Here is a 72,089-nt window from a genome sequence, read left to right as displayed (position 1 = left end):
AGGAAAGGTCAAAGAACGCCCACACATGTGCACTACAGTCACTTTGATTTGCCCTCAGCAGAACAGAGAAAAGGCCAGTGCAAGCAACAAACCTCAGTTACACCAGTTCTATCAGGAGGAATGGGCCCAAATTCCTACCAACTATTGTGAGAAGCTTGTGGAAAAAGATCCAAAACATTTCACCCAAGTCATACAGTGTAAGGGCAATGACACCAAATACAAATGAAATAGAGGGAAACCTTTGGCTTTGCAGAAAGTAATAAAAATGCTTTAAAATATTTCTCTCTCTCATTATTCTGGCATTTGGCAAACATAAATAACTTTAGTTCCTAATTGACCTAAAACAGGAAAGGGTTATTCTGATTTCTTGTCAGATAGTGAGAAAAATTTGCAGATGTGTCACAATTCCTCGCTGCAGAGCTTCTTGTACAAGGGTGATGCTCTGCCATGCCTTCCGGAACATCAGAGCTGGCAGTGACATGTTTCCTTTGTGCAGAGCATTTTGCCTTTTGATATGCTCTGCTGTGTTTTCTCTGAGCACTGTTTGACAGCACAGGAATCCATGCATGTTCTGGGAGGTGCTGATTACTCAGGTGTTCCACCTTCCTGGTGAGTGCTCTGTCTCATTACTGAGCATGCTCTTCCAGAACCTTACCAGTCATACTCTCTGGTTCTGCAGTTGTGCTTTTGGCTTGTTTTGTGCTTATGTTCTGATCTAAGTTTCTTGACCACAGACCGGTCATTGACTCCTCTTTGCCCATTCTCTGTTCTTGTTGTTACCTCCTGGCTTCTGACCTTGGACCGTTACCTGACTACGTCTCCCTCTGCTCCCTTGATCTATACATTCTCTCCTGAAATTCTGACCCTCAGCCTAAGATGTGACTGTGTCGCGGGCGGAGGAGGGGACGCCGCGCTCTCCCACTGCTCGGGTCCGGCTGCCGCTGCGGCTTGCTGCTGCTGCTCGGTGGCTCGAGCGATGGGCCGGATCCCGGGGACTCGATCGGCGCTCCTCACCCGTTAGTGAAAGGGGATTGGGTTTTGGGATAGTTTATTGTCCGTGACGCCGCCCACGGCTGTGGTGATTGAGTGGACACCACCGCTGCTGTGTTTGGGGAGCCCGGGAGTGATGGTACGGAGCAGCCAGTTGTTGATTTGCCCCTCCGTGGGTAGGGGTCTTGGTGCTCCCGGGGCCCGGTGATGGGATTGGGATGGTGGACAGGCGGGGATGGGGCCTGTGGAGGTGCAGGGGCGCAGGGACAGCGCTGTGCCGCACGGCACGGAGGTACTCACTCAGCCAGTAAACACGACACAGTTATCGGTAAACAAACGGCTGGTTGGACGGGTCCCTCGGACGGTTCACGGTGCTGATGTTCCCTGCAGTTAGCGGTGACGGTCTCTTCCCTGCACCTATGAAAGTCACTTTGGTAGCGATGGGTCCCCACCGGTTACCCACTCCTCGGCTTCAAGCTGGGCCGAAGGAGCCCTACTTTGCGCTGGCCCTGGGAAACTGGTGCCCTGGCGGTGGCGGTGTCTCCCCTTCACGGTCGGGCTGTTGCCTTCAATCGGGACTTGGTTGTTAAGAGACAGAGGTCCCCTTCACTGACGGATTTGGCAAATTATGGCGACTCCTAGCCTTGCCGGGATCCGAAAGGCCCCTGCCCTGGTGCTGACTGTTCTTCGTATACTGCTCCGGTACCGCCGGGTCACCACCCGTCCGCAACCTCCGAGCAGTCCCCCTGCAGACTATCACCGCCGTCTGCTGACCTTGCTGTCACTGTCCGGGGCACACACCCGGACCAACTTCAGGCTTTACAACTGTCACTTTCCACTGTCTCTACTCTACTGTTTACTCCTTCTACTTCCTCCTCCTAAACTCATCTCTAACTGATCTACCTGGTTTTCCCGCCTCCAGGGCTGTGAACTCCTCGGTGGGCGGAGCCAACCGCCTGGCCCACCCCCTGGTGTGTACATCAGCCCCTGGAGGAAGGCAACAAGGATTTTGGGTTAGCTTGGTGTACCTGCAGGGAATGTGGGGTGCATGTGGTGTTGTGACCTGTGACCCCTGGCTTGCCCAGGGCGTCACAACTGCATTTCTGCTTACTCCCTGTGTCCTGTTGTGCCCTCCTGTTTCCTGACCTCAGCTTGCAGACTACCCTTCCATCTATATTATCCGTAAGTAGTGACTAGCATCACAATATGTGTATTTCTAGATAGTGTATGTGACACATCTCACCAGGGCCTGGGGGCACTCGGAACCGGACTGGTTCTGTTCTTTTTGGTAGGTCATGGCAACAGAGCTCGACTCCGTGACCATGGCGGTGTCGTAAATTAAATGATGAGTGGAGGGAATATTTACAGGGTATAATTTGTGACGCCACCAGTGGTCTTTGGCCAGGTATCGCCGACGCTGCTTGGATGGGACCACTGGGGCAGATGGTGATGCAGCTGAGATGGTACAGCTCCCCACAGGTGGAGCTGGGACCCCAGGGCAACCGTAGGCAGTTTTCAGCCAGTGAGATATTTAGAATAGCGTGGGGCTGGCGATGACTCCAGGATACAGTGGGATGCAGTCACAAGTTCTTTACCCACAGTTGTCAGTGCCAGATTAATACGGCCGGCCGGTCAAATGCTGCCCTTGGAGTGCTGAGTCCTGCAGTGATGGGTTCCAGCCGATCCCCAGGTAATTCGGAGGCACAAGACTGGGGTACCTTTATGTGTCCCTTTCCTGGTCATCTTCCTACGCTGGTTTCGCCCTCCTGCCCTGCGTCTCACACACAGAGCCCTGAGCCAGTGTCCGCGGACCCTGTTTTGGGAGGCTCTTCTGCCTAATCCCCTGGCCCTCTGTGGTCACCTTTTCAGTGGATTTGCATGTGGTTGTGGCTTCGGCACATGAAGTTACCTCAATCTCCGGTTTTGCTAGCTGAGTCTTGTAGTTCTGCACTAGTCTAGGGGTCCTCTTTGCGACCAAATTCCTCCACTCCGGTCAGTTGGCTGTGGATGCGAACTCACTGGTGGATCTCTCACTTCCCATGACTCTAGGACTCCTTCTTCCTTTCTTTCCACCTGGCCCTAGGACAAGCTCCTCCAGCTCCAGTCCCCAAGTCCTCTCCCCTCCGCGTTCTACTTCGTTCTCCGTCTAACTCGTTCTCTTTAGTTTTACTTTCCTTCCTCACACTCCATTCTAAAGTGTCCACCCACTAACTAACCCCACCTCCAGACAGGCTCTGGGACTGTGCTCTCCCTAAGGAGCAATCTCACCCTAACTATGGCCTGAAGTGGTGAAGCTATACTAAGGGGTACTTTGCACACTACGACATCGCAAGCCGATGCTGCGATGCCGAGCGCGATAGTCCCCGCCCCCGTCACAGCTGCAATATCATTGTGATAGCTGCCGTAGCGAATATTATCGCTACGGCAGCTTGACATGCACTCACCTGCCGTGCGACGTCGCTCTGGCCGGCGAACCGCCTCTTTAATAAGGGGGCGGGTCGTGCGGCGTCACTGACGTCACACGGCAGGCGGCCAATAGGAGTGGAGGGGCGGAGATGAGCAGGATGTAAACATCCCGCCCACCTCCTTCCTTCCGCATAGCCGATGGGAGCCGCGGTGACGCCGGTAGGAGATGTTCCGCGCTCCTGCGACTTCACACACAGCGATGTGTGCTGCAGCAGGAGCGAGGAACAACATCGGACCGTCGCGTCAGCGTAATTATGGAATTCGCCGACGCTACACCGATGATACGAATACGACACTTTTGCGCTCGTTAATCGTATTATCTAGGATTTACACACTACGATGTCGAGAGCGACGCAGGAAGTGCGTCACTTTCGACATGACCCCACCGACATCGCACCTGCTATGTCGTAGTGTGCAAAGTACCCCTAAGGGGTACTTTGCACGCTGCGACATCGCAAGCCGATGCTGCGATGCCGAGCGCGATAGTCCCTGCCCCCGTCGCAGCTGCGATATCCTTGTGATAGCTGCCGTAGCGAACATTATCGCTACGGAAGCTTCACATGGAGTCGCCTGTCCTGGGACGTCGCTCTCGCCGGCGACCCGCCTCCTTATTAAGGGGGCGGGTCGTGCGGCGTCACAGCGACATCACACGGCAGGCGGCCAATAGGAGCGGAAGGGAGGAGATGAGCGGGATGTAAACGTCCCGCCCACCTCCTTCCTTCCGCATATCCTACGGAAGCCGCGGTGACACCGGCAGGAGATGTTCCTCGCTCCTGCGACTTCACACACAGCGATGTGTGCTGCCGCAGGAGTGAGGAACAACATCGGACCGTCGTGTCAGCGTAATTATGGATTACGCCGACGCTGCACCAATGATACGATTACGACGCTTTTGCGCTCGTTAATCGTATCATCGAACCTTTACACACTACGATGTCGCATGCGATGCCGGAAGTACGTCATTTTCAATTTGACCCCACCGACATCGCACCTGCGATGTCGTAGTGTGCAAAGCCCGCCTAAGAGTGTGTGTGCAATGGTCTGTGACCTCCTCCTTATTAGGGAATGGGGTATCACACCTCTGGCTGAGGTGCAGTACCTCTGTGGCAACTGGACCCTCAGGAGCGCCACATATGTAAATTTCAGGTTTCATGTTCTGATGTGAAGTTTAATTCATGACAGATTATACCTATTTCTAAAATCACATTTTTATTGATATATCTATTTAAAAGCACAAACTCAACAAAAAAACTACACAATACATATATATATTCACACCATATAGTGGTTGACACGTGTTTATTACACAATATCCCATAAGAGGGGAGGACCTTTAAGGTAACCTTACACAGTAGTAGAGGTATCCCTGATGATTATAGGGGTATATGGATATTTTGTACTTAGTCCCTAAGCTGTTTTCCTGCCTGTCAATGGAGTACACCCTTATTCTTCTGGTGCCCCCATTCCTCGACGGCTTTCCCTTTTGTATCCCTATTGGGGCATACAATTTAAATAGATAATAAATGTAAGGTTACACCTCTTCCTCCTAAATTCTGGGTAGTGTCAACCCACTATCTACACATCTCAGGTTAGTACCCCAGAATATTGAAGTAAAAAAACAATTATTAAATTCAATTCCTAACTATCCCTCAATAGGCTGTACCCTTCCTGTCAATGGAGTACATTCTAATTTAAACAATGCCCCCATTCCTCGGCGGCTGCCCCTCAATAATTTCCTGCATCAAATAACAGTACTACATCAACCAACAATGAGGGACAAATCAGATATATTCAAATGACTTATCTGCTGATTATTTGGGGTCCTAAGATGTCTCTCATATCCATCAATAATTATGTTTGAAACTCGACGCGTTTCCCTCCATCTCCTTATTAAACGGAGTTCAATGGCATACCATTTTTTGACCCATGGGAAGCACATCATTGAAGGAGGCTATTACGCCCATGCTTTGAATCTCCACGGTTGTGGTGAGGTTGTGGCACCACCGCTGCTCTGGACGGGGATCCCGAGAGCGGTGACAGGGAGCAGCTTGGATGTTGTTTCTCCCCTCCGTGGGTAGGGGGGTTGGTTGTCCCGGGGCCCCGGTGAGGGTTAGGGATGGCAGGCGGGTTACGTGGCCTGGTGAGGTGCAGGGCCACGGGGACAGTGCTGTGCCACACGGCACGGTGGTACTCACTCAGCCAATGATGAATGCAAAGTCTCCGGTAAAACAAACGGCTGGATGGACGGGTCCCACAGACGGCTGCGGTTCTTCTCCTCCCGGTAGGTTGGTGGTGACTGCCTTTCCCTGCACCTGTGTTATGTTCACGGTTCCAATGGCTTCCCACCGGTAACCCGCTCCCCAGCTTGGATGGATACTGAGGGAGCCCCTTTTGCCCTTAGGCTCTGGCCCTGGGAACTGTAGCCTTGGCGGTGACTGTATTTCCCTTCACGGTTTGAGCTGTACTACTACTGCCACTTCACTTCACTCCCCCTCAAACTCCAAACTGATCTCCCTTCCTTTTCCCGCCTCCAAGACTGTGAACTCCTTGGTGGGTGGGGCCAACCGCCTGGCCCACCCCCTGGTGTGGACATCAGCCCCTGGAGGGAGGCAACAAGGATTTGTGTTTGACCTTGATGTGCCTAGCCAGGGTGTGGGGTGTGTTGTTGTAGTACCTGTGATGTCCTGACTTGTCCAGGGCGCCACATTCCCCCTTAGTAAAATGTAGACCGTCCGCGGGCTGCCCGTCCATCACCGTTTTTATTTTTGTTTAACTGTAGAAAAAAGGGTAAAACATATAAAACATTAAAACAAGCATTTTTGTATAAACTTCCCTTAATGGGAGGTACAGTTCTTAAACGTTGCAAACGGTAACGGCTTCCACTCTTCTCCCACCCAAACAACCTGGCCCTGATGCTGCCCCTAAGAAGTGGGCAGCACCCCTTGCCCCAGTCCATCACCAGGCTGCCCGAGCGGGTTCTGTCTCTTTCAGGGGACCCACGTCCATGGGGAACCCCTGAACCCCAGGAGAATCGCCACCGATTATGGTAGTGGCGGGCCTGGGCCATCCCTTTCCTCCAGGCCCATCCTCCCAAATCAGCCTCTCCGGAGGCGGTAACGGTATCAAGCCAAACATTTTTATTTACATCCCACTAAGTTTGTGGTTGCCCTGCCAGTTCTCGGACTTGTCCGTAAGAAGTCCCTTACGCAACGGTTTGCAGGAAGTCCCTACGGGGACCAGTTGCCGGCAACGGCCGGTTCAATCAAAGTTCCAATCAGGAGACATCTTCTGTTGATTTATTTATCATTCACAACTTTTAACGGTACTGGTGGTCCCAACGGGGACAACTTGCAGCGGGGCTCCGCTGCCATCACTCTGGCTCTTCCGCTGAGGTGGCCTCATCTTCTGCTACTAACATTTCGAACATGCAGTGACAGGCCTGTTGGGAGAGGGGTACCCGGTATCCATTTCCACCTGTGCGCGGGCTATAGAAAACCACCGGTCCTCCTTCATAGCGGAGAAGCTCACTCGCCCGCTCGAACTCAGAGGTGGGCTCGGCGCCGTGGGCCGGAGTCATTATCACTGTCCATGCGCCAGGCGGGTTGCCGCCAGATGCCGCAGTCTCCGGGTTTCCGGCACTCAGCACGTCAGGTTCTACTGTGGTAGCACGGGGCAGCAGGTCAGGTCGGTCAATACTGAGGCGCCCCATGGGTAATGGCAGGGACGATACGAGGGCCGAGACTGGGCCGGGCCCCCCAGCCACAGTGGCCGGTTCTTGTGGGACATGGGGGCGTGGGTCACCCGTCGGCTCCGTCACGTCTGCTCCCATCTCATACATCGGGGCAATCGCCACCAGCATTTCCACCTCATTGGTCCACTGATCCATCATGAGGTATATCTGATTCTGCTGGCGTTGGTTGAATTCAATTACTCTGGCCTACATCCACGCTACAGTCCCGGGCTCGGGCACAGCACCTGGTGCAATCTTTGCCGGGGCTTCTGATACATCTTCGTTAAGGGGCCGCGGTCTCGGCGATTCCCACAGGAGCGGTTCAGGACGGTCCCGAGCGTCTGCAGCCGGTCGGTCCGCCGGGGCGGATTGGCAGGGTATCACTACCGGTTGGACGGGTAGCGGGCCTAGTGGCGGGGCGGCAGTGACTAACACGGGTAGCGGGGGAGGCGGCAGGGTGAGCGGGTGCAGGCCGGGCCCCTCAGCCGCATTGGCCGATCCCTCGGGAATACAGGGGCGTGGGTCCCTTACCCGCTCCTCCAAATCTTCCTCCACTTCGCGTCTCCGAATAGCAGCCACCACGTCCGCCATGTCGGTCTCCCACTCCTCCAGGAGGAGCTGCATGCGGGCCTTCAGACGGTTACTCAGCGGGGCGGTCCGGTCCTTCACACACGCCGCGGTGCCTGGCGCGGGGACTACGAGGTTGTTGGTTGGGCTGTGCATCTCTGCCATGGTGCTTTCCAGGAACCCAGTATGGCTGCAGAGTCCTGGCGTCCCTGCTTTTATAGCCGCGGGCTACATGCAGCCAGACGCCATCCATCCCCCTTAGTCTTTTTCCGGCTCCTCTTCTATCGGAGCGGGGTTTTGGCTTTCGCGACTCCACTACTCGGGAAGACGCTCGAGCGGGTACTTTTCGCGCCCAAAATGGCGGCTTCTCAAAATTTTCGGCCGGACACCTCCGGCGGTCACAAGGCGCACCTCTACCAGACGGCAGAGCGGTAAGATCCTGTTCGTGACGCCAAGTTGTCGTGGGCGGGGAGGGGACGCTGCGCTCACCCACTGCTCGGGTCCGACTGCTGCTGCTCGGTGGCTCAAGTGGTGGGCCGGATCCCGGGGACTCGAGCGGCGTTCCTCGCCCGTGAGTGAAAGGGGGGTGGTTTGGTTTAGGGATATTGTCCGTGACGCCACCCACGGTTGTGGTGAGGTTGTGGCACCACCGCTGCTCTGGACGGGGATCCCGGGAGCGGTGACAGGGAGCAGCTTGGATGTTGTTTCTCCCCTCCGTGGGTAGGGGGGTTGGTTGTCCCGGGGCCCGGTGAGGGAGGGATGGCAAGTGGGTTACGGGGCCTGGTGAGGTGCAGGGCCGCGGGGGCGGTGCAGGGCCGCGGGGGCAGCGCGGTGCCGCACGGCATGGTGGTACTCACTCAGCCAATGATGAATGCAAAGTCTCCGGTAAAACAAACGGCTGGATGGACAGGTCACACAGATGGCTGCGGTTGTTCTCCTCCCGGTAGGTTGGTGGTGACTGCCTTTCCCTGCACCTGTGTTATGTTCACGGTTCCAATGGCTTCCCACCGGTAACCCGCTCCCCAGCTTGGATGGATGCTGAGGGAGCCCCCTTTTGCCCGCAGGCTCTGGCCCTGGGAACTGTAGCCTTGGCGGTGACTGTATTTCCCTTCACGGTTTGAGCTGTTGCCTTCAATCGGGTCTTGACTGCTGGGAAACCCCGGAGGTTCCCTTCGCTAACGGATTTGACCGGTTTTACGGCGACTCCTAGCCTGGTGGGGGTCCGTAAGCCCTGGCGAATGGTGCTGGCTTCTCTTCGCTCCCCGATCCAGTATCGGCGGGCCACCGCCCGTCCCCGGTCCTTACGGTTCACGTCAATCAGCCTCTCCTGCAGACAGTCACCACCGTCTGCCAACCTTGCTGTATGTGCCCGGGCCATGCACCCGGACACGGTCAGTCTCCTCTACTGCCACTTCACTCCCCTTCAAACTCCAAACTGATCTCCCTTCCTTTTCCCGCATCCAGGACTGTGAACTCCTCGGTGGGAGTGGCCGACCGCCTGGCCCACCCCCTGGTGTGGACATCAGCCCCTGGACGGAGGCAACAAGGATTTGTGTTTGACCTTGATGTGCCTAGCCAGGGTGTGGGGTGTGTTGTTGTAGTACCTGTGACATCCTGGCTTGTCCAGGGCGCCACATTAGCACTACAGAGTGCAACTATCTCTGTTTTGTTACTATACATGATCAGTATGCACCTGTTCACATTAGAATGTTAGGATGTGCCATCAGTCTTTTTCTTAGAAGATTATGCCTTCTGATTGAGCACTACTGCTACTCATCCTTAGGTGATTTTAATTCTTCATCCTATCTGCCCATAAATTGTAGATTTTTTTAACCCAAGGAGAGGCATTAGTTTTTTAGGGGCTCAACATTAAGAGATCGCCTTGGCGTTGGCTGTTGGGCTCACATAAAACTGGCCCTTTTTGTATTCTAAATATCTCATTTTTTTCATGTTTTTCACAGCAGTAATGCATATTCATATTCCTGCTGTATATTAATTGTTACACATATCTTAGCACTACAGAGTGCAACTGTCTCTATTTTTGTTAATATATCTCATGTTCAGTTTGCACCTGTTCACATTAGAATATTAGGATGTGCCACTAGTCTTTTTCTTACATTTTTATAAAGAGTTTGGATTCAGGACTAGGTCTCAGCATGCTAAGATTTGTTGAGAAAGAATGCCAAAAATAAATACCGTATTTTTTCGGATTATAAGATGCACTTTTCCTCCCAAAAATTTGGGAGGAAAATGAGGGGTGCGTCTTAAAATCCAAATATAGCTTACTGGGGGGCTATCTATGCAATGACCAGGTGCGTTAGGGCGGCCAGGTGCCTGTGGCTGCGTGCGGGCATCCGGGTGTCTGTGGCTGCGTGCAGGCAGCCAGGTGCCTGTGGCTGCGTGCGGGCAGCCGGGGGCCTGTGGCTACGTGTGGGCAGCTGGGTGCCTGTCTGTGCCAGCTGCCTCTCTGTCCTGGAGGCCTGCTGCCTCTCTGTGCTTGCATGCGGGTGGCCTTCTGGCTGCCACTCTGTGTGTGCGGGTGGGGGGCTGTGTGGCAGGTGTCCCAGTGTGTCTGCGGTTCCAGTTTCAAATGATGGCGCCGGGAGTCAGCGTGTGCGCAGATGGAGCCCTTCGATGAGAGCTCCATGTGCGCAAGCGCCGCTCCAGGAGCCATCATTTCAACCAGGACCACGGACAGACTGGGACACTCACCGCACCGGCCTGCTCCACCACTCACCTGCTGCCGCTATCGCCATGGACCCGTCGCGGCTGCCGCCACTAACCGCCGCTGCCTCCACTGACCCGCCGCGGCTGCTACCACTGCCACCACGGACCCGCCACGGCTGCCAGTACAACCTCTTCCTCCTGTGACCACCACCACTGCTGCCCCCCTCCGGTAAGACAACACCGGAGTATAAGACGGACCCCATTTTTATTTTTTTTACCTTTTTTATCTCTAAATTTGGGGTGTGTCTTATAATCCGGTGTGTCTTCTAAAACAAAAAATACGGTACATAAAAAAAATAAAATTTAAAAACAATATTAATACAACACCAGGCTATTTTGTATGTCTTTTGCAAAGTGTTGTAAATATTTATGCTCAATACTTCTTGAACAATGCATAAAAAAAAACCCACAATAAAATAATTTAAAGAAGTAAAACATGCTTGTAAAAAATAATATATTACTTAGTTTATCTCTGGTTAAGTATTATATATATACACTAGTTTTGTAATTGTCAATGAACAGGAATCCCATGTGTTTACCTTTATCGTAAGTAAATATCAAGGAATTTAAAAAGAAAGAAAGATAAATATTGTGCAAATCTGTGAACTTAGACCTATATAAATCTTTTTCCTAAGAAGTTATTATTTAAGAGGCATGAAGCAGCTTGTATGGTGGAAAAAAAAATGTGTACCCTCTCCGCACCCCTTCCCCCTCTTGTGTTACCTGATATGGCTCCAATTCTAGGATGAAATTTCATGCAGTACATTGAACACAACACTTCTCGAAACGATGACCATCAATCTAAGGAGCTAATAGCTCTAACACAAGATCATGGATTAAAACTTCTGGTGATAAAGCTTTCATCAGCATATTTGGTTGGCTAAATATTTTGACAAACGGCCATCCATATACAGTAATAGTCTGTATGGACTGTCCAGGTCCACAAGAGTGGAAGGAAGCCACCCCTATGATCTCCACAAGCATGTGACCAGGGGGTATCTTTTGAAGAGGTTGAACAGACCCTAAAAAAAGTGGAAGGAAGGACCAAGTGTTGAACCACCCCCATAAAATCCACAAGCATGTGGTCGGGGGTATCTATTGAAGAGGTTGGACAGACCCTAAAAAAAGTGGAAAGAAGGACCAAGTGTTAAACCACCATCATGATATCCACAAGCAGGTGTCCAAGTGGTATCTATTGAAGGGGTTGAGCAGACCCTAAAAAAAGTCATACTCTCCCAACAGCCATTTACTTTCTCACTACTGATCACATGCCATCTAGCTACAGGTGCATCTCAATAAATTAGAATATCATCAAAAAGTTAATTTATGTCAGTAATTCAATACAAAAAAGGAAACACATATATTATATTGAGTCATTACATACAGAGGGATCTATTCCTATATATTATATAGAGTCATTACACACAGAGGGATCTATTCCTATATATTATATAGAGCCATTACATACAGAGGGATCTATTCCTATATATTATAGAGTCATTACACACAGAGGGATCTATTCCTATATATTATATAGAGTCATTACATACAGAGGGATCTATTCCTATATATTATATAGAGTCATTACATACAGAGGGATCTATTCCTATATATTATATAGAGTCATTACACACAGAGGGATCTATTCCTATATATTATATAGAGCCATTACACACAGAGGGATCTATTCTTATATATTATATAGAGTCATTACACACAGAGGGATCTATTCCTATATATTATATAGAGTCATTACACACAAAGGGATCTATTCCTATATATCATATAGAGTCATTACACACAGAGGGATCTATTCCTTTATATTATATAGAGTCATTACACACAGAGGGATCTATTTCTATATATTATATAGAGTCATTACATACAGAGGGATCTATTTCTATATATTATATAGAGTCATTACATACAGAGGGATCTATTCCTATATATTATATAGAGTCATTACATACAGAGGGATCTATTCCTATATATTATATAGAGCCATTAGACACAGAGGGATATATTTCAAGTGTTTATTTCTGTTAATGTAGGTGATTATGGCTTACAGCCAATAAAACTCAAAAGTTATCTCAGAAAATTAGAATAATTACCACAAAACACCTGCAAAGACTTCCTAAGCGTTTAAAATGGTCCTTTAGTCTGGTTCAGTAGGCTACACAATCATGGGGGAGACTGCTGACTTGACAGATGTCCAGATGGCAATTATTATCACACTCCACCAGGAGGGTAAGCCACAAAAGGTCATTGCTAAGGAAGCTGGCTGTTCACAGAGAGCTGTATCCAAGCATATTCATGGAAAGTTGAGTGGAAAGAAAAAGTGTGGTAGAAAAAAATGCACAAGCAATCGGGATAACTGCAGCCTTGATAGGATTGTTAAGAAAAGGCAATTTAAAAATTTGGGGGCAATTCACAAGGAGTGGACGCTGCTGGAGTCAGTGCTTCAAGAGGCACCACACACAGACGTATCCAGGACATGGGCTATAACTGTCACATTCCTTGTGTCAAGTCACTCATGACCAATAGACAACGCCAGAAGCGTCTTACCTGGGTCAAGGAGAAAAGAACTGGACTGTTCTCAGTGTCCAAGGTGTTGTTTTTAGATGAAAGTAAACTTTTAACTTGTTTGTACTTGTATATAATTGTTTGTACAGATGAACGAGGCACCTTCAGGTATCTGGAAATTGCACCCAAGAATGAAACAGACTTGTGCAAGTCCACATTTCCCTTCCTGAGATCTTGGCTGATTTCTTTTGACTTTCCCATGATGCTACACAAAGAAGCAGTGTGTTTTAGGTGTGCATTACAATACATCCACAGGTGTGCCTCTAATTAACTCAGATGTTGCCAATAAACCTATCAGAAGCTTCTAAAGACATGACATCATCATATGGGCTGTCCCATAAAGGCATAGTACTCTAAAGGGGACTTTACACGCTACGATATCGTTAATGTTTTATCGTCGGGGTCACGTTGTTAGTGACGCACATCCGGCGTCATTAATGATATCGCAGCGTGTGATACTTACCAGCGACTTGAAGTGACCTCAAAAATGGTGAAAATCGTTCACCATGGAGAGGTCGTCCCAAACTCAAAAATCGGTAATGGTTGATTATCAATGTTGTTCGTCGCTCCTGCGGCAGCACACATCACTGTGTGTGACACCGCAGGAGCGAGGAACGTCTCCTTACCTGCCGCATTGCGGAAGGAAGGAGGTGGGCGGGATGTTACATCCCGCTCATCTCCGCCCCTCCGCTTTGATTGTCCAGCCGCTTAGTGACGTCACGTTGACGTCGCTGTGATGCCGAACGTCCCTCCCGCTTGAGGGAGGGATTGTTCGGCAGTCACAGCGACGACGCCGACCAGGTAAGTGCGTGTGACGCTGCCGTAGCGATAATGTTTGCTACGGCAGCGAACACACGATATCGCACACACGACGGGGTCGGGTGCTTACACGCTCGATATTGCTAGCCATTGCTAGCGATGTCGTAGTGTGTAAAGCCCGCTTTAGTGTATGTAAACTTTTGACTTTGCAGAAAGTAAAAAAAACAAGCCTTAGGCTATGTGCGCACTTTGCTTTTTACCTGCTTTTTACCTGCTTTTTACCTGCTTTTTCAACTGCAGCGTTTAATGCCAAAATGGTTGTGTTCTGCTTTTCAAGCAAAGTCTATGGGAATTTGGTTTTCTTGTCCGCACTTTACAGTTCAAACTGCAGCCTTTTTGTTGCAGAACTTTGGTCAAAAACCCAGCTTTGCAGTGCAAAACCCAAATGGCAAAAACAATTGTCATGTTTTTGTTTTTGCCATTTGGGTTTTGCCCTGCAAAGCTGAGTTTTTGACCAAAGTTCTGCAACAAAAAGGCTGCAGTTTGAACTGTAAAGTGCGGACAAGAAAACCAAATTCCCATAGACTTTGCTTGAAAAGCAGAACACAACCATTTTGGCATTAAACGCTGCAGTTGAAAAAGCAGCAAAAAAGCAGGTAAAAAGCAAAGTGCGCACATAGCCTTACAGCATTTGTGGGGCCCCGAGGTGCGGTGTCGGTGCAGCTGTGCATTACCTTCAGGGACTCCACGCGGCTGGATCTTGTCACAGGTAGGAAATCCTCTATTTTGATTGTCGTGACGCCACTCTCAGAATTGCGGTCAGTGGAGACCGCCACTGCAGGTTAGGGGTGCCTGGGGCCGATAGTGGGTGCAGTCAGTTGTAATAGCCTCCTGAGAGTGAGGCATGCCCCAGGGCCCCGTGTAGATGTGTGGAACTACAAGTCGCAGAATGACTCACACGCACAAGCAGAATGTCTTTCAAGGGTTTTACTCACTGAGGGTGGCAGGGTGAGTAACCCGGGCGTAGCTGGGATAAACCAGGCTGGAACCAGGTGTCCTTCAGGCTGACTGATGAGGGTGGCTACCGACTCGCCTTCCTTAGCCCTTTGTGTTTTGGGGTAACCCCTGCTTGAAGCCCTGCTGGGGTCGCCCAGGGAAGTTGCTGGTGCCTCTCTCCCCTTCCTTTTGGCCCGTTTGCTTGTAGCCTGGACCAGGTCACTCCGGCTGCTTGCCTCCTGTGAGCTATGGGCCCTCACTTTGCTACGTGGCTGCGGACTCTGTGGTGTTGTCTTGGGGGTGTAAAGTGCCCCCTCATGCAGGTTTGGCAAAGGACAGGTGAATCTATCCCTGCACTGGGACCTGTTACCCGGTTGGGCCTGGTAACTCCCTGACAGTCTCCTTACTCCCCACTCCGTTGCTCTCTCTTTAGCCGTGGGTGGATTTCGGGCAGCACTACCAGGTGACCGTTCTCCCCCGTCGGTAGCCACTGCGCGTACGTTGTCAGAATTGTGTCGAGCTCCAGGGTCGGCTTCTGCTCTCCCTGAACTTCACTACCCAACTGTCTTCGGCTCACTCTTCCCTCCTCTCCTATTCTTGCCTACGTCACCTAGCAACCAGGCTCTCTACCACACCCCTCGAGTGGAGATGGAGGCTTCGCCCCCTCCTGGGATCCCCAGGGGTCCTCCCAAAGGTACATGTGTGAGACCTGATCACTATGCGCCTGTGTAGTCACACCTCGGTCAGCCTTCTGGATTACCTGTTTTGTACTGTCCCCAGCATGGGTGCAGTACTCAGTGGTGCCTGACCAGGTCAGGGGCGCCACATTCCCCCTTAGTTATCACCAGCACGTCCTCGGGCTGCAAGACAACATTTTAAAATGCGTAAAACAGTAAAACATTTTAAAACCACCAGGTACCATACATCACCACCCTCCACCCACAAGTCCGTTAACCCACCCAAAACCCTCTCAGGAGGCAGGTCACCGGTTTCTTTTGGTAACCAGGTCTGGGCCATCCGTTTCCCCAGACCTTTCCTCCAATCTGCCTCTCCCGTTGGCCGCGCCTTCAGCCACTTCTGGCAGGATGTAGAGGCGGCTTTCATGGTCTGGTGGTTTCAGGGTATACCTGGCCTGGTGGAGCCGCGCCTTCAGCCTCTTCTAGCAGGATGTAGAGGCGGCCTCCACAGTTGGTGCCGACCAGGTACCCTCTTTGTGGTGGAGAGCCAGGCCCCATAAACAGGCGTGCTCCCTGGTAGTGGTTGTACCTCTGGGGTAACTATGTACACTGCGAGAGTTTGTGGCTATAGCCAGTTCATAGCCTTAAGGTTCATGGGTTAAAGTGCAAAAAGAGGTTTCTCACATTAGTTCATGTGGGCGCATTTCTTGAACATGTAAACGTTGCAAAACTTTTCAAACTGCTGTACTTTTCTTTACTTTTCTCTACTCCGTTCCACCAGGGCTTTTGCCTATTGGGCTTTGGCACCTGACATTTTCTGTGTTTCCGTCGTCTGTTTCTTTCTCTTGTTCTGTATCTCTATCTTCATCTTCTGTTGTTGAGATAGCAGGTTTACTGTAGAGATTTCTGGGGCATGGTGTGACATCTAGTGCGTACCATCCGCGTTCTCCTTGGTGTTTGGTGAATTCTACCGGGTCTCCTATCTGTAGGTTTCTTCCTGGATGTCCTCTAGGTAAATGTGCTCTTACATCCCTTCTGTTCACAAAAATGCCCTCCTTTACACCAGGTGCTACTATAAAGCCATATCCAGACCTTAGACTGAAGTCTTCTACAACTCCTCGACAAAGTGGGCCTCTGACCTGGGATTTGGCTCTTCTCAAGGACCGCTTTTCCTCTAAGTCTCTGGCCGTGACCTCGTCCTTCTCCTCTGGAGACTGCTGTGCAGGTGGATCCCTTGTCCTGCTACGGCGCCGTGTCCTGCGGGCTGGGTCCTGCCTGATTGCCACTTCACCGCTTGCAGGCTCCCAGGTGATGTATTTGGACAGATCTTCTTCAGCGGAGGATGTCGGGCCCTCTTCATCCCAGCGGGAGTACGGCAGCATCTCTGGCTCTTGGACTGGTGCTGCATCCGCTGCTGACGGCTCTGGGGTCAGCTTCTCAGCTTTCTGGCCTCCCCTCCCCCTTAGTTCTTCTGAGCACTCCTCTTGTGGCAGCGCTAGGGATGGATGTTCATCAGCAGGCCAGGGCGGTGGACTCTTTGGCGTGGATGTTGCAGGAGTCTTCCTGTGGGTGTGCGGGGGGAGCAGATACCGGTCGACCATCTCCTTTGGGAAGTGGGTCTCTAGATCAGCCTTCAGCTTCCAGTATTCGGGGTCCTCCCCCAGCATGGACTTCCCAGTAGGGACTTCCTTGGGCTGGGGAGTGATGTCTGCTCTGGCCTTGCAGGCCGGGGTAGATAATTGTACAGTCTTGCCTTGGCGGGCTGAGCCTGGCGTGGCAGCGGCCTGGACTTGGCGGGCCGAGCAGGGCATCGCTGCGGCGGCCTGGATTGGCGTCGCTGCAGGGACCGGATCTTGTCGGGCCGGGCAGGGCATCGCTGCGGCGGCCTGGATTGGCGTCGCAGCTGCGATGGGATCTATGCAGGCTGGTTCTTGGCGGGCCGGGCTGGGCATCGCTGCAGCGGTCTGGGCTTGGCGGACCGCACCTGACTTGGCGGCGGCCTGGGTCAGCGCCGCCGCGCCGGGCATCTCTCCAGGGACCGCAGGCATGGCAGCAGGGGTCGGGGCACTCGCGCTGGCAGGGGCAACACAGGACTCACCCATCGGTAGCATCATCGGGGCCTGAGTCGTCGCCGCTCGGTCTGGCACCCGTCGTGCGGTTCCCCTCTCGTAGGCCTGAACCGCCGCAGCCATCTCCTGCAGCTCCGCACGTCCCTCTCGGATCTGCTGCACGATCCTCGCTTCCAGTCGGTTACTGAACTGGGCAAGCTCCCAGGACCACCAGGCAGCGGAACCCGGCTCTGGGCTCCTATCTTCAGACGCCATCTTCACCACGTCGTCGCTGCTCTGCAGATCTTTTCTCAGCAGCAGGCCTCCGACTCTTCCTTGCAGCCTCAGTGCCAGTTCCTTCACTGCCTTGAACTCTTCTCCCAACAGCAGGCTTATCAGTCTCTGCTCTGCCTTTTCCGGCAGCAGGCTTCTGGCTCCCTTTCCTTCCCGACGTCCCTGAACGCCTCCGCTCTCATCACTTGCGAGACCAGGACCCTGCAGGGGATCTCTGGGTAGCCACACCTCTTCGTGGGCGGTAACTTCTCCCAGCGCGGGCTGCTGTTGTTTTTCAGCGCGCTTTTCATGGTGGCAATATGGCGGCGCTTCCAATTTTTCAAGCGGACCGCCCAGGCACATGGTCACCTGTCTGAACAGGTCTAGTCCTTATCCTGTTCGTGACGCCAGATCTGTGGGGCCCCGAGGTGCGGTGTCGGTGCAGCTGTGCATTACCTTCAGGGACTCCACGCGGCTGGATCTTGTCACAGGTAGGAAATCCTCTATTTTGATTGTCGTGACGCCACTCTCAGAATTGCGGTCAGTGGAGACCGCCACTGCAGGTTAGGGGTGCCTGGGGCCGATAGTGGGTGCAGTCAGTTGTAATAGCCTCCTGAGAGTGAGGCATGCCCCAGGGCCCCGTGTAGATGTGTGGAACTACAAGTCGCAGAATGACTCACACGCACAAGCAGAATGTCTTTCAAGGGTTTTACTCACTGAGGGTGGCAGGGTGAGTAACCCGGGCGTAGCTGGGATAAACCAGGCTGGAACCAGGTGTCCTTCAGGCTGACTGATGAGGGTGGCTACCGACTCGCCTTCCTTAGCCCTTTGTGTTTTGGGGTAACCCCTGCTTGAAGCCCTGCTGGGGTCGCCCAGGGAAGTTGCTGGTGCCTCTCTCCCCTTCCTTTTGGCCCGTTTGCTTGTAGCCTGGACCAGGTCACTCCGGCTGCTTGCCTCCTGTGAGCTATGGGCCCTCACTTTGCTACGTGGCTGCGGACTCTGTGGTGTTGTCTTGGGGGTGTAAAGTGCCCCCTCATGCAGGTTTGGCAAAGGACAGGTGAATCTATCCCTGCACTGGGACCTGTTACCCGGTTGGGCCTGGTAACTCCCTGACAGTCTCCTTACTCCCCACTCCGTTGCTCTCTCTTTAGCCGTGGGTGGATTTCGGGCAGCACTACCAGGTGACCGTTCTCCCCCGTCGGTAGCCACTGCGCGTACGTTGTCAGAATTGTGTCGAGCTCCAGGGTCGGCTTCTGCTCTCCCTGAACTTCACTACCCAACTGTCTTCGGCTCACTCTTCCCTCCTCTCCTATTCTTGCCTACGTCACCTAGCAACCAGGCTCTCTACCACACCCCTCGAGTGGAGATGGAGGCTTCGCCCCCTCCTGGGATCCCCAGGGGTCCTCCCAAAGGTACATGTGTGAGACCTGATCACTATGCGCCTGTGTAGTCACACCTCGGTCAGCCTTCTGGATTACCTGTTTTGTACTGTCCCCAGCATGGGTGCAGTACTCAGTGGTGCCTGACCAGGTCAGGGGCGCCACACATTCTCTCTCTCTGATTATTCTGGCATTTGTCAAATATAAATAGCTTTGGTTCCTAATTGACCTAAAACGGGAAAAGTTTATTCTGATTTCATGTCAGATAGTGAGAAAAACCTGCAGATGTGTCTGTATAGATAGTGTACAGTTAGGTCCAGAAATATTTGGACAGTGACACAATTTTCGCGAGTTGGGCTCTGCATGCCACCACATTGGATTTGAAATGAAACCTCTACAACAGAATTCAAGTGCAGATTGTAACGTTTAATTTGAAGGTTTGAACAAAAATATCTGATAGAAATTGTAGGAATTGTACACATTTCTTTACAAACACTCCACATTTTAGGAAGTCAAAAGTAATTGGACAAATAAACCAAACCCAACAAAAATCACTGCCTTAAGTCTGGAACCCATGGACATCACCAAACGCTGGGTTTCCTCCTTCTTAATGCTTTGCCAGGCCTTTACAGCCGCAGCCTTCAGGTCTTGCTTGTTTGTGGGTCTTTCCGTCTTAAGTCTGGATTTGAGCAAGTGAAATGCATGCTCAGTTGGGTTAAGATCTGGTGATTGACTTGGCCATTGCAGAATGTTCCACTTTTTTGCACTCATGAACTCCTGGGTAGCTTTGGCTGTATGTTTGGGGTCATTGTCCATCTGTACTATGAAGCGCCGTCCGATCAACTTTGCGGCATTTGGCTGAATCTGGGCTGAAAGTATATCCCTGTACACTTCAGAATTCATCCGGCTACTCTTGTCTGCTGTTATGTCATCAATAAACACAAGTGACCCAGTGCCATTGAAAGCCATGCATGCCCATGCCATCACGTTGCCTCCACCATGTTTTACAGAGGATGTGGTGTGCCTTGGATCATGTGCCGTTCCCTTTCTTCTCCAAACTTTTTTCTTCCCATCATTCTGGTACAGGTTGATCTTTGTCTCCTCTGTCCATAGAATACTTTTCCAGAACTGAGCTGGCTTCATGAGGTGTTTTCCAGCAAATTTAACTCTGGCCTGTCTATTTTTGGAATTGATGAATGGTTTGCATCTAGATGTGAACCCTTTGTATTTACTTTCATGGAGTCTTCTCTTTACTGTTGACTTAGAGACAGATACACCTACTTCACTGAGAGTGTTCTGGACTTCAGTTGATGTTGTGAACGGGTTCTTCTTCACCAAAGAAAGTATGCGGCGATCATCCACCACTGTTGTCATCCGTGGACGCCCAGGCCTTTTTGAGTTCCCAAGCTCACCAGTCAATTCCTTTTTTCTTAGAATGTACCCGACTGTTGATTTTGCTACTCCAAGCATGTCTGCTATCTCTCTGATGGATTTTTTCTTTTTTTTCAGCCTCAGGATGTTCTGCTTCACCTCAATTGAGAGTTCCTTAGACCGCATGTTGTCTGGTCACAGCAACAGCTTCCAAATGCAAAACCACACACCTGTAATCAACGCCAGACCTTTTAACTACTTCATTCATTACAGGTTAATGAGGGAGACGCCTTCAGAGTTAATTGCAGCCCTTAGAGTCCCTTGTCCAATTACTTTTGGTCCCTTGAAAAAGAGGAGGCTATGCATTACAGAGCTATGATTCCTAAACCCTTTCTCCGATTTGGATGTGAAAACTCTCATATTGCAGCTGGGAGTGTGCACTTTCAGCCCATATTATATATATAATTGTATTTCTGAACATGTTTTTGTAAACAGCTAAAATAACAAAACTTGTGTCACTGTCCAAATATTTCTGGCCCTGACTGTATATAAACTTCTGGTTTCAACTGTAAGTCACCTTTCAGTGTATGACAGCTTCAGGGAAGATCTGATTAGCTGTAATGTATGGCAGACCTGGAGGCCATTGAGAGACTAAATAGTTGGGATTGGTAACAACACGAATCCTAGCAGCTACAGCAGGAGTCCAGCGGTGTATATCAGCATTGGTGTAGAAAAATAAGTGGATATATCTGACATGGAGCACAAAGTAAAATGTGCATATGATGGATATATGGTAAACATTAAATAGTGTTAAGGGGAATCTGTCATGTGGAAAAACACAATTAACCTCCAGGTAAGGGGTTAATCTGCAAGTTAAGAGCGTTCTAAACCTGCCAAGCGCCAGCACTTAGAGCCCCGCTGCCAGCAGGAAGTTATCTTACTCCTCCAGCGTTTGGCTTCCAGTCATAGAAGTGGTGCCGATGCGGTATTAGTCATCGCTCAGCTCGGTGTTTAGTGAGCGGAGCCTATAATCGTGCCCCTTTTATTAACCTAAATGGCCCTCATTCTGTATCTAAATACCTTGGGCTAGAAAATGTGCTCAATTGCCCTCCCTAACGTTTCGCTTCCTAGTATGTCCAATGCAGGGTTCTGCCACATGGTGTACTATCATTCCCTAGTATTTTTAGATATTCTACTCAAAACTTAGTGCCTATAATCAATAGAATTAGCTCCATTTTGGCTAATAGGAAAAATGTAGACTAAAAAGTCACTTCTTACAGAGGTGTCTCACTCTGTTTTTGGCCTCGTTTACACATTCGTATCCCTTGTATGTGTGACGTACATTTTCACACCGGAGACACGGACACGCGTAGACCCATTAATGGCCTTGCACATATGTCCGTGTTTTGACACGGATTGTGCTTCTGTGTGGAGCACACGCATGTTCGTTTTCTGCTAGCAACACGGTTGCCACTTGGACCACAAACTGATGTGAATCTGTCACGCTCCCGGTGTCGCGGCACCGCTCCTTACCCACTGATCCGGTCTCACCATCACGGCACTGCTCCTTACCCACTGATCCAGTCCACGTGTCCACCGGTCACGGCTGCCGCTCCCGCTTGTGCTCTCCTGTATCCTGTTCCTGGTCTCTTGTGTCTGACTCTGATTCTTAGGCACATGCATGTGTATAGGGCGGGGCCGCTTCCACTCACCTAGTCTTATAGGCCCAGCACTCCTGAAGCAGGATATGACATGTTACAGGGACAGGGTATATAAGACTTCCCTTTCCATGTGGGTGGCGCCTGATCAACGTGTTCCCCAAGCTAGGTGCTCAGGTCCCCCTGGGCTGTGTCTCTCTATTAACCCTGTCTCGTCCACAGACTCCGTCCGCTGGTCCTGACTACCGTTTCTCCAGGAAGTGTCCTGGTAACCGTCTGCTGAGGATCCCGTCATCTTCCGTCAGCATATTCCCGTCACCGATCCCCGACTCCACCAGGTACATCCGCCTGCATGGCTCACTGGACCCGGACCCCGTCTGCTGTTCCTACCCAGCACCTGAACCCGGTTCCCGCCATCCATCCTGCCCACAGTGCCTTTGGACTCAGAGACATTCCCTGCAAATCCCTGAAGGACTCATACCCCTAGTGTTCTGGCTGCCGTGCATCTAGGCCCTCTGGTGGGGTGATCGGACAGTCCCTGTATAGGGGTTAGCTCCAGGTTGCCCCACTGGAGGAGTCCGGTGCACGGTCAAGTGAATCCACATCCAGGACGTTACAGATTGATCAGGCCATGGATTCCGCCGGAGCACAAACGTCTGAACTGGCTGAACTGCGCCAGGAACTAGTGCGACAGCGTGAGACCCTAACCCGCATACTGAATTTCCTGACGTCTGTGGACCACCGTTTGTTTGCCTTACAGACCAGAGCCGCGTCCTCATCGACGCAAACAACCACGGCTGCAGCCGCCTCTGTCTCCTCCTCGGCGTCGCAACTCCGCCTAGCTGCTCCACCTTGTTACGCTGGGGACCCCAAGACCTGTTGAGGTTTTCTGAATCAATGCTCCCTACACTTTGAGTTGCTTCCACATCTCTTCGTCTCTGATTGAGCAAAGGTGGCCTTTCTGATGTCCCACCTGGAAGGCAAAGCATTGGCCTGGATGAATCCTTTGTGGGAGAATGAGGACCCAGTGACTACTGACATCCTGGAATTCCTTCAGGCCTTCCGTAGCACCTTCGATGAACCAGGACACACCACCGCGGTTACCTCTGCACTCCTTCGGCTACGTCAAGGAACCCTAACGGTTGGTCAGTACGCCATCCAGTTCCGTACGCTTGCCTCTGAGTCAGGATGGAACAATGAGGCATTGAAGGCGGCCTTTTGGGAGGGCCTTTACAGCCACATCAAGGATGAATTAGCTGGTCGTGATGTCCCCCGTACTTTGGATTCCCTAGTCTCTCTAGCAACCCGGATCGATCTTCGTTTTCAGGAACGATCCAAGGAAGTATCCCGAGAGAGGTGACCAACCCGTCACACCTTCACTCCGCAAAGGTCCACCGTTCCCCCACCACTGCCATCCTGCGATTCTACTCCCGAACATTTGGAAATAGACCATCTGAGATTAGCAAAGCAACGCCGAGCAGAGCGACTTGCCCTGGGTCGGTGATTCTACTGTGGAAGCGGTACACATCTGCTCCATTCTTGCCCTGAGTGACCAGAGAGACCCCAAGCCCTAGGGTTGGTGGGAGTTGCCACCACAGGTACTGGAACCCTCTCAGTCCCAGTTACAGGGTTGGTGGGAGTTGCCACCACAGGTACTGGAACCCTCTCAGTCCCAGTTACACAGACTGTCCAGGTGACGACGGAGAAGACACGGATCACGGCAGAGGCTCACATTGATTCGGGAGCAGCGTGCAATTTCATCCAACAGGCCACAGTGAACCGATATCGGATACCTGTCACCCCACTTGCTACACCCCTCAGGCTCTCCTCCGTGAACGGAAAACCCTTATCCGAAACCGTGTTGTTTAGGACCAAACCAGTGGAACTCCGTGTTGGCACTCAGCATACCGAAAAGATTGCTTTATATGTTCTCCCGAAAATGGCTCACGCAATCCTGCTGGGTCTGCCCTGGTTACGACTCCATGAACCCGTCGTTAGTTGGCGCTCTGGAGCGATCACTCGTTGGGGTCCGTTGTGCCACGACAACTGTCTGTGGCCCGTTCCTCAGTCTCTGGCACCGGAGTCTCTTCTGCCGCAAGAACAAGAAGAGCCGACGCTACCCAGCGTCGTTCCGCGGTCTTTGGCGCTAGAGTCATTTATGCCCCAGGATCCAGAAGATGTGATCACTCAGTCCGGCACTGATTCTCAGGAAGTTGTTCCGGTGACTTTGTTACCCCTGGCTCAGGTTCCTCCTGGGAAGTCCTTCGTCGCGGAGTCCGACAGACTCGAGGCCCTTCAGTGGGGGCATTCTTCGGAAGCGACTGACCACGTCAGTCAGGAGGACACCCTGAGCGTTATTGGTCGGGCCCATTGGTGGCCGTCTCTCCGTCAGGATGTTGCCTCCTTTGTCTCTGCCTGTCCGTCCTGTGTCCAGACCGCGATTTCGGTGGTCCTTGGTTCCTTCTCTCCTGCTGCTGGTACTCTCCCTCTCCCCGTTGCTGCTGACACGGGGTGTCCCGTAAGAGGTGTAGTGACCAAGAAGAGGGTGCGGGGTTGATGGTCCTTCCCTGTTGATGGGCTGATTGGCGGTTCGGAGGTCCGGTCCGGGGTGCCCCGGGGATACTTTGCGCGAAGGGGAGGGGGCGTAAAGGGGGGGGTACTGTCACGCTCCCGGTGTCACGGCACCGCTCCTTACCCACTGATCCGGTCTCACCATCACGACACCGCTCCTTACCCACTGATCCAGTCCACATGTCCACTGGTCACGGCTGCCGCTCCCGCTCGTGCTCTCCTGCATCCTGTTCCTGGTCTCTTGTGTCTGACTCTGATTCTTAGGCACATGCATGTGTATAGGCCGGGGCTGCGTCCACTCACCTAGTCTTATAGGCCCAGCACTCCAGAAGCAGGATATGACATGTTACAGGGACAGGGTATATAAGACTTCCCTTTCCATGTGGGCGGCGCCTGATCAACGTGTTCCCCAAGCTAGGTGCTCAGGTCCCCCTGTGCTGTGTCTCTCTATTAACCCTGTCTCGTCCACAGACTCCGTCCGCTGGTCCTGACTACCGTTTCTCCAGGAAGTGTCCTGGTAACCGTCTGCTGAGGATCCCGTCATCTTCCGTCAGCATATTCCCGTCACCGATGGCCGGCTCCACCTGGTACATCCGCCTGCACGGCTCACTGGACACGGACCCCGTCTGCTGTTCCTACCCAGCACCTGAACCCGATTCCCGCCATCCATCCTGACCACGGTGCCTTTGGACTCAGAGACATTCCCTACAAATCCCTGAAGGACTCGTACCCCTAGTGTTCCGGCTGCCGTGCATCTAGGCCCCTCTGGTGGGGTGATCGGACAGTCCCTGTATAGGGGTTAGCTCCAGGTTGCCCCACTGGAGGAGTCCGGTGCACGGTCTAGTGAATCCACATCCAGGACGTTACAGAATCATGTGACATCAGTGTGACACATAATGGAGGAAACATGTCACTGATAAGTAAATGTAGTAAATGCATTTTTATACTTATCTGTCTACGGCGTTGCTATTACTTCCTGGTCCACTCATTATGCCTCATGAATATTCAGTGACTGCGGACCCGGAAGTAACAGCAGCAACGGAGACAGGTAAGTATACAAATTCATGCTGTTCGTGTGCTATCCGGATAGCTCATGGACAGCATGAACTTGTATACTTACCTGTCTCTGGTGCTGCTGTTATTTCCAGGTCCACAGTCAGTGCAGTGAATATTAATGAGGCATAATGAGCGGACCAGGAAGTAATAGTAGCGCCGGAGACAGGTAAGTATACAAGTTCATGTTCTCCATGTACTATCCGAATGTCACACGGATAGCACACGGAATACACAGACACACGGACGTACATATGTACCTACACCATTGATCGTATAAAATGTTAGCTTTTTGCACTGACGTCTGAAGGGAGCCTTATGGTCCTAAAGCCAGATAGTCCACAGTTATCAAAGGACACATTTAATGGTGCTTTATACGCTGCGACATCGCTAACGATATATCGTCGGGGTCACGGTGTTTGTGACGCACATCCGGCGTCGTTAGTGACGTCGCAGCGTGTGACAGGCTGTAGCGACCTAAAACGATCGCAAAAAAGACAAAATTCGTTGGTGTTGGAGAGGTGGTTCCAACACCAAATATCGTTGTCTGGACAGTAGCGATGTTGTTCGTCGCTCCTGCGGCACCACACATCGCTGTGTGTGACACCGCAGGAGCGACGAACATCTCCTTACCTGCGTCCCGCCGGCAATGAGGAAGGAAGGAGGTGGGCGGGATATTACGCCCGCTCATCTCCGCCCCTCCGCTTCTATTGGACGGCTGCCATGTGACGTCGCTGTGACGCCGCACGAACCGCCCCCTTAGAAAGGAGGTGGGTCGCCGGCCAGAGCGACGTCACAGGGCAGGTAAGTCCGTGTGACGGGTGTAAGCGAGGTTGTGCAGCACGGGCAGCGATTTGCCCATGTCGCACAACAGACGGGGGCGGGTACACTTGCTAGCGATATCGATTGCAGCCTGTAAAGTGCCCTTTAGCTTCAATTTTGGGCAATGCAAAACATTTCTGAAAAACGCCACTTGTTCGAATTGTTTCCCATTGTGTTTTACGGTCTGAAAGATGAATCAAGAGAAATCCAAGACAAATAATAGTTTTTATGTGTTTTTTTAATGAGATTCAAAATAGACAGTGTAAAATATCACAGTGATAATTTCAATTTATACAGGGGGATCCTAACTGCATATTATTATTAGTATTCTCATTGTTATTATTACATGTTGTAGTTTTATGTTTATTGATTTGTCAATAGTATATAAAATATATATTTATCTACATGTCAGAATATATGGGAGAAGAAGTAATCATTAAGGAAATTGGACAACATCTAACTAATAAGTAGTAGTCACAAAAACCACCCAAACCAACCATAAAGAGTCTCCTCCAGCATTCTGCGGATAGGTCTAAATACATGAAACCCATATAACACCCAAACAGCAGCAATATCATCTTCTCCTCAATGATAGATGATAGATGGATGGATAGATAGATAGATAGATAATAGAGGGATAGATAGATAGATAGAGGGATAGATAGATAGATGGATAGATAGATAGATAGATAGATAGATAGATAAGAGATAAATGGATTTTTAACTATGCCTTTTAGAGATCATTTCATCTTAAACTTGCTTAACTATCCACAATAACAGTCATTTTGACCAGGGGTGTCCGAACTTTTGCATGCCACTGTACATATTGACTTGCTCTGCTTTGATGAACAGCCGACCATGCACTTGTGAGCACTGCAGCCAATCGCTAGTCTCAGTAGACTTCATAAGTGGGTGATTGGCTGCAGTGGTTACATGCACTTCATCACTGCACCCTGCAAGACAAGTGAAGAAAGCCAGCAGAACAACCAGAGCAGATGGGAATTTTTTTTTACATTTCTGGTCGACCCCCTCAATAAGTCACTTAACAACCTAAGTATACCACATAATTATGGCAGTGAGTGGTTACAATAAGAGGAAGAAGCTCAGGTTTTAGCAATATAGTGTTTCTGTTCTTCTATGGCATTACAATCACAGGATCAGGATTTTTAGCGTCACTACCTGGGAACAGAAAAATACACACATATAAGTTTGCAATCACAGTTGAGCCGTAGTCTAGGGTAGAGATTTAGTATAACAAGCTCTAGTAGTAACCTATGCTGCAAGTCACCAGTCAACTGGATGAACAAGTTAAAGGGATCCTGTCAGGTCCCATATGTGTGCTAACCTACAAGCAGGGTGATATGTGGCCTAGAAACCCCTTCCAACCCATCCCTGAGTTGTAAAATTGTGTAATATGATTTTATAAAAAACGTCGTATAACTTACGTGTTCCCCATGTAAATAGGAGAGGGTCTAGTCCCCTGGGCGTCACTTCGCACCATGGGCATTTGCATGCTTTTCGTGGTATCACGCCCCTGTGGGCGTGATACCATGGATTTACATGTTCTACGTGCGCTTGTGAAGCCGGCCAGTAAACACTCGGATATGAAGGCTGCGCGAACGGCAAGCGCGCACGTGTGGGATCTCAAGGACCATTCCATGTTATCACGCCCCTGTGGGCGTAATATCATGGATTTACAAGTCAGCTCCTAGAGATCCCGCGCATGCGTGCTTGCCGTTCACGCAGCCTTCATATTCGAGTGTTTACTTGCCAGCTTTACTGGCGCACTGCGCATGATCAGAAGACTCCTGCGGTTCCAACCGGGCACAAAGCGCATTAAAAGTCGGTAAGTAAACATCTGGATATGAAGGCTGGGTGAATAGCAAGCTCGCACGCGCGGGATCTCCAGGAGGTGACGGTGACATCACTCATGTAAATCATGAAAGCATGCAAATGCCCATGGAGCGATGCAACGCCCAGGGGACTAGACCCTCTCCTATTTACAAAGGGAACATGTAAGTTATAAAACGTTTTTTTATAAAATCATATTATACAATATTACGACACAGGGATGGGTAGGAAGGGGTTACTAGGCCACACATCACCCTGCTGGTAGGTTAGAACTCATATGGGACCTGACAAGTTCCCTTTAAAGACCAGGCAGATAAGACAAACATCAAACCTAGAGATGAAGGGGTTATCCAGGACTTTGCTTATTTTTTCGTATGAGACCAAGGATTTTCCTGCTTTTAGTTTCTAACTACCTGCCTGTTCTACTCTATGTTGATCTTTTCTGTTTTCTGACTCAGAGTGGTCACAGATGGCTCCTGGCATCGATTCTACTGCTTCCATGGATATCACTTGACAGACCAGCTTCTCCTCTTCCGCTATACTCTGTAAACGGAGCATCACTGTTGGTGTCAAGCTGACTAATCGCCAGCTCCCTGCTGCCTAACTGCGGGGAGCCATCATGATGTCCTGACTATAGATTAGAAGCAAAAGAGGTCATCTATAGACATGAGGTCAAAGAAAGCAGGAGTATCACTGCCTGAGTCAGAACAGATCGTTGCTGGATCAGAACAGGCAGATAGTTAGTAACTACCTGCCTGTAAGTACTTAGGCCCATGCGAAAAAAAAGTTACAAACAAGCTTATTGATCACCGGCTCCCTGCTGCCTAACTGCAGGGAGCCATCATGATGTCCTGTCAACAGAGTAGAAGTGAAGGAGGTGCTCTATTGATGTGAGATCTAAGGAAGCAGAAGAGTTACCGCCTGATTCAGAACAGATCATCACTGGGTCAGAAGAGGCAAATAATTAGTAACTACCTGCCTGTAAGTTTTTAGCCCCATACAAAAAAAAAGTTGCGGACATTTCTTTTAAAAGAGAAAATTAGAATTATCAATACTAAAAATATTGTTTCCATTATGTCAAGATGGTCCTGATTAAAAGTTGTGTTCACTCATTGCATTTTTGCAGTGGTTTCCATGGTCCAAAGCTGCAATTTACAGTACCATCAAAGCGATGAGCTCTCAGCTCCATGCACCACTTTACTAGGTTTTGCATTTTAATAAAGGAGTAAAATATTTCGGCGTTGCGTCCAATTGATTGTTTAAACATTTTTTAAATGCAGAGTGTTTTTGGAATTCATAATTGGCAAAGCACTTACCGCTCATCACTTATTAGCTGTATTAACTTTTGGGGGGGTCATTTTTTGGTTCCGGAGCTTTTCCATCATTTACGTCTTTTTTTGGCTGATTATTTTGTTTCCTTTTCAGGCTATTGAGCAATTGCTGACTTACTGAAATGATAAAAGAACATAGGTTGATAACAAGAGTCCTGGTAGAATTGTTAGAAGTAAGTTAACCATCAATTCCGCAATATTATTATAAAATTACTTAGAAGGCTAGCTGATCTTTTCTTTTCTATTTACCTCTTGATTTACCCAGTTTCATACACCAGATCTAGAGTTAGTGGGGGGGTGTCTTTTTTTCAGGGTTCACATTTCTTAGAATAGAGAACAGCTACAAAGGAAGTCTCTTTCAAAAAGACTCATCCTATCATTCTGAAAAGCAAAAAATGTCCCCCGCCACTGTAGGTAAAGGAGACAGCTGGGGATTGGTATTCTTAGGCTGGGAAGGTCCATGGTTACTGGGCCCTCACCAATACAAATTCAATACACATACATAACATTTATTTGAATGTGGACTATGCAATGCTTAACTTCTCCTGTGGTGGCGCTGCAGAGAAACTTAACACTTACTGCCAGGTTTCCTGCAGATTTCAGATGATCTTTGGTGGTCCCAGAAGAGAGACACTTGATAAATAACTTATTGTCAATGAATGTATCTAACAAGAAGAAACAGTCCAATTTCTAATTAAGATGTTAAAATAGTGCTGTGTGAATAGTGAAATATTCAGGTTTGGACTATTTGTCTCGAATATTCTGTACTACTATTGTATTCGTCACGATAACAAATCTAATGCAAGTCAATGGGAAGCTCGAAAAATTTTCTGATCGACCCTCCTGAGCTGTAAAAATGTTGAAATGGATGGAAAAATGCTGAAATTGAATGAATGCCTGCATGCATCTCTGAAACATAGATTGCTTCTGGGAACAATGTCGTCAGCATATTATGACACTTTGACGTGTGGTCCACCTTTACCTATGTGATAATCAACATAGGTAAAGTAGACATCTGTGGGCTACAGCCCCCCAGCTGTGTACTTTATATTGGCTGATTATCAAAAATAGAGGCTAACCCACAACGATTTTTTTTAAATTAGTTAAATAAATCATAAAAAAATAACGTGGGCTCCTGTCCATTTTTGAAAACCAGCTGGGGATAGGTATTCTCAGGCTGGGAAGATCAATGGTTATTGGGTCCTCCCCAGCCTAAAAATAGCATCCCAAAATTGGTGAATCCATTAAATGCGCTACCAACTGTGGCACTTTCCCCACTTATCATGATTGCCCTGGTGTGGTGGCAATCTGGGTAATATATGTTAGCTGTGATTTGTTAAAAACTAAAGCTGCCATCAACCTGTGGGATGCTAATGGACAGGTGTCTATGAGACCCCCATTACCAACCCTGTAGGTAAAAAGAAGAAAAAAAACACAAACTAATGAATGTGCCAATTGTGGGGTTGATGTGGGCTGCCATTTACCCCTGATGAAGCCACATATGGTGGCGTAACGCGTGGGGCAGGCGCACCCACACCACCTACCTCACTATTTACTTATCTGGTATTGTATTGGCTCTCTTTGATCTGTACCATATTTATGTTAGTCCTACATTTGGTGACTATGTACTGCTGTATACTGTCCTTTGGTACTGTTATTTTGAGCCTATATGTTCTGTTTCAATTCATGAGGTTTTTGTGGTGATGTGCCAATTTGCTCATGGGTAGATCACTCTTTTGATCTTTCCCATTTTTAAGTGGTCTTAACAATATTTCTCTGTGTTATTAATAAACTTTTTCACACTTTTTGCATGCAACAAGGGACTCCTCTTGCTTGATTCCATTATCCTGGATTTTCCAGTACATGTTTGGTGTAGTTGTGCCCACTCTCTCCCACGTGTTGTGTTTTAGATTCCATTCATGGGTTGGAGCACACTTCCATTACCTTTATATATTTAATGGTGGTGCCGTCCCTATTTTGTTTCTTGGCTGCCATTTTTAGGCTGGTGAGGGCCCAATAACCATGGATCTTCCCAGCCTGAGAATACCAGTCGCCAGCTGTCTCCTTTACCTGAACTGGTTATCACAAATTGGCAGAGGACATTTTTTGCTTTTCACTGCGCCTGCCAATCAAAAATTATTGAATGTAACATTCAATAATTTTTCAACTGGCTAACACGGTACCAAAACTTTTGCCGATCCAAGTAATGCCAGTAGCAAAGATGGCTACAGCATTACTGTGGCAGGGAGGCAATTCCTGCATGTTTAGTGGCTGAAAATCACACACCAAACATATGGTGAGGGTACTCGAAACTCATGAGGCAAATACCAAAATACTCCACAAGTAACGAATATCCCAAATACCTTAATACTCGTGCAAGTAACGAATAGCGCCGAGTATATTCATTAATGACTGGTTAAAATGCGTAGTGACTGTGATTAAAAAGTAGTTTGATTTTCACAACATATTTTACTTACTAGAGGCAAATTTAGCTTCTGTCTTGAAGGTCTTTTTGCCCATTTTTAAAATATTCCAGAACCAAAATGTAGATCTCACAGCTGGAAAAAAAGACAATATAAAAAACTTGTTAGAACTTAGTAATACAAATGATTATATACAGTAGATAAATATATACACATTAAATATAACATCTGTGCACATCTTGTCTTTTATCTATTATTATTATTATTTATTATTATAGCGCCATTTATTCCATGGCGCTTTACAAGTGAAAGAGGGTATACGTACAACAATCATTAACAGTACAAAACAGACTGGTATAGGAGGAGAGAGGACCCTGCCCGCGAGGGCTCACAGTCTATAGGGAATGGGTGATGGTACAATAGGTGAGGACAGAGCTGGTTGTGCAGTGGTGTACTGGACTGAGGGTTATTGTAGGTTGTAGGCTTGTTGGAAGAGATTGAAGAGATCTATCTCATAATAATATATGGAAATTGTGTGCTCATCCTATGGAAGGGACCACAGCATCAGCTATACAGCACGAATATTCAGGAGATCACTTTTATGCCATCCAACTCAACTATGTGGCTTCTCCTTTGTACAGAAGATTTCAGCTATTGTCAATCAAATAAAAAGAGGTCTTGCTCTTGTTTGGATGTGAAATTCATTGTCAACAAGGAAGGAGACCTATAATCACTTTAGGAATTTATTGAACCCAGCTAATTCAAACTAGTTGGGATTTGATTACCAAGAATCACCAAAAAAGTTCATCATCATTCTACACAAAGCAGATTTCATCAGCCATAGAATGCTTGCATGGCCTAGGTGCAGCCAGCCATTTATTCCCCAGAATACATCACATGGTATAGAGCAGCCAATCAGGAGGGATTATTATAGTCTATATAAAAGCTGAAGCAGGAAATGCAGCAGCCATTTTATGGTGATACTGGATAGTGAGAGGATGTCACAGCCAAATTATACAGGTAATGTGTGACAGCTTAGTAGTGAGGAATGGTTGCCAACTGTTCACTCCGCTCTACTCACTCATAGCCTTATATGTGTAGGTCACTCTTTCATTATTGAGGTTGTGTTTGCAGTAAAGCACTTAAAAAAGTTTGCAGGAGCACCTGGGGGACCTCAGAGTGTTTTTTGTATATATATATATATATATATATATATATATATATATACACAGTACAGACCAAACGTTTAGACACACCTTCTCATCTCTAGAACGAACAACTATTAAGAGGAGACTTTGTGCAGCAGGCCTTCATGGTAAAATAGCTGCTAGGAAACCACTGCTAAGGACAGGCAACAAGCAGAAGAGACTTGTTTGGGCTAAAGAACACAAAGAATGGACATTAGACCAGTGGAAATCTGTGCTTTGGTCTGATGAGTTCAAATTTAAGATCTTTGGATCCAACCACCATGTCTTTGTAGAAAAGGTGAACGGATGGATTCTACATGCCTGGTTCCCACCGTGAAGCATGGAGGAGGAGGTGTGATGGTGGGGCTGCTTTGCTGGTGACACTGTTGGGGATTTATTCAAAATTGAAGGCATACTGAACCAGCATGGCTACCACAGCATCTTGCAGCGGCGTGCTATTCCATCCGGTTTGCGTTTAGTTGGACCATCATTTATTTCTCAACAGGACAATGACCCCAAACACACACACACCTCCAGGCTGTGTAAGGCCTATTTGACTAAGAAGGAGAGTGATGGGGTGCTACTCCAGATGACCTGGCCTTCACAGTGACCAGACCTGAACCCAACCGAGATGGTTTGGGGTGAGCTGGACCACAGAACAGAGTGAAGGCAAAAGGGCCAACAAGTGCTAAGCATCTCTGGAAACTCCTTCAAGACTGTTGGAAGACCATTTCCGGTGACTACCTTTTGAAGCTCATCAAGAGAATGCCAAGAGTGTGCAAAGCAGTAATCAAAGCAAAGGTGGCTATGTCGCAGGCGGAGGAGGGGATGCTGCGCTCTCCCACTGCTCAGGTCCGGCTGCTGCTCGGTGGTGGCTCGAGCGGTGGGCTGGATCCCGGGGACTCGAGCGGCGTTCCTCGCCCGTGAGTGAAAGGGGTGGTTTGGGTTTAGGGATATTGTCCGTGACGCCACCCACGGTTGTGGTGAGGTTGTGACACCACCGCTGCCCTGGACGGGGATCCTGGGAGAGGTGACAATCTTGAGAATGCATGTTTCTTTTAAGGGTGCTTTACACGCTGCGACATCGCTAGCGATCTCGTTAGCGATGTGATACGCCAGATCACAGATACGTTTTCCCGAGATCGCACATAGGTCATATTTTGTAGCGCCGGTCACATGTGCGATCTCTGTAAATCTTATCTGCGATCTGGCGTGTCACATCGCTAACGAGATCGCTAGCGATGTCGCAGCATGTAAAGCACCCTTTAGAGTTGGAGATAGGAGCATGGACGTGTAGTCTACAGACTGTAATAGCAAAGATAAGTAACTCTGGTATGGTATATCATACGGATAGAAGACAATGAGATGCAGTCCATATATGTTATAGTTGAACAAACCCAATGATTTGGAAGAATTGGCAGACTAGTGTGTATGGAGATAACTTAACCCTCCTTTCGGGGACAGATACTTGAGCAAAGAAGGGTTGGATTTCCCTATTATTATTTTTGGACAACAAACTAATATCCCATTGGCTTCCCATTGGCAAAAGACTCAGTTTCAAAACACTAACCATGACATGCAAAGCCATCCACAACCTGTCTCCTGCAGACATGAATGACCTAGTCTCCCGGTACTTACTTGTACACAACCTCACAAGAGCTCTTTCTCTGCTCCCATCTCATCTCCTCTTCCTACAATTGCATACAACATTTCTCCCATGCATCCCCCATACTCTGGAACTCTCTGCCCCAACACATAAGACTCTTGCCTACCTTCGAAACCTTCAAAAGAAACCTGAAGACCCTCCTGTTCTGACAAGCCTACAACCTACAGTAACCCTCAGTCCACTCTGCTGCCTCGTCAACCCTCACCTACTGTATCCTGACCCATCCCCTGTAGACTGTGAGCCCTCGCGGGCAGGTTCCTCTCTCCTCCTGTACCTGTCTGTGCCTTGTATTGTTCATTATTATTGTACTTGTTTTTATGTTTTCACTTGTAAAGCGCCATGGAATAAATGGTGCTACAATAATAAATAATAATAATGTCAGGCGTTTCCATTTCCTTAAAACATAGAAGTCTAAATTTACCTCTATCCACAGCATTTCACATGACTATGTTAGTTTTTCAAGAGTTTTCATTAACTCCAACTTTATCAGTGGTAAAAGTTGACCCGTTAGTGTCAAGCTCCTGTGGATGTAGGTAAAGAAGCCTTTTATATTTTATGCCTTTTATGTTTTGTGGGAATGGAAAAAACTGATATTTGTTTGCATCCAAGAAATGGCATGATCTCGGCGGCACGGTGGCTCAGTGGTTAGCCTGGGTTCAAATCCCACCAAGGACACCATCTGCGAGGAGTATGTATGTTCTCCCCTTGTTTGCGTGGGTTTTCTACGGGTTCTCCGGTTTCCTCCCACACTCCAAAGACATACAGATAGGGACTCTAGATTGTGAGCCCCAATAGGGACAGTGTTGCCAATGTATGTAAAGCGCTGTGGAATTAATAGCGCTATATAAATGAATAAAATTATTATTATTATTATTATTGGCATGCACACAAAAAAATGCATGGCATGTACTAAGAGAAAAAGGCTATTTGCAAATCACCCGGCATGCACCGCATCATGTAAGACCACATCTCCAATTTGGCTGATTTAATTTCAATCCTAGTCCTGAGTGGTATATAACTATCATATCAATCAAATGTGATCATCTGCCAATTTGAGTGCTTTTTATTTCACAAAATAGCAGATCCAAGGGAGAAGTAATGGTCTGATCTGACTGTTTCGCATGCACACTTATATGTTCAAGGAACAATGATGAGACCATGACAAAGCGTGAGAGCATGCGAAACAGTAGTAGGCTAGATCAGAGCACCGCTCCTGCCATGAACCTGATATTATGTGAGTGCCGTGGATTATTTCTTCATCATATTGTTACATGTTCTTTTGTATTTTAAGCAATAAAATATTTTTAACTTTTCCATTTTAAAATTAAGCATAAATAGAAGACCTAAAATATAACTTTTATTTGACGTGCTGATAAAAAGTGAACCTAAGCTCACTAAGGGTGAGTAAAATAAAAAATCACGATAGTGATTAAAATTCTGCTGAACGCAGGGACACAGAGAAAAGCAAACCAAGTCGTCCTGGCCCTGGTGATAGAGTGTGGCAAACCTAGCCTCAAACCTCATTCGAGGATGCCACCAATACCTAGCTACCAAGGTATAGACTGACTTATGGACTGACACACAAACTTATTCATTCATGAAACTGGATACGTTACCAGCATAAGGAAATGTGTCTGTAATGTATAAGGTGGACAACGGGTGTCAAATATAGATCCCAAAAGGGAACGATCTAACCCGGTCCAGCAGAGATGTAGGAAGGGCGACATAAAGAAGGACCACCAAAATACGGCTTTTTCAGGCCACACTCTATCACCAGGGCCAGGACGACTTGGTTTGCTTTTCTCTGTGTCCCTGCGTTGAGCAGGATTTTAATCACTATCGTGATTTTTGATTTTACTCACCCTTAGTGAGCTTAGGTTCACTTTTTATCAGCACGTCAAATAAAAGTTATATTTTAGGTCTTCTATTTCTGCATCTTTTTGCCTGGATTCAGCTATTTGCTACGGTTGATACTGTGGATCCCCTGGGTATCTTGCTATTTTTTCATTTTAAAATTAACAAAAAAGGAAAATGAGCTGATACAAAAGTTTGGGCACCCTGCATGGTTAATACCTAGAAACACCCCCATTGGCAAGTATCATAGCTTATAAACTCTTTTTGCAGCAGCCAAGAATTCTTTGTTTTAGAAACTTCCTGTTGCTTTGTTAAAACTTTATTGATAAAGTTTTCTGCAGAATACATGTGCATATGCATATTTTTTAGCTGCGGACTTTCCTTATCTCATTGAAATCAATGGGGAAAATCTGCAAATAAAAGAGAAATAGACGTTTTGCAGCTTTTTGAAATCACTCCACAGGTCAGTTTTCGTAGTATGGAAGAAAAAACACAGTGGGCAGGAGATCTATTTAAAGGGAACCTGTGACCAGATTTGGGGCCTATAAGCCGTCGACAAAACCACCGGGCTCTTATATACAGCACTCTAACATCCTGTATATAAGAGCCCAGGCACCTGTGTAAAATGTAAAAATGACTTTATAATACCTAATGGTCGGTCCGGTGCAGACTGGTCGGATGGGTGTCTCCATTCTCCGGGTGCGGCGCATCCTCTTCTGGCCATCTTTGTCCTCCTTCTTCTGAAGCGTGGGTGCATGACACATCCTACGTAATCCACACTAGCCAGCATTGAGGTTCTGCGCAGGTGCACTTTGATTTGTCCTGAGTAGGGCAGATCAAAGTATAGTAGTGTGCCTGCGCATGACTTCAATGACGGCCTGTGTGGATGACGTAGAACGCGTCATGCACCCAGGCTTCAGAAGAAGGAGATCAAAGATGGCCAAAAGAGGAGGCCACGGACCTGGAGAACGGAGACACCCATCCGACCAGTCTGCACTGTACCGCTCCTTAGGTGAGTATTATAAAGTGATTTTTACGTTCTACACAGCGGCCTGGGCTCTTATATACAGGATGTTAGAATGCTGTATATAAGAGCCCAGTGGTGGTGGCCGCAGCTTATAGTCACCAAATCTGGTGACAGGTTCCCTTTAATTCCCATCCCCATTTCTGGAGCCTTTTTTTGTGCAGGGAAATACACAGCATCAAAAACGCTCAAAGCCTTAAAGGGAACCTTTATTTTACCAGATTCTAAGTCAGGTAAAGACCTAAATATATGCTTGTTTAGTGCCATTAGAACAAAAGGAAACCCTAAAGTGTCTTGAGGGTAATTGGGGGCTGAAGTGTTCACTGGCCATATGCTCTTCTTGGCATTGTCCAGCATTTGGTGTTTTAACCCAGCCATCTTTCCTCTATTGATGTGGATGATGTCTTCTGTTTCATTCACTCTTTTCCAATACATTTGTATAATATGTCAATGAAAACTTTACGAATAAATCTATTACACATATACTGCTCCTGATTAGGGGAACATTGTGGATGCTGCAAGAAGTGTGACCAGTGTCAAAAAAGAAAAAGTTAGGTGGGTTACAAATAAGACCATAGGACTTTGATCCTCATAAAGGAATATTTTAACTTACACTGTTGTAATGGGGACAAGGATAGATTTACCGTAGAAAGGTTTTTCACGTCAACTAGAGTGTCATGGGGCCAATTTAGGTGATGAAACCCGAAGACAAATTCCCTTTAATTTACGTTCGTGGATGATGCAATTTTTTGTTGTTTCAGCAGAAATTATACTCTGGGGTGTGTAGGTCAGGATCAAATAGCAAATTTAGTATCATAAACATGAAATAGCTGTGACACTTTCTCTGCTTTAACCTATGCCTTGAAGGGGGGTTTGTTAGAGAGTTTTCATGCCACATCATGTACAGAAGTCAAAGAAGACATTCTGCAAAATACTTTCCTTCCTTTACTTTCCTTCAATTAGTTACACTTTAGGGAAAGTTATTGCCTTTAAAGGATTCTCCAGGAATAATATAATAATGAAAAAAAATCATTATAGATCTATATGATTCTAAATACCATTTATAAGCAAGTTATCTTCATTTAGTCTAAGGAGATAATCACTGTAAAATTAAAATAGCCTCTGTGTTGTTGCAATGACAATGACTGGTCCTAAAGTGTTAATAGAATAGGTGCCTGTGAGCAGGTGCAGTAGGAAGCTCTGTGGCTGTGACCTGGAGATAGCTTGGAAGCATGTGATATACTGTAGGTTTTCTCAAGGTCACAGCAGCCGCTCATCATTCAGAAAGACAGGGTGGAAAGCAGTGTGAGCAGCCTCTTCTTAACTCAGCACTCATGGTATCTCCAGTATTAGATCAGAAATACAGTGTGGACAGCAGTGTGAGCAGCCTCTTCTTAACTCAGCACTCATGGTATCTCCAGTATTAGATCAGAAATATAGTGTGGACAGCAGTGTGAGCAGCCTCTTCTTAACTCAGCACTCATGGTATCTCCAGTATTAGATCAGAAATACAGTGTGGACAGCAGTGTGAGCAGCCTCTTCTTACCTCAGCACTCATGGTGTCTCCAGTATTAGATCAGAAATACAGTGTGGACAGCAGTGTGAGCAGCCTCTTCTTAACTCAGCACTCATGGTGTCTCCAGTATTAGATCAGAAATACAGTGTGGACAGCAGTGTGAGCAGCCTCTTCTTAACTCAGCACTCATGGTATCTCCAGTATTAGATCAGAAATACAGTGTGGACAGCAGTGTGAGCAGCCTCTTCTTAATTCAGCACTCATGGTATCTCCAGTATTAGATCAGAAATACAGTGTGGACAGCAGTGTGAGCAGCCTCTTCTTACCTCAGCACTCATGGTGTCTCCAGTATTAGATCAGAAATACAGGGTGGACAGCAGTGTGAGCAGCCTCTTGTTACCTAAGCCCTCCTGCTATCTCCAGCATTAGAACAGATTGACAGTGTTGACAGTGGAGGAGCTGCCTTCTATTCCCATTTACAAATCTGGTCCATAAATAGAACCAAAGTAGTTTATTCTTCAGTTTTTCTACACCGCACGTTGGCCCGTGGGGAAAATCTGTCATGTGCATTGGCACATTAGTTATATTAGGTCCATGGTGCCCACCGTGTTCACTCCATGTGTGGTCCATGGCGCAGATGGACATCACATGTCCATACTTCTACTATGGACTAGATATAGTTAATTATTGAGATTAGACACCAAGGTGAAAATTAAGTACACCTTTAAATGCATTTTCTAGGTTTTTGGAAGTTTTTTTTATACCAGTAGACAAGGGTTTTCGACAAGTTGACCACCAATCATGAAATACTATACAATTATAACGATTGCTAATTATCAACACAGTTGATTCATTAAACCTGGATCAATGACAATAATACACTTCTTTTTTTTTGTCCAGTTTTAAATATTAAATAAAAATAAATAAATAACATTTTTTGGAAAAAACATTGAATTATTTTGAGTGATTTTTTTTTTCTTTTAATGTGTAGTATAAATTATAGATGGAGGCTGGATTCAGATTTCATTTGTATATACATTCACGGGCTTCTACCTGAATCCTGACCCTAGGAATTGGATCTTTCTTGCAAAGTTCAGTGAGGTCAACTGAGTTCAAATTTTTACTTTGCTTTCCTCATTGAACTCGATTATTACTTTTGAATACAGTCATGAATAAATGCAATGTGAACGCAGCCTGAACCGACGGCATGGCACTCTCTTGCAAATCTTCTGTGTCCCTGCAGCAAATTTGTTGCAAAAATTTACAAGGCTGAAATATAAATTTGCATGGGATTGTTTCTGCAGAATGTGCAAGGATTTCAGAGGAACGAGAAAGTCGGGCTGAACATTTCCATAAAGAGATTGTACTTAGCACTTCTGACCTTCTAAGTCTCAGCCTTCTAAGAATTCTTATTACGGAATGCCAAAAATGAATACAAAAAATAAAATACAAAAATACAGTAATACAATTTTGCATATCTTTTGCAAAATGTGTTGTAAATATTTCTGCACAAACGTTGGTGGTGCCGAATGAATTCTTAACTACAGTATTAATAAGCTTACAAGATCTATCCTAATGCAAAAGACAAGAAAAAAAAAAACATAAAACCAGTAAGAGTGCTTTTAATTGTAAAGTTAATGTTACCTGTGTATTTATGGCTGATGGCTGTCTTGTCCTTGCAGGTCTCAGAGTCTTCTGGATATCAAAGGTAACAGCTTTCTTACATAAAAAGGACTGAGCAGGAAATGGGCAGGTACAAGGCGTGTTTGGAGTGAGTAAATAATGGAAATGTGGAAATCACTTCTCCTTTCTTCCAGGTAGATTATATTACTTTGTTTATCTCCGGTTAAGTATTATATTTCTACACTAGTTTTGTAATTGTCAATGAACTGGAATCCCGTCAGTTTACTTTTTACCGTAAGTAAATACCAAGGAAGTTAACTATTGTGCAACTCTTTTAACTTAGACCTGTATAAATCTTTTTCCTAAGGCTAGGTTCACATTTTCCATCAGTCACATGTGAGAAGCCCTAGGCTATCAGGTTGTCACAGGGAATTGTGCAATCTGCCCTTCTGCACAGTATCCACCCTCCTTGGTTACGGATCCTGGGCCTTTGGTGATGCTAACAGCTTAGCCAATCAAAATCCCAGGAACACTTCCCACTATAACCTACCAGACACACCATTGGGGGGCCTGAAGGGAATAGGGCTGCCCACATGGGGGTTGGTGAGGGGAAAGTGAGGAAAGTGACTGTTGAGCAAAAGTTGAGTGGAGTTGAGCAGAGGAGAGGAGGAGGTGAAGTGACTCTCTGCGAGGGAGAGGTCATGGAGCAGAGCTTCTGTAGTACTAGGTGGCAGACGTTGGTCTGGGCCTGGTAGGAGCTGGAACCCCGGTCGCAGGGGACAGTGTCAAGGGGCACGGACTGCCGAGGAGGGCGGCCGACGGCCTTGAGCTATCACCGGGCAGGGGCCAGGGCACAACGGGGTACGTGGACCCCAGGCCGGAAAGTAGCTTTACGCGTTCCAGTAATGTACCCGACGGGGGTGAAGACTTCAAGTGTCATCCCTAACCCACTCCAAAATTGGGGTACTAGCGCACCGATGGGATAGGACTTTGCCACTACAGTCCAAAGAAATCCTACGCGTGAACCCTGAGAGCAAGCTCACTCCGTTAGCCATACGGGTGACCGGGACCCAAAGAGTTTTATACCCACGGGTCCAGCAGAGACGAAGGTGCCAAGGACAGGGCCACAGGCTAACAGCAACACCAAGGGCACAGACCCAAGCGTGCTCCCTACAAGCTACAGTGGTGCTCAGAATTCTGGTTTACAAGCTGTCGGTGTAGTTATTCCGAAACTGATTGAGTACATCGAAAACCCCTGTTTCTATCCCCAAAAGCACCCAAATACCATCCCAGCATCAACGGGCCCCGGGACACAAAACCCCTACCCACGGAGGAGTTAAACATCAGGCTGCCACACCATCGTCACCAGGCTCCCTAACGGCAGCGGTGGTCCCTCACATTACCACACACCATGGGTGGCGTCACGAACTTTCCAAAAAAAACCCTATACATAGCTCCCCCTTTTTAATCGAGTGGCCGCGTGACCCCCAGGTCCGGAGACCCCTCGAGTCACCGCGGATCCGGATCTGAGCAGCAGCAGTAGCCCGGCTGCTGGCATGGGAGTGGTACACATGCGTTGCTTGACGCTTGTGACTGATGTGTTGTACAACGGATGACAAGAATAAGAATTCATTGTCGGACTCCGTTGTAAAACGAGAGAGAGAGAACGATCAGCTGATCGTTCACAATAGCCGGCAGCTGGCTTTTGAGAGCGAACAGATGATCTCCCGGCGGCCGGCTAATGAGAGCGATCAGCTGATCGCTCTCATTAGCCGGCTGCCGGGTGATCAGCCGATCGCTCACAGCAGCCAGCCGCCGGGTGATCAGCTGATCGCTGTCATTAGCCGGCCGCCGGGTAATCAGCTGATCGCTCACAGAAGGCGGCTGCCGGGCGATTAGCTGATCGTTCGGCTGCCAAGAGAGAGTATGCGCAGCAAAATCAAAAAGATTCCGCTGCTCAAAAAACGCTACATGCTGCGTTTCTGCCGCCCGACAGTCAGTCGTTCCACAACTGATCAGTCAGGTGGAGGATGCAACGCAGCGTCATCAGTCACAATCCGCCGCTCATACAAGTATACGGGAACAACGGAATCCGCCAAACGGATTCCATTGTTTACCAGAGCCATGGATTGTGACTGTAACAAATTGACGGAAGTGTGAACCTAGCCTAAGACGTTGTTATTTAAGAGGCTTGAAGAAGCTTGAATGGTGAAAAAGAAAATGTGTACTCCCTCTGCACCCGCTCCCCCACTTATGGTACCTGATATGGCTCAACAGTAGGATTAAATATCAATCAGTACATTGAAGACAACTGGGGGCTTGTACTACCAGGCTGGGGAGGCCCATGGTTATCAAAAATTGTGAAGAGGGGAGTCCAGGGCACTACTCAGCACGCACTGTGTTCATTAAGAAAAAAGTCTCCTGCCCAGAGGCTAGAATCAATGCAGGACTGTGGTGCATATATATAGAGGTCAATTGTCATTCAGTATGTGTATAGAAAAAATATTGCACTCACCGTTTTTTTGCTGTGCATGGTGCCGTTTATTCAATAGTGGAGATTACATGTGTGGAGAGGGCTGATGGGGGAGGGAGTACACGCCGTACGTGGCAGACGATATCCGTTTCGCACCTGTCCGGTGCTTCAGCTGGCCCGAAGAAACCTTCTAATTTGAAGGAACTGGAGTAGTTTTGCCACAAGGAATGGGTTAAAATCCCAGTGGCAAGATGTGGAAAGCTCATAAAGACTTTTATTTGCTGCAAAATGAGGCTCTACAAAGTACTGCGTTAGGGGGGTGAATAGTTATGCACACTGAAGTTTTCACTTATTTTGTCCTATTTGCTGTTTGCTTCAAAATAATATGAAAATCAAATGTTCACAGTTGTAGGCATGTTCTTTAAATGAACTGATGAAAACCCTAAAAAAAAACAGTGAAATTGCAGATTGTAAGGTAGCAAAAATTGCTAGGGGGGGCGGGGTGTGTGAATACTTTTGCAAGGCACTGTATGTTGTTATATGTAAATAAATTAAAAAAGACCCTATTTAATAATAAGACCCCCAGAACAGGACTCTTCATTAAAGAAAGCAGGCACCCCCAATAGAAAGAAGACAGACCCCACAATCATACTCACCAGAACAGGGAGCTGTGGAACATGAGGACATGCAATGGAATCCATCGAGGACCTGAGGTGGAATACACACACACACACACACCACACATATGTACAAACACATCCGGTGATACCGTACTGTTCCAGTGACCTGGGACGCTGTGGAATATGAGAACCTGCAGTGGAATGCATCGAGGACCTACGATAGAACGCACACACATCACACACACATACACACACATACACATCCAGTGATCCCGTACTGCTCTGGTGACCTGGGACACTGTGGAATGGGAGGACCTGCGGTGGAATGCATTAAAATCCAGGGTCTGGTAAGTATAATTCTCCTGGGGGGTTGTCTGCCTTTTTTGGAAAGGGGGACAAACTTACCCCCAACCCGTGTTTTCCTCAAAATAAGCCATTCCCTGAAAATAAGCCCTAGTGCATTATTTGGGGCAAAAAATAATATGACAGTGTCTTATTTTCGGGAAAAACACAGTAGCATCAGTGGCAGTCTGTCACGGGTGACAGACCGTCATGTGGTTTCTGGCCATAGACGATCACAATGTTTCGCTGCACAGAATGCTCCCTGACTTTCCATTGTTCCTGCTGTCAGTATTCATTGGTATAGGTAGATTTCCTGCTGGATTCATCTCTCTTCTTTTGGACCCAGCAGGAGCTCGCCTTCCACCCAGCTGCTGATCATCAGTAATCTCTTGGTGCTTAAATACCCCTTCATTCCTTGGACTGGTGCTGGTGATATTTTTCAGTTCATTCAAGCCAAGGTTGAAACCGGAAAACTTTGCTGAACGTCTACCTGTGTCATCTGTAAATAAATAGTTCATGGATTTCCCCCGGTGTGTACTCCTTGTGTCTTCTATAGTGTTTAGTTGGGTTGATGAAGAGCTCATCCCATCCGCTCCCTATTTAGGACCCAGCACTAGAGATACCTGGGGTCAGGTATCCGGCTCGGCGCATAGGTGCGGACCTATCTTGGGTGGGGAGGGACCCCAGGGACCAGCAGTAGGTTTGGTCAGGGGTTACCATCTTCCCCTTCCCTAAACACTGGGTTTCCCTTCCCTTTCGCCATTCGCTTAGTACTTTCTCGTACGTAGCTTGACACAGTCGGATCTGATCACTGGACAGAACTGCACTGATTATCTCTATTCTATATGTAGCAGCTGCTGCTGAGCACTGCAGATCAACTCCTATGCAAAAGCATATTGAGAATGTAAGGACTGGTCATATATATATATATATATATATATATATATATATATATATATATATATATATGATATGCCTCCCGAAACAACCCAATCACTGAGAAATACTGTAGTCCCATTCACGTTCATTGAAAAAGATAGGAATTTCAGTGAATCTTTCCCACTACGTATTGTTGAAAAACATTTTACGAAATTTCTTAAGAAAACTAATAACATACTAATAAATGGTTTCTTAATCCTTACCTTTCAGAACAGACTTAATTTTTAACTTGAAGGAAGTGACAGCTGGATGACACTGCACAAATTCTTACTGCAGTACAATAAAAAGCCTATTCACTAAACGTCCCAGGAACATGTGAGCACTTGGAAAGTATGAGTCCTCTTAGTCTTAATCCTATGGGCGGTTTATCGTTTATCCACTAACTGTAGGGAAAATATGTTGTTTTCTATGTGTAAGACATTTAAATGCTGAAATTCAATTCTGGGCACAAATAAATACAAGATTGATTCCCGATAGATCTATAAAATCCATTTTATGAATTCTCCAGTCCAGTATCATTATAAAAAGAGTCTATATTTTATATATTTTATTTATATATATATATATATATATATATATATATATATACAGTGCCTTGCGAAAGTATTCGTCTCCCTTGAATTTTTCAACCTTTTCCCACATTTCAAGCATAAAGATAAAAATTTTAATGTTCTGGTGAAGAATCAACAACAAGTGGCACACAATTGTGAAGTTGAATGAAATTCATTGATTATTTTAAACGTTTTTAAAAAATAAAAAACTGAAAAGTGGGGCGTGCAATATTATTCATCCCCTTTACTTTCAGTGCAACAAACTCACTCCAGAAGTTCATTGAGGATCTCTGAATGATCCAATGTTGTCCTAAATTACTGATGATGATAAATATAAGCCCCTGTGTGTAATCAAGTCTCCGTATAAATGCCCCTGCTCTGTGATAGTCTCAGTGTTCTGTTTAAAGCGCAGATAGCATCATGAAGACCAAGGAACACATCAGGCAGGTCCGTGATACTGTTGTGGAGACGTTTAAAGTTGGATTTGGTTACAAAATGATTTCCAAAACTTTAAACATCCCAAGGAGCACTTTGCAAACGATCATATTGACATGGAAGGAGTATCATACCACTGCAAATCTACCAAGACCCGGCCGTCTATCAGAACTTTCATCTCAAACAAGGAGAAGACTGATCAGAGATGCTGCCAAGAGGCCCAGGATCACTCTGAATGAACTGCAGAGATCTACAGCTGAGGTGGGAGAGTCTGTCTATAGGTCAACAATCAGTCGTACACTGCACAAATCTGGCCTTTATGGAAGAGTGGCAAGGATAAAGCCATTTCTCAAAGATATTCATAAAAAGTGTCAATTAAAGTTTGCCACAAGCCACCTGGGAGACACCAAACATGTGGAAGAAGGTGCTCTGGTCAGATGAAACCGAAATCGAAATATTTGAGCACAATGCCAAACGATATGTTTGGCGTAAAAGCAACACGGCTCATCACCCTGAACACACCATCCCCACTGTTAAACATGGTGGTGGCAGCATCATGGTTTGGGCCTGCTTTTCTTCAGCAGGAACAGGGAAGATAGTTAAAATTGATGGGAAGATGGATGGAGCCAAATACAGGACCATTCTTGAAGAAAATCTGTTGGAGTCTGCAAAAGACCTGAGACTTGGATGGAGATTTGTCTTCCAACAAGACAATGATCCCAAACATAAAGCAAAATCTACAATGGAATGGTTCACAAATAAACGTATCCAGGTGTTAGAATGGCCAAGTCACAGTCCAGACCTGAACCCAATCGAGAATCTGTGGAAAGAGCTGAAAACTGCTGTTCACAAACGCCTCCATCCAACCTCACTGAGCTCCAGCTATTTCCAAAGGAAGAATGGGCAAGAACTTCAGTCTCTCGATGTGCAAAACTGATAGAGACATACCCCATGCGACTTGCAGCTGTAATCGCAGCAAAAGGTGGCGCTACAAAGTATTAACTTAAAGGGTCCGAATAATATTGCACGCCCCACTTTTCAGTTATTTATTTTTTATAAAAGTTTAAAATAAACAACAAATTTCGTTCAACTTCACAATTGTGTCCAACTTGTTGATTCTTCACCATAACATTAACATTTTTATCTTTATGTTTGAAGCCTGAAATGTGGGAAAAGGTTGAAAAATTCATGGGGGCCAAATACTTTCGCAAGGCATTGTATATATATATATATATATATATATATAAAAACCTTATTTTGCGGTTTATAAGACATGCCGGATTTTAAGACACACCCCAAAAAAATGTAAAAAAAAGGGGTCCGTCTTACAATTTAGTGGGGTCTTATCGAGCAGGGTTGCCAGCGGTGGTGGAGCAGGGTCAAAGGATGCAGGGGTAGTGGTGGAGTAGGGCGCTGCTGCAGGCGGTGGGGTGGGTGTCCCAGATGCTGGCTGCATGTGCTGTGAGAGAGGAAAGCAAGATCCAGAAACTGTCGGCGGTGCAGGCTTAAAAAAAATGGCGCCTGGTGTCAGAGCGTGTGCAGATTGAGCTACTGGCTCAATAAGAAGCTGAGATCTCACTTGCGCACGCGCCACCTCCAGGCATCATTTTCATTAAGTCCTCAGCTCAGAGATCAATGGGCTGGAGGCGGCACGTGCACAGATGAGATCTTGAGCTGAGAGCTCCATCTGCGCACATGCCGACTCCGGGCGCCATTATTTGAACCCCGCACCACCGACATTTTCAAGATGGCCCCTAACAGTGCCTCACCGCCCGCAGAACTGCAGCACAGCACTCACAACCCCAGCAGCACAGCGCAGTGCCCGCAGCCCTAGCAGCGCCCGCAGCCCCAGCAGCACAGCGCCTGCGCCCCAGCAGCACAGCGCCCACAGCATCGTTGCTACCTCTTGCTATGCCTCTCACTATCTCCCAGTAAGCTACATTCAGATTATAAGACACACCCCTCATTTTCCACACAAATTTTTATGAGGAAAGGTATGTCTTATAATCCAAATAATACAGTACATTAACCCTCGGAAAACTTAGTTTTTTCCTCCCCTTGTTCCAAGACCCTTACCTTTTTTATTTTTGATGGGGATATGATTTACTGATAAGCTATTCTCTGTGAATTGACTGACCCTTATTATGGTTTGGGGTCTCTGTAGTTGCTAGAGCATAATAAACAAAATTGAAAAATTATCCTTATACTCATCTTACTATTCACCTTTCCAGTCCTTCCGCTCCTCACTGTCACCAGTTTGGTCCTCGGCGTATCTTCTTGCAATTGGATCCTTGGGTTGCATCACGCTAGGCTGGGACTTCCAGCTATGGGATGGTTCTGTGCAAGCCGGCGTATGTTAACGAGATCATGACATTATGATGTGTTCCGTGACCTTGTGCTCACTTCTGCACAAACATGCAGTTTAAACAGATCCGGAAGGCCCAGCCTAGCAAGAAGAGGCCCCGGGATACAAGTGAACAAGCATGCAGTTTCATCACATCCGGAAGGCTCAGCCTAGCATGAAGAGGCAGACAGGATGAGTTACAGTGAGGATATCGACTGTCATATTGCTGAATTTTTGTGCATATCTGATTGGGGCTGGGGAACCAGAGATGGAGCTCCTAAATAAAGAGGAGGTGCATTTCCTCAACTTCTGCTCCATTCACGCAGTGTATGTGATGGGGTTTGTACTGACGGAACAGGGGCTCCGAAGCTGACCCTCAGACTCGAGACCCTGCGCTGTCCCTTATCTCTGAGGTGAGCTTGATGGTAGCCAGGTCCGATCCCCCAGTGTGATCCTGACTCCTGTCCAAGCCCTGATCTTATTCCCCCCTCTGGAAACTCAGTAACAAAACCCCACAAAAAAGAGACGAACAAGGGAGAACAAAACTCGTACACACTGCATTCTAAGGCTACTTTCACACTTGCGTTGGACGGCTTCCGTAGCATTGCGTTGTGTGACGGATGCGACGGATGCGTTATATATAGTGGCACAACGAATGCTACGGATCGTACAAAACAACGGAAGCTTTTTTTTTTCTTTCTTCTTTACATTTTTATCGGCAGCAGACTATTGTGAACGATCAGCTGATCGCTCTCAATAGCCGGCGGGCGGGCGCTCAGGTGAGCGCTCTTACATGCCGGCGGCCGGGCATGCCGGCGGGCGCTCAGCTGAGCGCTCTCACATGCCGGCGGTCGGGCATGCTGGCGGGTGCTCAGCTGAGTGCTCTCAAATGCCGGCGGCCGGGCATGCCGGCGGGCGCTTAGCTGAGCGCTCTCACATGCCAGCGGGCGCTCAGCTGAGAACTCTCACATGCCGGCGGCCGGGCATGCCGGCAGCCAGGTGAGCGCTCTCACATGCCGGCGGGCGGCAATAAAGTTTGTGATTTAAAAAAAAAAAAGAGCATGCGCAGTGAAATCCTACGGATTGCGCTGCTCAAAAAAGTTACATGCTGCGTTTCTTACGCCCGACGCAGCGTTCAAAATAACGATGCTGCGTCGTCCAGCAGATGCAACTAGTTCTTCTTTGAATGGAGTGTGACTTGGCGTGAAGAAGGCCTATGTCTTGGCCGAAACGTCCCCTTAGTCCCTCCCACTCGCATTGTTTGTAAATAAATACACTAACATTTTTGCATTGAAAAAAACGAATCTGTTGATTTCTTTACCTCTACCTTATCTTGATGAGAGTGCAGTGTTTATATTAAAATTCGCTGTGTAGTGAGCAGTGAAAGATGCAGCTCCCTGCACAGCTGCAATGATTGCAAGCGGCAGGGAGAATATAACTTTATTTTCTCCATGTAGCCGCTGCTTTTATAAGGAAGTCAGCCATGATTTAAATGTTATTGACCTGTAGATTACCCTTATATCTGCTGATGACAAGTTCCCTATTAAAAATGTTTTTCTGGGTTTGGAACATTGAAGGAGTTTTAGTTTAAGACTGACATTGACCTACAGGTAAAGCCTGTTTTTCAGTCAACATATGAAATTCTTTACAGTCTTAGAGCACCCTGTGAAACGAAAGCTTGCTGAACTGCTGGGATCCACGTGAATATGAGATTAGAATCCATGCAGTGGGAAGTGTCATCAAGATGTGTTCAGAGAGACCTCCAAAACACATGACTGACAGCTCCTATTCAGAAGAATAGAAACTGTTCTGCAGGCCTCTGCAGTGGCCATTGCTCATTGAATAAAGGGGTGCTGTGCAGCTTCGTTCTATGTGTTTTTATCCAGCGACGGCCGAAGCCTGTGATACCTTATTGGTGGAGATGCTAGGTGTCAGAGCCACCTTCATCTGACATTGAAGGGGTAAAGATCGTCAATATATTGTGACCGGAAAACATTTTAATGAACTGAAAAGATGGCTTATCTGTGCCACATTATTGATGATGTCAGTCCTGTGTAGCTGTTTCTATATGGAAGTTACAGCAGACTCCCAATTTCGACTTTTTGCACCTATAAGAATAATATTCACATATTAATTATGTTTCCTGTAGGGAAGTTATAGAATCCAAGTGAAGACGAAATTAATGAATTTCAAATTATTGCACTGTAGGACATGTGACATTATGTTAATTAATGTTTTATACCACAAAAGGTTCCCTACTGGAAACATATTGAATGTATGAATAAAACTGTAAGTGAGATAGATCAAATTTAAAGTGTGCTGTAATCTCCAGAAAGACTAAAGACCCGATTCATCATCTGTATTTTTTTAAGTCATTTTCTTTTTTTTGTCTTGTGGTGTTTATTGGTGATTTGTGACAAATCCTTCAAATTGTCACACAGAGTTCATGAATTTTGCACAAAATCACAAATAATCTTTCATTTTGTCTCTTACCGTTTCTGTGCCATTGTAGTCACATATTGCAAAATTTAAGTTCGTAAAATATTCAGGCATAAATATTATCACTCCAGGGCTAACTATAGTAATGTTGGCAAATATTTAGCAACTATTTAAAAAAGTTGCTATGGAAGACATAAAAAAAAAAAATCAAGCGAACACATAAAATACACTTTTTTTAAAAAAAGGAGCAGATTAAAAGAAGAATTTGGCACAAATCAAAAATCGTATAAAAACACCAAAAAGTAGACGAAAATAGATAAAAAATGCAATAAAAATTTGGCCCTGACAACTTGTGACTCATTTCTTCACGGAAACAAATTACGGTACTCCACCTACACAGAGTGTGCCCCATTGAACATATAATTTCAAGTCCTGTTGGTTTAGGTGCCATCCTAGTTCTGAACAACGTGCTGGTGATGATAGACATGTTCAGCAGAGGTGTAGCTACTGCCATATGAGCCCCAGTGAAAAATTTAGATCTGGGCCCCCACCAGCATGTTTTTCAGATTCGCAATGATACTGAATAATAAGTCTATCATACAGTAAAAATATATAAATTGAAAAATTAGCGTAAGGTCCCCCAGATAAAGCCCAAGACTACAGGCTGCAACCACCAGCCGTATACTTATCTTGGCTGTGTATCTAAATAAGAGGAACTAAATGCGGCTATTTTTTTTTTTGAAATAAATAATTTTAAAAACCGACGTGCAGCCCCCCAATTTTGATACCCAGCCAAGATAAAGCCTGACAGCTGTGGGCTGGTATTCTTAGGCTGGGGAGACCAATGCTTATTGAGCCGCCCCCAGCCTAAAAATAGCAGCCTGCAGCTGCCCAGAATTTTTGCATCCATTAGATATGACAATCCCAGCACTTTACCTAGATTTTCCCGATTGCCCTGGTGTGGTTGCAATTGGGGTAATTAGGGGTTAAAAACAACCCACAGCTGTCACTAAACCTTAGATTAGTAATAGGGAGGATCTTTGAGACCTCCCATTATTAATCTGTAAGTCAAAGTAAATAAACACAAACACTGAAAAAATCCTTTATTTCAAATAAAATACAAACAACCCCTCTTTCACCACTTTATTAACCCCAAAACACCCCTGCAGGTCTGACATAATCCTCAAGAGGTCCCACAATGATTCCAGCTCTGCTACATCTGAACTCACCATGGAACATGAATGCCCGCTGTGAGCTCCAGGCAGAGAATGAATCACAGCGATCAGCGGTGATTTCACTCAGGTTAGTTGAGGTTAGGAGCCCACCACCTCTGACCGCAGGTATCCTGTCCTCAGAGGACCTCAGATGGCCTCATTAAACTCAGTGAACTCCTGGCAGAAAACCACTTTTTTTTGGCAAGAGATGCAGGTTTAGTGCTGAAGTTTTTGCACCATATTCCTGTACCCATTCCACACCACTTTGCAAAAATCGCATCACTACTGCATCATACTGCAAGCGGTTTTGATGCGTTTTTTTGCCAGGAGGTATAGACTGGGTGCATTATTATGATGTAAAAATGTCATCCCCAAATTTGCATCTCTTAGCTCAAAAATGCAAAAAAAACCAGCATTTCTGCCAGGAGGTGAAAATTTGGTGCTGAAATCTGGTGCAGACATTTCGGCACCAAATTTATATGTCCTAACAGAAAACGGCACCAAAATGGCACCAAAAACTTTTTTTTGCATTTTTGGGCAAGAAATGTAGATTTGGTGATGACATTTTTACACTATATTCATGCACTCAATCTACACCTCCTGGCAAAAAAAACCCGCATCAAAATCACATGCGGTAAGATGCGTTTATTGGCAGGAGGTGTAGCTTGGGTGCAGGAATATGGTGTAAAAGTTTCAGCACCAAATCTCTTGCCAAAAAAATGCGGTTTTCTGACAGGAGATGCAGATCTCACCTGAGGTAAGGTCACTGACATTACTGAGGTCACCTGAAGTCAGGTTACCTGTGGCCACAAGTGGAGGTCCATGGAACCTCTAGTTGTGATGGCAAATCACCTGAGTGATGCTACCACTGATCTCGTGGCTCAATCTCTGCCTGAAGTTACAGCATGCGGTCATGTTACATGATCGCGCTCTGTGACTTCAAATGTAATACAGCTGGAATCGTCGTTGGACCTCATGTGGACTACATCAAAGGGATGTTTCAGGGTTAATAAAGTGGTGAAAGAGGGTGTTTTTTGTATTTTATTTCAAATAAAGGATTTTTACAGTGTTTTTGTTTATTTACTTTAAATTAGAGATTAGTAATAGGGGTCTCATAAACTCTTTCCATTACTAATCTAGGGCTTAGTGACAGCTGTGGGCTGTTATTAACCCCTTATTACCCCGATTGCCACCGCACTAGTGCAATAGGGAAGAGCTGGGTAAAATTTCGGGACTGTTGCATCTAATGGATGCGAGAATTCAGGGCGGCTGCAGGCTGCTATTTTTAGGCTGGGGGCATCCCAATAAGTATTGGTCTCCCCAGCCTGAGAATACCAGCCCCCAGCTATCGTGCTTTATCTTGCCTGGGTATCAAAATTGGAGGGGACCTCACCTCACGTCTGTTTTTTTAAATTTTTTATTTATTTTTTTTTAAGTCGCATTTAGTTCCTTCTATTTTGATGCACAGCCAAGATTAGTGCACGACTGGAGCGGCAGCCTGTAGCCATGGGCTCTATTTGTGCTGTGTATTATAGTATGGGGGGACCCTACGCCAAATATTTTATTTACGTATTTATTTTTACTGTACGATAGTGACTTGCAGACAGCACATGTGATTGGTTGCAGGCAGACGCTGTCACAGACTGGGGACACATCTGACTGCAACCAATCACAGACACTAAGACAGCCAGTGGTCAGAGAAAGCAGAAAAAGCAGTGCATATGCAATGGAGGTAATGAGCAGCACTGGAAGTGAAGGAGAGGCCAAGGGAGCAGTGTACAGCCATGCTGGAGTCTCGGTAAGTAGGAAGCGCTTGCGTCATTCTTATTTTCTTTAGTTTTCCTTTATTTATTTTTTTATTTTTATTTATTTATTTTTTTAATCCCCGAGTTGCCGGATCCAGATCAACACCCGGAAACCCAGGCTCAGGTCCGGCACTCAGGTAAGTTTGAAACCGTGGGGATCCCAACTATTACAGTCTGGGTCTGCCCATCACTACTAGTGTAGCTTTATTATTCAATTTCAGGGTACCTCCCCCAAATTTTTTTATATAAAAACTCTACTATCCCTCACATCTGGCACATTCCTTAGGAAGCCACATTCTGTGGAGTAATGCGTGCGTTTTTTTACTCCCCTCAATTCATTATCCCACTTCATCCCTCCTTCTCTACTTTTCAGCAGCCAGAATGCAGTGTATTGGTTACACAGCTTACATTTAAGTATACATTACTCATGTGGTATGGGCCTTATCACTGGTTTTGTCCTTCTAGGTGCACACTAATGCAACGCCCTGGCCCTGTTACATAGGCAGTTTGTAGGCCCAGTGAACGTATGGGGTGCATTCTTGCTTGCTGTATGGGATGCTTCGGTTCCTTCATTCCTCTGCAGGTCCGGTCCCAGAAAGGAGACTATACAATAGGATTTCACTGTAAACGTAACTACTTTTCTTCATCAGGTTTTTCTCACACAGGTCACAATAAATGCAGATTCTCCCTCTCTCTCTCTTTCCTTTCTGCTTGCACCTGCACTGTACTGGTTCCTCTTCTATGGCTGTATTTTCTATCAGCAGACTAGCGTAGCCCTAGCTATTTTCTTAGGGTCCCAGCTCTGCACTTCTTCTATCCTCAGGGTCCCACATACCTCTACTTTCACCCATCAGTCCTGTCATCCAACGGAGACCTGCCTGCTGGGGGAATGGTCCAACCCCGTCACACCACACACCTTCTCTCTTAGACAGCCATCTTCATCTCTCTTTCCTTTTCATGTCGCAGGGACTTAACCCTCTAAATCCCCTCCCAGGGGCCTAAACCTTTTCTTAACCCCTGGTGTCTCTGCCCTAGGATGCAGCTGAGGTACCCAGCCCATCATCCTAATTAGCCGCATCTACCTAACAATACTTCTATATAACATATATAACACTTCTCTATCTATTATCCTGTCTGACATTCTTATATCTCACTTTCTACATATATACAGCACACATTGCCATTATACATATAATAGGTTATACATAAAATGGAACCCTACCAGGCCTCAGTGCTAGGTGGTCTCGGATGCACACTACTTAGGCTCTGCTATATCGCATGCAACAGCAGCACACATTAAATACTTAGCATCAAGTACAACACTATAACATTACTGTAAAAAAAATATGGTCGGTGTCATTTGGGGTGAGTCTACATATGCCGACCATCTTCTTACACTCGTCCCCTCTTTGAATATGGTCGTCCCTGAGCATACTGATCTGTAAGACATAAAAGGCAAAAACACCATACACACATCAAGATTAATAACATTTCTCTTTACTAATAGCAGGTCCTTAATAAACATTTTAAAATAGAGTCCACACGCCTGTTAAGCCACAGATGACCCTGCAGGGGATTTCACGTGTGGGAGTCCTTTTATCCTTTTGAGCAGCAGCAGCACACACTAAATACTTAGCATCAAGTACAACACTATAACATTACAGTAAAATAATATGGTCAGTGTCTTCAGGGGTACATATGCCAACCACCTTCTTAGATGATCACAAAATTCTTAATGTGGCCTAATCCTTTAGAGATAAGCGCTCTGATAACAGAATGCAATGCACAGACTGGCTGTGGGTTTACTGAACTCAACAGCCTCATACATGCCAAAGAGGTTGTTGAGTTTGGGTTGAAAGGCCTGAAACCAGTCCACTCATTGCAGTCCGTGATCCGAAAGATGATCATAGGCATCTGAATGAGCCCTTAACCCTAGAACGCGCAACCATAGAAATCAAGTAACCTAGCAGGCCTGCGAGGCCCCAGGTATACGTTCTAGGGTTAAAGTAATTGCCCACTACTGTGATATTGATGGTCCACCTTTAAGATAGGATACCAATGTCTTATTGGCACACATCAGACACCTAAACCTCCCATCAATCAGCTGTTATCAGCTCCAGCATCAGCCAGACATAAACAATGTAAGGAGTGGAACACCACAGCTCTGTCACGCTCCTTAGTGGCTGCTCCCAGTAATGTAGCTCAGGCCTATTCAGTTGAAGGACATAGATGACCTAAAGATTTGTCATGTACTGTTAAGCATAGTAGACAACTCTTTTAAACAGCAATAATGGGAGTCTGTGTTATATACTACTGTTAGAGACAGGTATCAGCTGCATAATAGAGATGGAACCTGCAGTGTATGAAACAAACTCACCTTCCCCTATAGACCAGGCCAGACATGAAGTGTATAGAGCTTTCTGCATACTTATGCTGTACTCTCTTATTTAGAACTCTAGCAGTGCATCTGAACTGTCATTAATTATTAAATCAGCATCTCTAATGATAATAATGATGAGACGACTCCGTTAACTCTGCCTCAGTTTGCACAGCAAAGCTCAGAACAATTAAACACATTTTCTGACTTATGCTCCAAAATCACTGTCTCTTTCAATCATTTTTCTTGAAAGGTATTAAGATTTTCACGTATTTGGTATTGCATTACACTGGCAGTATGAATAGCCTGGAGATAAAATATTTGGTTCCTGCAAAACTAGTTATGTCTCGGATTAAATGGAAGAGTTACAGGAATTTCTGTATGTACAGTATGTCTGGTATTTTTCTTCATAAGTTACTTTTTAATTATCTTAAATGCTTTTAAAAAAGGGCTGGATGATTTCCTCAGTACACACAACATTGTTGGTTATAAGTGACTTAGGGACATAATGTAGAATTGGTGGAGGAAGGGGGAACTAAATGGACCTAGGTCTTTTTTCAACCTATGTAACTATGTAACTTTTAGTTCACTAAAGGTAGTGTGGCAGTTTCTAACCTTCGTTCTTAGTAGAGATGAGGGAATCAGGCACAATTAAAATTTGTTTATTTACACAGATTTTTATGGGAAATTTGATTTGCGGAGAAGTTATTCTCCTGCAAATTTAATGTCCCTTATCATGTTCGCACTGAACATAAAAAACCCCCACAAAAAAAAACACAAAAAAAACCCAGAATTCAGATTCGGCGTTCGGGTACTTTATGTATGCAAACCACTCGAGCGAGCATCTTTGTGCTCAGGTACGCTCGGTGCTCAGCCCAGTGCGAGTTGCAGTGTTTGATCTGCTCACAGTAGGGGTAACAACAGCGTGATCGGATGTAATGTGCACCAAAAACAAAAAATTGAGAAATCCCACTCACCTGCCCCCAGAAGTGCTCTCTTTATGGCTGGCTGCATGTGGGCAGAGACCCAAACTGCTCAATTAGTGACTTCCATTGGGGTTCAGGTCAAGTCCGGGTACCAAACCAAACTTTAAAGTCCGGCTGAACCCACCAAATTGAATTTCAATGGATCCGCTCCTCTCTAGGCAGAACATCATAACCTCACGACCTTTCCCAGGTCACATCAAGACTCACAGTTCAATGTGAGCTTTGTTAAAATTGGCTATTTGCCCACTTTGATGCCACTTCTGATGCCCAGAACCAGTTTGGTCCAGGCTGTACTGATCTGAGTTTGACGCGGGCATTGCTATCTGTGTATTAGTCGTGTGAGATCATTGGCCCAGAGTAATTTTATCTCTTAAAAACACCAGTTACTTATTCAAATTTAAGAAAATTGGCTATTTGCCTATTTTAATGGCGGTTCTGATGTCCAGAACCCACTTGGGCCTGTCAAGATTCCTCTGTGCAGAGCATTTTGCTTTTGGAGATTCTCTGCTTCACTTTCCTGAGTTACTCAGCTAGCAGCTTAATTGACAGCGCAGGATTCCATATTGGTGCCAATCTCTCAGGTGTTCCACCTTCCTGTTAATTGCTCAGGCTTCTTTACTGAGCATGCTCGCCCAGGACCTCGCCAGTTGTATTCTCTGGTTCTGTAGTTGTGCTGTGGGCTTGTGTCTCTGTTAGTGTTCTGATCTTGGTATTCTGACCCTGGACTGTTATTTGACTCCTATCTGCCCGCTCCCCGTTCCTCTCATGGCCTCTTGCCTTCTGACCTCGGACTGTTACCTGACAATGTCTCTGTTTTCTCCCTGAACCTATTATGTGCTCTCCTGGATTTCTGACCCTTGGATATTGACCTGACTATGCCTCCGTTTACTCCTTGTGCTCATACGTGTCTCCCCGTTACCAGACCCAGGCTTTCCTGACTACTCTTATGTTCATACGGGTAGTAAAGAGTAGCTAGCACCACAGGCCAGGCTGGAGTGACCTGAGTTTGATGCAGGGCATCACTATCTATGTAATGGTGCTATGAGATCAGTGGCTCATTTAACCCCTTAAAAACACCATTAACTTATTAAAATCTGTGAAAATTTGGCTATTTGTCCTCTTTAATGCCACTCCTGATGTTCAGAATCCATTTGAGCCAGGCTGGAGTAACCTGAGTTTGATGCGGGGCATCACTATTTGTGTATTGTTCATGTCAGATCAGTAGCCCAAGGTCATTTTGTTGAGGAGGCTGGATAAAAATTAAACAAGGGAGCGCATGTGAAGGTTCTGGGAGATAGCGGTGAGGAGAAGAAAAGGAATCTGCTCACCTGATGTGGTTGTGCAGCCCTCGCACAACTACGGTATAAGGCAGGAGTGTGGAGTCAGTGATCTTCTGACCTGTTAGCCCACGATGTCCATCCAGGGAAGCAAATTCCTGAGGAGCTGGTCACATGACAGATCACTGGGCATCTCTGGTAATCTGACCTCCGTATCAAGTAGCTCTTGCCGTGAACCCACAGAGGGAAGATCAGTAGTAAAGTATAGAAGCACGGTCTGATAGAGCGCTAAGGAGGCCACAGTATTAGATTAATTTTTTTTAGAATTCATTGTTTTCTATCAGCCACAACGCGTTTCGATATACACAATATCTTCATCAGGTGGATGTATTAGTATTAATCTAATACTGTGGCCTCCTTAGCGCTCTATCAGACCGTGCTTCTATACTTTACTATTTTGTTGAGGAGGACCTTTCCATCAAATACTTAATTAACCTCTTGACAAGGGATTGTGGGAAATATGTCGATTTGCCTTACATAATTCAGGTTTCAGATCATACACATGACACAGATATAAAGACGGCTGACATTTCCTGTTCACCACACCTTGCTTGGAATGCAAGGAATGTCCAGATGAAAGAAGATACCATATAAGGGAAGACCCCTGGTCAAGCTAGAAGGGCAACCCACAGATCAGATGACATCATAGACCAAACCATCAGCATGGATCCACTAAATGACGTCCCTCCCATCATCATGGTTTCATCCACTGGAGTCAGACCCCCCCATCAATAGTAACACGGATCTCCCCATTGGCTAGCTCATGAACTGTCCCACTAAATGTGCATATCTGAACTTGTGTACGCCCCTAGCCTATATCAAGAGGACGCATGAGTCTCCTCAGTCTGTTTTGGTGCCATCTTTACTGTGACCAAGAAGAGACTTCATCTCCGACTGTGTCTGGTGTGAATTCTTTTATGCATGCACTTGGTATATACCAATTTGGCCAGGCAGTAGGCAACTAGTGATCTCTGGTTAAGAGTTCACCCTAACAATGTAACCCCTTAAAAACTCCCGCTGCACATTCAAATGTTTGAAAATTGGCTATTTGCCCTCTTTGATACCACTTCTGATGTCCAGAACCCACTTGGGCCAGGCTGGAGTGACCTAAGTTTGATGAGGGGCATCACTATCTGTGTATCAGTAGTGTGAGATCAGTGGTCCAAGGTCATTTAACCCCATAAAACATGAGCTACCTATTCAACTCTTTGAAAATTGTCTATTTGCCCACTGTGATGCCAGTTCGGATGCCCAGAACCCATTTGGGCTAGGCTGGAGTGACTTGTATTTAATGTGGTGGTGTGAGACCAGTGCCCTAAAGTAATTTAAGCCCTTAAAAACACCAACTGACTGTCTACTCACTTTGATGCCAGTTCTCATCGCCTGATACCATTTAGTCCATCCTGGAGTGACCTAAGTTAGATGTGGGGCATCACTATCTGTTGTGTCCCATGAATGGGAACAACCTGTTGTATATAATTCTTGCATTGCATATTTTTCCTCCTATCAGGAAATTCCTTATTGTTACTAGGTAGATTAGACTGTATGAAGTTTGTCCCTATGTACCTCCCTTAGTTGGCTTCTGTATAGAAAGCTCCTCCCTTCTTCAGTTTAGTCCAGAGGAACCATTGCTGAAGAGACACGTCTGCAACCCTGTACAGATTATTCCTTTTTACCTGCCTTTACTTTGTACTTAATACAAGATTCTAGAAGAAAACTACAGCGTTTCTCCTTGTCTTTCTACAAGTCATCGTTGGGCTGAGTTAACACTATCTGTGGAAGCCGGTAGAGTGAGTAAAATCATACAGTTATCTAAGGGACTGATAATTAGAGCGGTTGGATTCATTGCTACCAGGAAGAGACAGAATAGTTAAAAGGACTAGCTGTGACCGGGATTAGTATACATATATCAGTAAAGAACCTGTTTCCAGGAGTGCTATACTGCATACAATCCAGAGAAAGGATTACCCCAAGGGGCTGATAACAAGCCACAGCATAAAACTTTATAGCAGCTTCTGACAAAGTGCCCTGTAAAGTATTAACCTGTTATCAGAACTGTGTGCAGCTATAAACCTAGAATCTCCCATAAGCTAATTGTAAATTGCAGCCAGACACTCTGCAAATACATTCTGCAAACACAGGCTGCTGGCTGCAGAGATTGCAACATTGTATTGGTTTCCCTGACAACCAGTGCAGAGCAGCATTCACCCTTCCTCATGGAGTCAAAGAGAACCCTTTCACTACCTGCTTTAAAGCAACAAGAGGAAGACATGGACTCACACTTAAATTACAGTGAAAGATCTAAGCGGTTTATCAGACCAACATGGAAGGTTATAGAGAACCTAGAAACAGCCAAAAGTGAACTGCACACCCAGACAGCATTATTGTGGCAAAGAGTGCAAAAACAAGTGACTGTTTTATCTGCGCCCGGTGCTCATGAGCTACCACCAGAGGGAGCCCTTGAACAACTGTACTCAACATACCAGTCCTACAAAGAGATTTGTAAAAAATATTCCTCTACCCTGCTGAGATCAAATACGTCTGAGTCTCATAAAGAACTACAGGACTTCCAACAGCTTAATGCTGAACGAGACCGCACCGTGCGCGACATTGTGAGCGAGACTGAAGCAAAAATTGCGCAAATGTCAGGAGCGGCACCTTACAAATCCAGGTCCGTTAAGAGCTCAAGGCACTCACTCAAATCAGGCTCATCAAGGTACTCAACCCTCAGCGAGCAGCTCATAAAGGTGCACGCTGAAGCAGAAACAACAAAAGTACAAGCCATCTTCGCCCAGAGAGAAGCAGAGATGAAAGCAGAATCTGCACGCAGAGAAGCAGAGATTAAAGCAGAATCTGCATGCAAGGAAGCAGAAATTGAAGCCTACAGAAGGAATGTGAACACCTGGCGGCCATGGCAAGGCTAAAAGTCTTTGAGCAAGCTCTGGGTGGGAGCCAAGAAGGCAGAGCCAGTTTGTGTGATCTCGACACAGAAGACTCACTTAAGCGTACAAGAGATTACGTGCTGAGCCAAGCCGACGAACTGCCAACTAAAATCAACATTCCCGTCAGTGCTAACACTTCTCCAGAGCCTCAAGACACTGATCCACCTACAGCTTCCAGCCTTCCAGGTCAGTCCAATGCACCTCAGACGTTCAAGCCTGAACCAGCTTCATATTCCAATGCACAGCCACACCCTGCGCATCAGCGACCTCCGTATGCCCATGTCTACATGCAACTTAACATGCCGGCAAGGCGCTACACTCCCAACAACTATGTAGTTCCAGCCCCGTATACAACAGAGATTGTACACACCAAACCGATCACTGGTCTAAACGCCTACGCCACTCCATACTTTCCCATGTTCTCGAACCAAGAAGCTACGAATCATGCAACCAGCACCACGCAGTCAGCAAATGTGCCCCCAACGTCGGAAAGATCAGACATGTCCGACTTTGCGAGGTACATGATCCGCCGAGAACTCACCAACACCGGTCTCACAAAGTTTGACGACCAGCCTGAAAACTACAGAGGGTGGAAGTGTGCCTTCAAAACCGCAACGCGTGACCTCGGCATTACAGCTGCTGAAGAGCTGGACTTGCTAACCAGGTGGCTAGGGCCATGGTCTACTGAGAGAATCAAGAGACTCAGATCCGTCTACATCAGCGACCCAACAACTGGTCTCGCAACCGCATGTGACAGGCTAGAGAAAGGCTTCGGCAGTCCTAAAGCATTTGAAGATGCATTGCTGAAACAACTATACGACCTTCCCAAAATATCTGGCAAGGATGCTTCAAAGTACCAGGAACTCAGCGACCTGCTGTCTGAGCTCCAGCTGGCCAAAACAAACACACACCTACCTGGCCTCAGCTACCTGGACACCGCTCGTGGGGTGAAACCCATAGTCGCCAAGTTACCTTACAACGTGCAGGAAAGGTGGACCACGGTAGGAACAAACTATAAAAAAGAGCAACAAGTGTCCTTCCCGCCATTCTCCTACTTCTGCGAGTTCATCAACGGCATCGCAGAACGTAAGGCAGACCCCAGCTTCGCCTGTGGAGAACCCACCGGCTCCACTTCACCAGCTCCCAGATATGAGAGCCCTCATCAAAATGACAGAAAACGTAGGGGCCCAGTATCAGTCAAAAAGACCGATGTTCTACCACCTACACCAACGTCAGCACCAGACAAGGGCAATGAAGGTGGGAAGGCGGAAAATCCAAACCGCCAGTGTCCAATTCACAAGCTGCCACACCCCCTGAAGAAGTGCATTGGCTTCAGGAAGAACCGGCTTCCCTAACCGGGAAGAGATTCCGACACCTGAGGCAGCTCTTCACCACCCTCACCTGAGAACTATCGCCAGCAAGATCCCACCTCTTGATCATAGTGCAAAAATCCTGATTCTGATTGGAAGGGACATCCTCCAGCTACACAAAGTACGCCAACACATCAACGGGCCACACGATGCGCCATTCGCTCAGCGCTACGACTTAGGCTGGGTGATCATAGGAAACGTCTGCGTAGGCAAAGTGAAGAGTCCCGACGCGATCTCCTCCTACAAGACGCACATCCTCCCAAACGGTCGCGGCACTCACTTTCAACCATGTCCACATCACTACGGGGTGAAAGAGAGGCTGAGCGACACCAGGTGGCGACAGCAGCCTCCCGACTACGCGGATGCATACCATCTCTGGGATGACGACTTCGGGTCAACAGCGTTCGAGTCTACAAACGAAGACAACAAATTGGCTCCGATGAGAGAAGACAAAGAATTCATAAAGATTATGGATAAAGAGTTCTCTCAAAATGACTCTAACAGTTGGGTAGCCCCATTACCCTTTCGGTCTCCAAGGCCAAGGTTGCCAAACAACTCCCAGCAAGCAACTGCAAGGTCCTCCTCTCTAAAACGCACTTTGGAAAGACAACCAGAGATGGAGAAATGCTTTGTCGAGATTACGCAAAATATCCTCGACAGAGATCATGCTGAACAGTGGCACCACATTCCCACCGAACAAAACCCAGCCGACCGAGGAACGAGACTCACTGCTGCGTCCAAACTCGGCGACAACATGTGGCTGACACCTCCAAGTATCTTATACGAGGAGACCTGCGATAACTACGCCGACAACATGTACGAGCTGGTGGAACCAGAATCCGACAAGGAAATTAGACCGGTCGTCTCCGCTCGCTACACTTCAGTGACATCAAAACAGAAGTTGAGACCTCATCGCTTCGAGCGCTTCTTAAGTTGGTCATCTGAGGTACGAGCCGTAGCTTGTCTTATTCACATTGCTCACTGTTTCACCGACTACAAGTTTTCAACGTGCCACGACTGGCACATGTGTGTGATTCGTCCAGTCACCGAACTCGTGCTACTTTTACCAAAGGAGGACGTTACGTGAAGTAACTTTGTCGTTGGACACTGCCACGGCGGGGAGCGTACCTTTCCTTACCCCTGCTGTACGGAGACACAACTGTCCGTGTCCAATTGAACCTTGAACTTTTCCTTTGGATTAAAACCTTACCGTTGGATTATTGGGTTGGAGGAAGAGTTGGCATGTTTGCGGCTTCCCCAATCTGAAGATGGGTTTGTTGAACTTGGATTCATTTTTTTACATTTTTCTACTTTTACATTTTTACGCAAGGACAATGCGTCATCAACAAAGCATGGACTTGAATTCCGTGCATTACGGTTGCATTTTTTGTGTTTGTCTCTTTTCTCGTTACAGATTTCGTGACATCGAGGGACAGGATCGACTCCTTACGTCGTAGAAGGACTTGTGAAATCATATGATTTCAGACGGGGAGTGTTGTGTCCCATGAATGGGAACAACGTGTTGTATATAATTCTTGCATTGCATATTTTTCCTCCTATCAGGAAATTCCTTATTGTTACTAGGTAGATTAGACTGTATGAAGTTTGTCCCTATGTACCTCCCTTAGTTGGCTTCTGTATAGAAAGCTCCTCCCTTCTCCTTCAGTTTAGTCTAGAGAAACCATTGCTGAAGAGACACGTCTGCAACCCTGTACAGATTATTCCTTTTCACCTGCCATTACTTTGTACTTAATACAAGATTCTAGAAAAAAACTACAGCGTTTCCCCTTGTCTTTCTACAAGTCATCAGTGGGCTGACTTAACACTATCTGTGGAAGCCGGTAGAGTGAGTAAAATCATACAGTTATCTAAGGGACTGATAATTAGAGCGGTTGGATTCATTGCTACCAGGAAGAGTCAGAATACTATCTGTGTGTCTGCATTGTCATATCAGTGGCCTAAACTCATTTAACCCTTTCAATAACATAATCCGGTGACCACTTTGATGCCCATTTTTGTGCCAGTTTTATGAGTTTTGTAGCAGTTTTTAAGTGTGTTCACATCAGCGCACATCACTGCATTGTTTTTTTTTTACTGTTGTGATATTTTATTGTTGTTGTTAAACCTGTAAAAAGAAGAAAATAAATAATTGGCGAATAAGAAACCAACTTCACTCCCGAATAAGAAACTGGACGAATGAGAATCCAACTGCAGCATCTTTTCAGCTATAGCAGAGCAGAAACAGTCATATGTAAGGCTATGTCCGCATGCTGCATTCTGGATTTGACCCCTCTGGCAGACTTTGACAAATGTAAACACTGCGTTTGACATAAAAAAAAACGCGGTAAAAATGCATTCGTTATCCCTGTGTTTCCCCTCTGTTTGGGCTGCGTTTTGGACAGTGCTTTTTTAAAGGAAAAATAGAATATGATTGGATTTGATAGATAGGTAGAATACATAGCTAGATAGAGTGATAGACAGAAAATATAGATAGAAAGAAGAGAGAGCATGACTGCCTGCAAACAGCAGACAGAGACAGAGCCGCGGGATGATAATGAACTCGGGTGAACCTCTGAGGTCAGTGCCAGGACACAGGCATGAGGTGAGGGGTCCCACAGCTGTGACGTCAGAGGTTCACCGGAGTTCATTCTCAGATAGAGATGGAGAGACAGACAGGGAAAGAGACAGAGAGAGACCGACAAAGACAGAGAGACAGAAAGGGAAAGAGACAGGCAGATAGACAGGGAAACAGACAGAGAGAGACAGACAGACAAAGATGGAGAGACAGACAGAGACTGGGAGAGAGACAGCGAGACAGTTACTATCCCGGGCAGTGCCGGGCACTACAGTTAGTATATCTATCTATCTATATACAGTCAGGGCCAGATATATTTGGACAGTGACACAAGTTTTGTTATTTTAGCTGTTTACAAAAATATGTTCAGAAATACAATTATATATATAATATGGGCTGAAAGTGCACACTCCCAGCTGCAATATGAGAGTTTTCACATCCAAATCGGAGAAAGGGTTTAGGAATCATAGCTCTGTAATGCATAGCCTCCTCTTTTTCAAGGGACCAAAAGTAATTGGACAAGGGACTCTAAGGGCTGCAATTAACTCTGAAGGTGTCTCCCTTGTTAACCTGTAATCAATGAAGTAGTTAAAAGGTCTGGGGTTGATTACAGGTGTGTGGTTTTGCATTTGGAAGCTGTTGCTGTGACCAGACAACATGCGGTCTAAGGAACTCTCAATTGAGGTGAAGCAGAACATCCTGAGGCTGAAAAATAAGAAAAAATCCATCAGAGAGATAGCAGACATGCTTGGAGTAGCAAAATCAACAGTCGGGTACATTCTGAGAAAAAAGGAATTGACTGGTGAGCTTGGGAACTCAAAAAGGCCTGGGCGTCCACGGATGACAACAGTGGTGGATGATCGCCGCATACTTTCTTTGGTGAAGAAGAACCCGTTCACAACATCAACTGAAGTCCAGAACACTCTCAGTGAAGTAGATGTATCTGTCTCTAAGTCAACAGTAAAGAGAAGACTCCATGAAAGTAAATACAAAGGGTTCACATCTAGATGCAAACCATTCATCAATTCCAAAAATAGACAGGCCACAGTTAAATTTGCTGAAAAAAACCTCATGAAGCCAGCTCAGTTCTGGAAAAGTATTCTATGGACAGATGAGACAAAGATCAACCTGTACCAGAATGATGGGAAGAAAAAAGTTTGGAGAAGAAAGGGAACGGCACATGATCCAAGGCACACCACATCCTCTGTAAAACATGGTGGAGGCAACGTGATGGCATGGGCATGCATGGCTTTCAATGGCACTGGGTCACTTGTGTTTATTGATGACATAACAGCAGACAAGAGTAGCCGGATGAATTCTGAAGTGTACCGGAATATACTTTCAGCCCAGATTCAGCCAAATGCCGCAAAGTTGATCGGACGGCGCTTCATAGTACAGATGGACAATGACCCCAAGCATACAGCCAAAGCTACCCAGGAGTTCATGAGTGCAAAAAAGTGGAACATTCTGCAATGGCCAAGTCAATCACCAGATCTTAACCCAATTGAGCAAGCATTTCACTTGCTCAAATCCAGACTTAAGACGGAAAGACCCACAAACAAGCAAGACCTGAAGGCTGCGGCTGTAAAGGCCTGGCAAAGCATTAAGATGGAGGAAACCCAGCGTTTGGTGATGTCCATGGGTTCCAGACTTAAGGCAGTGATTGCCTCCAAAGGATTCGCAACAAAATATTGAAAATAAAAATATTTTGTTTGGGTTTGGTTTATTTGTCTGATTACTTTTGACCTCCTAAAATGTGGAGTGTTTGTAAAGAAATGTGTACAATTCCTACAATTTCTATCAGATATTTTTGTTCAAACCTTCAAATTAAACGTTACAATCTGCACTTGAATTCTGTTGTAGAGGTTTCATTTCAAATCCAATGTGGTGGCATGCAGAGCCCAACTCGAGAAAATTGTGTCACTGTCCAAATATTTCTCGACCTAACTATATATATATATATATATATATATATATATATATATATATATATCTACTAGCTGTAGTACCCAGCATTGCCCGGGATAGTAACTGTCTCTATCGCTTTCCTAGTCTCTGTCTGTCTCTGGCTCTCTGGCTCTTTCCCTGTCTGTCTCTGTGTGTCTATCTGTGTCTATGTCACTGTGTCTATCTGTATCAGTCTGTCTGTCTCTCTCTATCTCTGTCTGTTTGTCTCTTCTTACTCCCCCTCCTGTCATCTGACCACTGCCAGAGATATTTCTGTATTCCTGGTTCATGTGCTGTTTGTATTTTGATTCCTGTGCGCTGACCGTTTTTTTAGTATCCTCCTGCCTGTCGTTTTTGTACCTTGCTGCCAGTTCTGTATTTGACCTCTGCTTTGTCTCCTCACTACGCCCTTGCCTGTCGATTTGGTTCCTAGGTGAGCCGCCCATTGGTCTCTTTGTTGATATCTACCCCTAATTACATGGAACTTTAACATTCTTTTCTGATTATGACTATTGTGATCCACTCAATGTGGTTTTATGCTCTGGTTGGTTGCTGATAATTGGGGTATACTATGTATATTCCAGCATTGCAAACCAGTTGCTCCCCTAATCCTCCCGCTGGAATGTGTGCCCCCAATATGTTTGTCTGTGCGACACCCTTTCTCACTGCTTTGCTATATGGGTGTCAGATCACATTTTTCCTCTTTTATATTCTGATTTAGAGATGGTCCCTAGGCCCTAATTGGTTGCATGTTATTTTTTTGTCAGCACATATGCCTATAACTACACTTAATTATAATCATGCAATGGGCTTTTTTTGTTGATTTTTATTGACTATAGTGTCCAAAGTATAGAGGTGCAGGGACACGCTGGCTATAAACAGCAACAGAAGCTGAATCTGAACAGAAATGTTATAGTATGCTAGAAAATGAACTGCATGACCTTACATAATATCAGGCATGGACCATGCTTAGGAAGAAATTCTAAGTGATATCACATTAAACTTGCATACATCTTATAAATGTTATATTGTTATCTGGAGTGCCCGCGACTCCATTGCTTTAGCTATCTGTACTTCAAACTGCATTAGGCTCCTCTCCAATAATACAATGTGGTCCTAAAAAACATTAGGATCTTCCTGTAAACACAAACCATAATAGATATAAAACCCAACATTCACAGGTTAACTCAAAGGGCCAGAGGGAGGTCATCCTTCATGGATACAATATTGAATTAAGGCTTATTCATTTTCCATGGCAGGACATAGGGCAGAGATTTAGGAGCACGAAGATTATCGCCAAGAGCATTTTTTGGATCCATGAGTGTACCGGTACAGGGACCTGGATAAGAAGGTGTACCCCATACGAATGTGCCTCTCTCACTCTGCAAATCATTATCCCAGTCCTCTGAGCAGGGGGGCGAGTTCCATCGACTTGGACTCGCATCTCTCTTGTACATGCTTTTCTCATCAACAATGTCTTGTTCAATGCAGCTTTTGTCATCACATCTGGAAATGTGGAAACTCAGCTCTCCTCTAGCTACCATATGACGGGCATTAAAAGGGCAGGTGACAAGCTGACTGGCGAGGCTACTGTGGTTCTTCCTGCACTTTATCAGGTGATAAGGAAAACGACAAGCTCTTATTTGGTGGTTGAAGTCATAAGGGCATTGCAGCAGTCTATCAGGATCCTGTGGGTCAAAGGATTGCATATCCTTTTCCAACTTCCTTTGTTCCTCTTCCACTTCCCTTTTTAAAGAAAGGGCTACCCATTTTGTCTTCTGTTTGGTCTGTGGTATATTTGCTGGCTTTACTGATGGTTTTTCTGATACAAAGCTCTCACAGATCCTAAGGTGCATCCTCATTTCAGTCCCACGGACTTTGTGCTCAGCATTATATGGACAGATAACGTAATCCATGGTTTTATGTTCACAGTGTTCACGAAAGCTTGTGACATCAAATGAGCCCTGCGCCCAATCACCGTCGGCTTCTCTCTTTCTGCCGCCTTCCACTTCGGCGTCTTGTCTCCTCGGTGGCTGCCGCACTTCGATTCGGTTCCTGTTTAGCATTTCTTGTTTTTTGACCCTGTCTGACCACCACAGACTACAGTCTACCTCAGGTGGTGATCTCTGGGGCTCTGTGTAATTCCAAATCCCTGTAGGGTTGCAGAGTTCTCGGGGTCCTGCTTTGTGAGCGGCTTTTCTCTAGCCTCCCTTTACAGCCAGTCTGAGTTTGTGGCTCCAGGTAGACATTACAGTCTGTGCCTGTCTCTTTCCTTGTCTGTCTGTGCCCGTCTCTTTCCCTGTCTGTCTGCCTATGTCTCTTTGTCTAACTAAAGAATGTATGTCTGGAACACCAATGGTGTGAACAGGGTGCAAGACTCAAAATATACAACTAAACAATAGGATAAAGAGTTGCACACCAGTCACAATGTATAGGGGAATAATGAAAAGCATAACTGCTATAGGAATACTAGAATGAAAAATACAATGGACTATGTGAAATAAGTGAAAAATATGAAAATGGTATCTGCATAACTGCTATGAAAAATAGGAATGAGAGATATTTAGCCATTGTATTGATCAATGCAAAGGAGCCCCAAAACCAAACGCCAAGGTAATTTCTATTTTTGGGGTCCCTAACCTATGTGTAACCTCACCTGCAGTTAAAAACTTGCTCTGTATGGGAAGCAAGGGACCAAGCTATATATGTGTGAAATAAGACACATGGCTATGGGTGGGGCAGGGTTCTCAGACAAAAAGTGCATACTAAGTAAAGAATGTATGTCTGGAACACCAATGGTGTGAACAGGGTGCAAGACTCAAAAATATACAACTAAACAACCCTTGGTGTTCCAGACATACATTCTTTAGTTAGTATGCACTTTTTGTCTGAGAACCCTGCCCCACCCATAGCCATGTGTCTTATTTCACACATATATAGCTTGGTCCCTTGCTTCCCATACAGAGCAAGTTTTTAACTGCAGGTGAGGTTACACATAGGTTAGGGACCCCAAAAATAGAGATTACCTTGGCGTTTGGTTTTGGGGCTCCTTTGCATTGATCAATACAATGGCTAAATATCTCTCATTCCTATTTTTCATAGCAGTTATGCAGATACCATTTTCATATTTTTCACTTATTTCACATAGTCCATTGTATTTTTCATTCTAGTATTCCTATAGCAGTTATGCTTTTCATTATTCCCCTATACATTGTGACTGTTATGTCTCTTTGTCTGTCTGTGTCTGTCTGCCTATGTCTCTTTGTCTGTCTGTCTCTCTCTCTGTCTCTTTCCCTGTCTCTCTGTCTGTCTGCCTTTTACTCTGTCTGTGCCTATGTCTATCTGTCTCTGTCTCTCTCTATCCGTCTCCTCACCGACATGTTATTACCTCACACATAAGTTTGTTATACTATGAATGTCTTTCATTGCCTATAGCAACCAATCAGAGCTGCTATTAATAACCTGTGGCTTCCAGCTCCATTGACTTTAAAGAAGGCAGGTTTTTTGGAGAGTAAATGTAAAATGCGGGTTATATTTTTCCGTCAAATCATAGTCTATGACATTCCCCGAGTCACATGAGGCGTCTATGCAAAATTTTGTAATTGTAAATGCGGCGGTGCGAATTCCTTTAGCGGACACACATACACACATACATACACACATACATACACACATACACTCAGCTTTATATATTAGATATATCCATATACAGTGCTCACATAGATTAATACATCCCCTTTATTTAGTATGATTTTAATAAATATCTCACCAAACACAAGAAGAATGTCCAAAATTGTGACAAGATTGATAGAATACTTTTTACATTCATAATGTGATATAAAGTTAGTTATACAATTTTCATTAAAAAATTTTCGTTTTACTCAAATTAGGTGATGCAAAAATAAGTACATCCCACATAAAAACTACAACAATTAGTATTTTGTATGAACGCTATGATTTTTAAGGGCAACACCGAGTCTTCTAGATATGGAATGACCAAGGTGGTGACATATTGGAACATCTGGATGGAGAGTGATGTGAATTCTCCGTAGGTGTTCGGTTGGGTTCAGATCAGGAGACCTCTTTGGCCGTTGGATCACTTTCACCTTCTTCTGCAAAGATGCAACAAATGTGGTTTGGATCATTGTCACGTAGGAAAAGTGCAGCAAGTAACTGGGTTACACATTTTTATAAATGCGCAGAAAATTTTGGTAATGTGTAATTGTCTATGCTTATTACCTTTAGGAT

The 72,089-nt window shown here is 46.2% G+C and overlaps 2 long non-coding RNA genes and 1 pseudogene across 2 annotated transcripts in view; all 3 read right to left on the bottom strand.

Moving 5' to 3' along the window:
* Nucleotides 1-26,890: 26,890 nt before the first annotated feature.
* On the bottom strand, nt 26,891-41,244 carry LOC142301194 (uncharacterized). The gene is made up of 4 exons (XR_012752707.1): nt 41,167-41,244; nt 32,330-32,410; nt 29,838-29,969; nt 26,891-27,849 (listed from the first exon to the last, which is right to left on the bottom strand). It is a non-coding gene; the product is annotated as an uncharacterized LOC142301194 (long non-coding RNA).
* Nucleotides 41,245-69,061: 27,817 nt separating this feature from the next.
* LOC142301192 (gametocyte-specific factor 1 pseudogene) lies at nt 69,062-69,759 on the bottom strand (annotated as a pseudogene).
* A 1,802-nt stretch (nt 69,760-71,561) lies between these two features.
* The window catches only part of LOC142301191 (uncharacterized), a 15,215-nt gene continuing 14,687 nt past the window's right edge, over nt 71,562-72,089 (bottom strand). The window contains exons 4-5 of the long non-coding RNA XR_012752706.1: nt 72,081-72,089; nt 71,562-71,953 (exon numbers count right to left, since the gene is read on the bottom strand). The exon at nt 72,081-72,089 is cut by the window's right edge and continues 96 nt beyond it. This is a non-coding gene — a long non-coding RNA (uncharacterized LOC142301191). The remainder of the gene's footprint in view (nt 71,954-72,080) is intronic.

Source organism: Anomaloglossus baeobatrachus, chromosome 4, assembly GCF_048569485.1.
Source record: "Anomaloglossus baeobatrachus isolate aAnoBae1 chromosome 4, aAnoBae1.hap1, whole genome shotgun sequence".
Classification (NCBI taxonomy): Eukaryota; Metazoa; Chordata; class Amphibia; order Anura; family Aromobatidae; genus Anomaloglossus; species Anomaloglossus baeobatrachus.
Note: the sequence above shows the minus strand (reverse complement) of the source record. Positions and strands in the feature narration are given on the sequence as shown.